This window comes from Leucopleurus acutus (genome assembly GCF_964270905.1).
Source record: "Leucopleurus acutus genome assembly, chromosome: 15".
In the NCBI taxonomy this organism is placed as follows: Eukaryota; Metazoa; Chordata; class Mammalia; order Artiodactyla; family Delphinidae; genus Leucopleurus; species Leucopleurus acutus.
The window spans coordinates 67019958-67091483 of NC_139157.1; the positions used below are offsets into that span (position 1 = coordinate 67019958).

Here is a 71526-nt window from a genome sequence, read left to right on the forward strand (position 1 = left end):
GTGGTTATTTAAGAATGATATAAATTTTTTTCTCTCAGTTTATGTGCATTCTTTTTTTTTCAAACAGCTTTTGTATGTTGTTAGGATATAAATACTTATTACGTTATTTCAACCTAACTACTACTAACTACCTAAATCTAGGGACACTGAAAAAATTACTTAGATACTAAGGGGGCCATGAACCAAGTTTAGGAATCTTTGCCTTAACCAAGAAATGTCAGAATGTGTAAGATTCACAGAGGAGACCTGTGATTTAGCCCAAAGGAATAACTTAAGGTCCCTAACACAAATATCATAACCAGAAAAAGAAGAATTTAGGTTAAAACCGTTTTTAAAGGTCACTCTCAGCAGGCTTAATCCTTCAAATCCCATACAATGTCCCCTGGAAAACTGGTATTTTTTTTAAACACTTCTAAAACACATGCACACTAATTACTGTTTTTCCAATTCTTAGAGACTCAAGCAAAGCTTTCAAAATTATAGCCTCCAAGCTATGTTGAGAGAGACTGGCCCTCCCCGACACAGACAGAACACACCCGCAGAACCTGTGCCAAAGGAAACTGGGGGCAGACCCTGACAGCCAGCCTGCCCGTCCCAGCACTTTGACACTTTCAGCTTTCTGTGGTTTGCATCTTACTCTCAATATCCTGCTTTTACGTTCTACAGGAATGCTCCAGGTTATTGTGGAAAGGCTTGCTTGGAAACTTCCTTTCCACAGAGTTTTTCATGTAAGATATTAAGGTGAAAAGCAAGGGGAAAATAAACACAAAATCCAGACTATCAGTTCCTTGGGGAGAGAGAGAGAAGTAAGTGGAATGCCACAGGGATTCTGCAAGGTTCTGCAGAGGTTCTGAGGGGCCTGCAAGGTTCTGAGGATGCCCTGGCTCTTCAGCTGGGTGACGGGTACCGGGTGTGCCTTGTGTTCTTCTTCTTTAATTTGTACCTCTCCGTTTGATACTTTCTGAATGTATGATGTAGGCCACAGTGGCAGCACCAGAATGTCAATATGCGAGGGCCTTGGGAGTTGAAAGAGTACTTCGTCTCTAAGCAGAGTTGGATCACAAGCCGTCTGCTTTTACTTGGATTATATGCTTATCTGGAGGGGCTCTGGAGAGGCTGATGAGTTTGAGCGGGAAGCTAAGGTTAACTTTTGGTGCCACCACCGAACAAGGAGTCAACAAATTAGCATTTTGTTATCACCCTTGGTTTATACCTCCCAACAACATGCAACCAGTTGTCTTCTGGGCTCTTACTCCTTTACACCCTTCTTCCACTCTCCCCATCTCATTTAGGACCTAGAGAGCAGAAAACTCTTCCAATTTTAATTTATATCCCTAATCAAAAAAAAAATTCTTCATTTACCAGATACTAAGCACCTGCTAGGGATGATGAAAGATAAATATGTATAGTCCAGCACCTACTACAGCAGAACAGGCTGCTATTGCCATTTTAAGGATGGGAAACTACGTCAGAGACCATCAGTACACTGTGGGATCACCGTGGACCCAGGGGTGTTTGTGTTTGCTGCCCAAGTGCTTCCCACTTCCTTTGGCCTAACAGACATTAGCTCAATGTGAATGAATATCACCATCCAACAGACTCACAAAAAGGATGCCCAACCTTCAAGAGCGCTCTGCCAAGCTTTTCACTTGCATCATTTCACTTAATTTCTACAACCGTACCCCCAGGTTATGTGTCATACACCTAGTTTACAATTCTAAAAACTGAGGTTTAAAGAAGTGGGTTTTCCAATGTCACACACCTAACAAGTGGCATCAAGACTCAATCTCATGACCCCAAAGGGGATCTCTCAACCACCACTTAAACCATCTCACCATGCTTTAGGGAAAACATTCTTTTTTTTTTTTCTTTTTGGTCTGTGTTGTGTCTTTGTTGCTGCACGCAGGCTTTCTCTAGTTGCAGCGAGCAGGGGCTGCTCTTCTTTCCAGTGTGCAGACTTCTCACCGCGGTGGCTTCTCTTGTTGCAGAGCACGCAGGCTTCGGTAGTTGTGGCTCACGGGCTCTAGAGCGCAGGCTCAGTAGTTGTGGCACACGGGCTTAGTTGCTCTGCGACATCTGGGATCTTCCTGGAGCAGGGCTCGAACCCGTGTCCCCTGCATTGGCAGGTGGATTCTTAACTACTGCGCCACCAGGTAAGCCCCGGGAAAACATTCTTGACCCGCTCTAGGAAACGGACGCTCCTTTAGGGTCACAAATAAGACTCCACTTCCCCTCCCGCCCCTCAAATCTACCGGAAGCACCACACTGAAATTTCCAAGACAAGTGTCCGGGAGCTGATGTCTGAACTCAAACCAAACAATGTGCTCGTTCCCTTGAGCCCGGGGAGATGCCACTTGCTAACTCTTTACAGAGCTTAAGTCCAGCCAGAGCGGACCTCCCCGGGGTAGGGCAGCCCCACGGTCCGGCGCCTGCAGCCCTTTGTGGTCCTCGAAGGGGTGAGGGAAGGGGTCAGGCTGCTGTCGCGTCCGAGCCGAGCCCGGTCACTCGGAGGCCGGCCCGCAGGCCCAGGGACGGCGGGGGACGCTGGCCACCAGACGGGACCCTCCCTTACGCCCGAAGACGGCCGGCCTCCGCGCCCGGTCTGGGACCCCCGCCCCGCCCCCCACTTTCTACAAACTCTTTGAGCTCACTGGAGAAAGAGGAGGGGGACGAGCAAGTTCTCTGCCTCCTCTCACCAAAGTTCTATATTCTAGGGAAGCAACTGAAGGAAAGAGACAAGAGAGGTGCCCCAGGAAGGACCCCCTTTCCCACGCCGGCTTCCCCAGAGGCCGCAGAAAAGGGGGCAACGCGCTCTGTCTGGGACTCCTCCCCAAACAGACAGCGACCTGGGGGTGCTCCCACCCGCGACACGGTCCTCCCGGGATGAGAGACCCCCCGAGAGTAGGGGACGCCTGTCCTGGGATGAAGAGGGGTCTCGAAGGGACCCGGCGAGGGCACACGGTACCTTTCTCTCCGCGCCGCTGGGACCGACGCCGGCGACAGCGTGAGGGGCGAGGGGAGACGATGGGCACGGGCTCCCGCTGGCTCCGGCGGGCCCTGGGCCTCGGCGCCGCCCAGCGCCGCCGCCTCCTGCCGCCGCTCGCCGGTCTGCGCTCCCCGCTCCCGCAGGTTACCTGTGGCCGAGCCGCCGCGCCCGCCGCCGGCTCGGCGCCCCGCCCCGCCCCGCCGCGCCCCGCCCCGCCGCGCCCGCGCTCCTAGGCTGGGGCCGCAGCGCCCCGCAGCGGCAGGTCAGGGCACGGCAGCGGCCCGAGGGGAGGTGGGGCCCCCAGGAGCGGCGGATGCAGTTGGGTGAGGTTTTCCTGGCAGGGGTTGCCAGGAGGTTTGTAGGAGGGAGAGGGGATTCGGGTGGAGAAACCATCCCTCAACCTGTGGCCAAGTGTGTATTTCAATATGTTCGTAGTTCACTTAACCGGGATGTCTCAGAAGCTGAACAACAATGATGAATGATCCAGGCTCATTAGAAAGCTGGAGAAAAGAAAGGAAGCCTTTATTCCAAAAAGCTTGTCTGCTAATAGCTTGTCGGAAGCATCCCATACGAAACGGGCAAAAGCATTGAACGTTCCTGCCTCCTATATTCAAATCACACTTTACATACCATTAACTCGGTCTGGTTTTGTCTGTTTTTCACAGTCACTACTTCAGTATCTAGAAGAGTTCCCTGAACATAGCGAACACTCAGTAAGTTATTGTTGAATGAATGTATGAATGAGTAGGACCTCATTCAACCTTTTGAAGAAGCGCGACAGGTATCTGCTCTCTGAACACAGAGAGCTGGAGAGGGAGGTGGGGAAACCTAGAATGGAGTTTCGGTCTTCCCTGAGCTTATTTTGAACCGGATTTTTCTTATCCCCTCTGAAATAGGCCTGGTTTCCAGGGAAAAAGAAACATGATGATCTCCTACTTTTTCTTAAGATATTTGTCTCCCTCTCTCCTTCAGGGAACATTAAGCAGGAGAAATCCAAACAGCCCTATGCATACCAGGAAAGGGTAAGTGCTTGATTTTCCTCCACTACTTCTGAACTTCCCCCAACCCCAAAGGCATAGCTAGGGTTTTATGTGGCAGAGTGTGAAACCTCTCTTCTGAGTATCCTTTGGCTTTCTTCAGATTTGCCCCCATCCCTGTCGCTCCCCATCTAAAGCTGTTAGAACACATTTTCTTTCCATGCTCATCAGCTCTGGATTTTTCTCCAGGCAGGTCACTGCTGAGTTCTAGGTGAACCCCCAAGGTCAAGGTAAGCACCCGTTACCTTTCAACCTGATCATTTCCTTCTTATACTTTTCCAGATTAAAGACTTTTCCTAGCTATAGTCCCTTGAATAAACAACCAAAGCTAGAGTGCTGCATTCCTCCGGGAGGCTTTTATGACATCACCACAAGGTCGAGATGAGATGGAGTTTGAAGTTACATTCATGGGCAGTCAGAGCAATTGCACATTAATCCTGCTGAAAGGAACAGAAGCCAGCCTGTATGACATGTGAATGCTCCTGGGAACTGACGGGTCTGCAGTTGTTCCCGGACATTAGTTAATGGCAATTCCTGGCAGAGGGGCCTCATGAGAGCCAAAGCAGTCAGTGGGTGAGCTGCTTGGAGATCACGCTTGCTTGTCTCCAAGTGGGCACACAGTGTTGGACACCTAATGAAAGGAGAATCCTAAAGCTCCCTGTATATGAGGGAGGCTCCCGGCCTGCAGTTCCGTTCTGCCTCTCTGTCCAGCTCCATCACAGCCAGCCTCATACATCCACCCCACTACTTTCTCCTTCTGCCTCATGAGAAAAAAGTTCTACTCTACCAATGACAGCTTTCACTGTTCTATGAGAATATAATCTGCTCCTATTTCCAGCAACATTTCTTTAACGAGTTGACTGCACTAGCTGTCTTTTGCGACATTAGCTGCAGTTGGTCCTTCAGCCCACCATTCTGACTTCCATCCCTTGCTAAGTCTTCCACTCACGAAACCTTACATGTGCCCCTCCATGATCATACCCTCCAGAGGAAACCACAGTCCGTAATTTTATGTTAATAATTCTCCTATCAAGGGCTTCCCTGGTGGTGCAGTGGTGAAGAATCCGCCTGCCAGTGCAGGAGACACGGGTTCGAGCCCTGGTCCAAGAAGATCCCACATGCTGTGGAGCAACTAAGCCCGTGCACCACAACTACTGAGCCTGTACTCTAGAGCCCACGAGCCACAACTACTGAAGTCCGCATGCCTAGAGGCCGTGCTCCGCAACAAGAGAAGTCACCACAATGAGAAGCCCGTGCACCATAAGGAAGAGTAGCCCCTGCTCGCCACAACCAGAGAAAAAGCCCGCATGCAGCAATGAAGACCCAATGCAGCCAAAAATAAAATAAATAAATAAAATAAAATAATTTAAAAAATAATAATTCTCATCACAAACATATGTAGCCCTAAATACTGTACTGTTCAGTTTTGCCTGGTTTTGAACTTTTCTGTAAGTGGAATCATTCTGCATGATTCCTATGCAACTTGCTTTTTTCACTTAGCATTCTGTTTCTGAGATTCGACTATTCAGTTCCTCTGTTTTTCTGACGCGCAGGCTCAGCGGCCATGGCTCACGGGCCCAGCCGCTCCGCAGCATGTGGGATCTTCCTGGACCGGGGCACGAACCCACGTACCCTGCATTGGCAGGCGGACTCTCAACCACTGCGCCACCAGGGAAGCCCTGTATTTCTCCAATTATAGATATGATTGTTCATCTTTTTTTTTTTTTTTTTTTTTTGCGGTACGCGGGCCTCTCACTGTTGTGGCCTCCCCCATTGCGGAGCACAGGCTTCTGACGCACAGGCTCAGCGGCCATGGCTCACAGGCCCAGCCGCTCCGCGGCATGTGGGATCTTCCCGGACCGTGACACGAACCCGTGTCCCCTGCATCGACAGGCAGACTCTCAACCACTGCACCACCAGGGAAACCCTGTCTTTTTTCCTATCTTATTATGCAATCAAAGACTTACAGTACACTGTGGAATAGGAGTGATGGTAGTGGGCCGCCTTCTCAGTTCCTGATCTTAAGCTACTGATTATCTGATCTGTCTCCCTCACTCACTTTCAGTTATAAAGATAAAGGGGCCCTGTTTATCAGTTAAAATGTGTTTGGCTGCTGGAAAGAGTGTGCTTGACTAGAGTGGTTTAAACACATAAAAAATTATGTAATAAAAATATCTGGGTCTAGGCTCTATTATTCCACTGTACCACCTCAGTACTGGCTTTTGTCTTTGGCTTGACATCTAGGCAGGAGAAAGGGGCAGGCCTTCTCACTGTGTTTATTTTAATTTGAGAACAAATTCTTCACAGCTGCCCCTTAAATCTATTTTTCCTTTCATGTCATTGATCACAACTGGGTCACAAAGGTGAGGGGCTGGTTATCATACCCAGTGTAAACCAATCATGATTCAACCCCGCTGAGCCTGGGCTTCCTTCCTCGAGTATGTTGATACTCAAGAACAGTTAAGGATATCAAACTAAGGACAAAGTGGTGGGGGGATTATGACACCAGCAATCTCTGCCTGACTTTGTTTGACTTTGTATTCCCTGTGCCTGGCCACATGAGGCACATGGTAGATATATCTGGAAGTTTCTATTCAGCTTTTCCCCCTTTTGTTCAGAGCTGTCTCCCCACTCATGAGGATAGACCTTTGCAGCCACAAGCTGCACCCCCAGCCATAGTGGACTGGGCCATTAATTCAGCATACTTATTGGCACTGGACCACCGTCAAGCTGCCATATTGCACATAAAATACAACGTAAATGGTGCGCCCTAGAATTGTGCTTCATAGAGGCTCTGACCACCGTGTTAGGCACTGAGAACAAAACAATGAGCGCAAGCAATGGTCCTAGAGTCTAGTGGTGAATACAGTCCTCAATCAAATGTTAAATAATAGCTGAGGTACATGTACTAAAGGAGTAGCAGTTTATGGTCTTATGTAAAATATGATTGGGGCATTAGGAATGGATTACTGGCCTAAACTCAACTAATCAGATTTTCTTGCCTAGGAATCAAAAATAATAATAGCTAAAACTTATATTGTGCTCACCTTGAAAAATGATTTTACATAGATAGTTTAATGGATTTAATTCTTTCTACAACCCTATTGAGGTATATAACATTATAAACAGTTGAGAGATGAGGAAATCAAGACACAGAGAGGTTAAGTTTCTTGGTCTAGGTCACACAGCTAGTTAGGCTACCCAGGTAGCCTAGTTCCGGAAACTGGGCCCACTATCACTGGGCCTGGAAAGGTGGAGCAGCCATCTCCTGCCATCTGGTGGGGGAAGCACAGAAAGCCAGTTTTCATGCAGAGAGAGAAGAAGGAAGTGAGAAGTACGGAGAGAAGCAAAACCAAGTTCCCTTTCTAATGAAGCTGTGATTATCTCCTGATATACCCTGAGACACCTTTCCTAGGATCCTCTGAATATGACATAACTTCTGAATTCACCGATAGGTATATGATCACGTTTCATCCATCCATCCCTCCTTCCCTCCGTCCACTTATAAAGGTTATATGTTGTATCAGTTAGGATGCGTTTTACTGCAAAGTTCAGAACACCCCACCTTCATTGGTTTAAGTAGAACTCCCAACTGGTTTGCCCCCACTACTTGTGTGCCATAAATGGGTTACTGATATGGCCAAGTTATTGATCCCCTCAGCCTCTGGGACAGCTGGGCAGGGCCTGAGGCGGCCAAAGTCTCTGGGCCAGTCACGTCTGGCTGCAAGCAGCCTGTCCGTTTAGGTCAGTGTGCCGTATAAATATGTGTGCCATGACTGGTCAAGGTAGGGCAGCACTGACTTAAGGAATGGACTTTTAATTTTCTCATGAAATAAGAAGTTTGGGGGGTAGGCTTTTACAGGTTTGAGTACAGTAGTTCAGCAAGGTCATCCAGCGTCTTCTTTCTTTCTATTCTGCCATTTCCAGGACAGGCTTTTAGTCTTAAGGCCTGTTACCTCAAGGCTGCAAGATGGCTTTCCTAACTCCAAGTACCATGTTCTCACACAACTGTGTTCAGAGCAGGAAAGGGTGAGGGCGGGGGGTCAGGGGGCTCTTCTGATACCCTGACATCTTTTATTAGGAAGTAAACCCTTTCCTAGAAGTTCCCCAGCAGGATTCCCCCTATCTTCTTACTGACAAGACGTGAAGGAGTCTCAGAGTTTGAGTACTATCTGACTTTCCCCATTGCTAGTTTGGGAAACAGAAGAGAAGAGGTTTGGGGATGGATGGTAAGTAGCTGACTGAGAGCATCTGCCATGTTTTTAGGTAACATTAAGTGGTATGTATAAGTGACAGTTCCTAGATTTCATTCTTATAGATTTTTCTTATGGTTTTAAGTATTCTTTATTGAGGTATAGCTGATTTATAATATTATATTAGTTTCAGGCATACAACATAGTGATTCAAAATTCTTATAGATCATACTCCATTTAAAGTTATTATAAAATATTGGCTGTGTTCCCTGTGCCATACAGTATATCCTTGTAGCTTATTTATTTTATACATAGTGGTTTGTGCCTCTTAATCCCCCACCTGTACTTGCCCCTCCCCCCTTTCCTTTCCCCACCGGTAACCACTAGTTTGTTCTCTGTATCTGTGAGTCTTTTTCTGTTTTGTTATATTCATTTGTTTTATTTGTTTGCTTGTTTTGTTTTTTCAGATTCCACATATAAGTGATATATAGTATTTGTCTCTGGGTTGATCCTGTTTGGGACTCTCTGTTATTCGTGGACTTGGATGTCTATCTCCCTTCCCAGGTTAGGGAAGTTTTTAGCTCTTTGTATTCAAATATGTTCTCCCTCCTTTCTCTCTCTCTCCTCCTTCTGGGACCCCTGTAATGCGAATGTTAGTACACTTGATATTGTCCCAGAAGTCTCTTAAATTGTCCTCATTTCTTTTTATTCTTTTTTCTTTTTTCTGTTCGGCTTCAATGATTTCCATTACTCTATCTTCCAGCTCACTGATCTGTTCCTCTGTGTCATCTAAACTACTGTTGATTCCTTCTAATGTACTTTTCATTTCAGTTATTGTATATTTTGTCTCTGTTTGGTTCTTCTTTATAGTTTCTAACTCTTTGTTAAGAAATTTCTAACTGCTCACTCCGTTCATCCATTCTCCTCCCAAGTTCTTTGATCATCTTTATCATCATTACCTTGAACTCTTTCTCAGATAGATTGCCCATCTCCACTTCACTTAGTTCTCCTCCTGGGGTTTTAGCCTATTCCTTCATTTGGAACACGTTCCTCTGTTATCTCATTTTTCCTAGTTTGCTCTTTTTATTTCTATGTATCTGCTAGGTTGATTTTGTTTCCTGACCTTGGAGAATTGGCCTTTTGAGGAGATGTCCTAGGCGCCCTGGCAGTGCACTCCCCTCTGGCCACCAGAGCTATATGCTCTAGGGATGCCCCCATGTGGGCAACATGCGTCCTTCTGTTGTGGCGAGCTGATTACTATGGGCCGTCTGGTAGGCGTGGCTGGGCCTCAGTCTGCTTGGTTGCCAGGCCCTGCCTTGCGCAGAGGCTGCCGGCCACTGGTTGGTGGGGCTGGGTCATGAGGTGGCTGGCGGCGCAACCCTACTGGGTCTTGGGTCTAGTGCTGGCTCATTGGTGGGTTCTGGGGTGGGTGCTTGTGGGGCTGAAATTTCTGGATCTAGTGTTGGCCTTCTGGTGGGTAGGGCCAGTTCCTGACACAGCTGGCTGCAGGTGCTGGGCTTTCCCAGAGTTGGTACTGGCCCACCAGTAAGTGGGCCTGGATCCTGGAGTGGCTGGCTAAGGAGTCCAAGGTATCTCAGAGCTGGTATTGGCCTGATGGTGGGTGAGCCCAGGGCCCTGGGGGCCCCAGGGCTAGTGCAAGCTCACTGTTGGGTGGAACCAGTTCCCAGGTATTCTGGCTGCAGGGCCCTGGGGGTCCCAAAGCTGGTGTCAGCCCACTGGTGGGTGGTGCTAGATTCCAGGGCCACTGGCTGAGGGCCCCAAGGTGAGCGAGAGTTGGAGTTGGCCTGGTGGTGTGCAAGGCTTGAGCCTTGGTATCCTGGAGCTGGTGCTGGCCTGCTGGTGTGTTGGTTGAGTCCTGACAAGGCAGGCTGTGGGACTGTGGGACTGGGGCTGATGTCCACACATTGGTGGATGGGTTTGGGGTCCAGGAGATCCCAGGGCTGGTTCTCACCTACTGGTGGGTGAAGCTGGGTCCTGGGACTAGTGCCAGCCCACTGGTGGGCAGAGCCAGGTCCTGGGGTCTCTACCTGCAGGGTTCAGGGGTCCCAGAGCTGGTGTCGGACTGCTGGTAGGCTGAGCTGGGGCCTAACAGGTCCTAGGGCTGGTGCTGTCCTGCTGGTGGGTTGGCTGGGTCCTGCCATGGCAAGTTACAGGGCTCTGGTGGTCCTGGGGCTTGTGTCTGTCCACCAGTGGGGGAAGCTGGGTCTCGGAATCTCTGGCTGCAGGGCCCTGAGAGTCCCAGGCCTAGTGCCTGTGCCCTGGTGGGTAAGGCCAAGTCCTGGGTCTTCTGTTGGACACGGCCATGTCCAAGGGCAGCTGTGGGCTCAGGGGCTCTTAAGGAAGCCTGCCTGCTGGTAGGTGGGGCTGTATCCCTACCCAGGTAGTTGCTGGGCCTAAGGCATCCCAATACTGGTACCTACAGTCTAGTGGATGGGGGTAGGGCTGGGTCCCAAGGCTAATAAACTAGAGGGAGGATTCCAAAATTTTTTGCTAGCACCAGCATCCATGTGGTAGAATGAGCTCCTAAAAATGGCTGCCGCCAGTGTCTGTGTTTCCAGGGTGAGCTCCAATTGCCTCCTGCCTCTCTGGGAGACTCTCCAAGATCAGCAGGTGGGTCTGACCCAAGCTCCTTTCCGATTACTCCTTCTGCCCCGGGTCCCAGAGCAGGTGAGATTTTATGTGCGCCCTTTGAGAGTGGAGTCTCTATTTCCCACAGCCCTCTGGGTCTCCCGAAAGTAAGCACCACTGGGGACTTCCCTGGCAGTTCAGTGGTTAAGACTCTGCACTTCCAATGCAGGGGGCACGGGTTCAATCCCTGGTTGGGGAACTAAGATCCCACATAGCATGTGGTGCACCCAAAAAAAATTGTTTTTAAAGTAAGCACCCCTGGCCTTCAAAGCCAGACTTCCTGGGGGCTCAACTTCCCCGTGCAGGACTCTCGGGCTGGGGAGCCTGATGTGGGGTTCATACCCCTCCCTCCTTGAGGAGAACCTCTGCAATTGTAATGATTCTTCCGTTTGCGGGTTGCCCACCCAGGGACATGGGTCCTGACTGTGCCGCAACTCCTCTCCTCCTACCTGTCTTGTTGTGGTTCCTTCTTTATATCTTTAGTTATAGAAGGTCTTTTCTGGTAGGTTCTGGTCTTTCTCAGCAACCGTATCTCTGTGAATAGTTGCAATTTTGGTATGCCCGTGAGAGCAGGTGAGCTCAGGGCCTTCCTACTCTACCATCTTGGGAACTCTCTCATTCTTGTGGATTTTTTTTTTTTTTTTGCGGTACGCGGGCCTCTTACTGCTGTGGCCTCTCCCGTTGCGGAGCACAGTATCCGGACGCGCAGGCTCAGCGGCCATGGCTCACGGGCCTAGCTGCTTCGCGGCATGTGGGATCTTCCCGGACCAGAGCACGAACCCGTGTCCCCTGCATCGGCAGGCGGACTCTCAACCACTGCGCCACCAGGGAAGCCCTACAGGTCTCTTTTAAATAGCTCTCATGTTCCTTGTCACAAAGCATCTAATTGGTAACAGCAAAATAATTCACTAAAATAAGGGCACAAACTTTTGGCCTTTAAAATTCAAATTTTAAACAAAAATACACTTAAATGTTATAGTTTAGCTAAGCATGTAGTACAATAGAGCCATATTAGTCAGAAAGGGAACTAAATCACATGCTTTTTTTAATGATCAGGTTTACTTTTTAAAAAATTTTTTTGGCTGCGTTGGGTCTTTGTTGCTGCGCGGGCTTTCTCTAGTTGTGGCGAGCGGGGGCTACTCTCCGTTGCGGAGTGCAGGCTTCTCATTGCGGAGGCTTCTCTTGTTGCAGAGCGCGGTCTCTAGGCACGCTGGCTTCAGTAGTTACAGCACCTGGGCTCAGTAGTTGCGGTGTGTGGGCTCAGTAGCTGTGGTGCATGGGCTTAGTTGCTCCGTGCCATGTGGGATCTTCCTGGACCAGGGCTCGAACCCGTGTCCCCTGCATTGGCAGGTGGATTCTTAACCACTGTGCCGTCATGGAAGTCCCTCACTTGCTATTTGTGTTCCTAATAAAAGGAGTGATGGTGATCAACAATTTTATTATGACAAGTAGTTTTCTAACTTCTGTTCATTAGGAAGCTTTTCAATTTTTCTTCTTTTCCCTCCTTTCAGTGAATCCTGTAAATTAGTGGCCTGAGACAACAGACCCATTTTTTAGTGTCTATGTATGTTTTGGTTCTTTACCTAGGAGATTGGGAGCCAGCTTTTCCCTTCCCCTCCTCCCTTTTCAGTTTCAGGCCATAATGTAATTGACTTTAGCTTTAATGCCATTAAATAGGAATAGGTCCAGTGTCCAGCTGAGTTCCAAAGTAGTTTCACCATCTGGTACCTTCCATGTGGTACCTTGGGTGAATATTTCTTATCTGTAAATTAAGGACAATAATATTACTTAATGGGAATATTTTGAAGGTCATATTATTTGGGAAGAGCTCCTTCCTTATTCATGTCTTTTTTTCCCAATATTAGTTGGAAAATTTTGGCAAAAGACAAATCTCATATTTCATGATGCTACAAAATATCTCTGAACGTTAGGAGTCTTTTTAGAAAGGAAGGGTTAGCAAAAATAGAATAAGCATTCCATAGTCATTATACTGTAATTCCTTCCAGTCTTCAGGCAGTCCTGAAGGGAGGAAGGCCTGAGAGTCATCATCTCTTGCACGTCAACTCATTCTGGTTGCACTCTTGTACAGCATAGTTCATATTTACGTCACTGTGGCATTTCCCAGGGTTTAGAGTAAGTAGAAAATTTGGCTTCCTTTTTTCTTTTGTTTTTTTTTTTTGCGGTACGCGGGCCTCTCACTGCTGTGGCCTCTCCCGCTGCGGAGCACAGGCTCTGGACGCGCAGGCCCAGCAGCCATGGCTCACGGGCCCAGCCGCTCCGCGGCACGCGGGATTCTCCCAGACCGGGGCACGAACCCGCGTCCCCTGGATCGGCAGGCGGACTCCCAACCACTGTGCCACCAGGGAAGCCCCTGGCTTCTGTTTTTTCCTGAAGTTTCTCTCAAAAATATGCCTGGCCATGTACTGTATAACTTCCTCCCTTCTTTTCTTTCATTCATTTCATAAACTTCAGCACCTATCATGTATGTGGCAACCTGCCATGGTTACATACAACAGCAAAAACCAAGAGTAGCCCAGAGACAAATCCTCACATTCTTGAGAACGCCCTCCTGGGGAGAAGTCACAGAGCCTGAGCTCCAGGCCAGAGTGATCAAGGCGGTAGCTAATTCACTGAGTAGATCCTATACCGAGTGTCTCAAAGGCTTTCAGTGTTTAGTGTCTTTCTATTTTTATTTAATTTCTGAAAGGATCCACACACACGACTTTCAATTTTTTTTTTTTTTTTTTTGCGGTACGCAGGCCTCTCACTGTTGTGGTCCCTCCCGTTGCGGAGCACAGGCTCCGGACGCGCAGGCTCAGCGGCCATGGCTCACGGGCCCAGCCGCTCCGCAGCATGTGGGATCCTCCCGTACCGGGGCACGAACCCGTGTCCCCTGCATCGGCAGGCGGACTCTCAACCACTGCGCCACCAGGGAAGCCCACGACTTTTAAAATTTAAAAGTTTCTAAGATATTTTTCAACATGTTCTTTATTTGAAAGCTGACAGTATTGAAATGATAACAGAAAAAAAGAGAAGCAATAAAGATTTTTCGTGTTCTGTTCAATCAAACTTTATCAGTACTGTACATTTCTGAAATGACAGTGAATTTGAATCTCTTAAACCTGTACATGACTCTTATCTACCTTGGGGTGGAGCATAATTGAGGACTTGGCTTTTATTGATTTTGTGTGTGTGTGGATTTGTTCCTTTTTTTCTGAAGAATGGTCAAATCCTCAAACATCCTAGGGTATGCTCCAATCTCCTGCTGGTGTCCCCCCCCTCAGGATCTCTCTTTTGCGGGGGGAAGGCAGAGAACCATCAGGTATCTCCGTTTTTTCTTGATCTCAGGCACAGAGGGGCCTTTGGCTTAGCGACTGTACTGCCTGAACCCCTGGATCCCCAAGGCATACACAGTCAGCAGACAGCCCAGAGGATGTCCTGATGGTCTGGGCTGACCTTGGGACTGGCTTCTAGGGCCCTCTGCACTTTGAATCAGGCCAGCTCAACACTTCCCCAGGCTGGTGGTTTGTTCTGGGATAACTGAAAGTCTGAAAACCATTCTAAAAGAGCCTACCTCCCAGGTACTTCTTTCCTTAAACAGAATGGATGAAGATGGACTAGGAAACTTACTCCTAGAATAATTTCCTCTGATAAGAGCGAGTAGAGCTTGCTTGTGCTGGATATACTATCTGCCCCTACCCCTGCCCCTGGAACCCACTGCCCTCCCTACCCACTATCTGAGTCCTGGACTAGGTTGCAGTCTCTCTAGCCCTTTGGCATCCAGTTGGATTTGGCCAATGGGAACCTCTTTCAGGAGAATGAAGGGACTTCCCTGGCGGTCTAGTGGTTAGGACTCTGTGCTTCCACTGCAGGGGGCCTGGGTTCAATCCCTGGTGGGGGAACTAAGATCCTGGGAGCCAGGAAGCACGGCCAAAAAGAGAAGAATGGAGGGTGGGAGGCAACAGAGGTCAGTGTGTTCCTTCCCACTGCTGTCTCCTGGACAGGAGGTGGCCCTGGCAGTGGCTGTCACCAGCTATAGCTCCTGTTTTGAGCCCCCTGTCCAGGACTCTATTTCCCTTCCTTTACACCAACTAGTGTAGGGGAGATAAGCTCTTCCCACTGTTGTTAATCCCTGTGTCGATCCCTAAACTCTGCCCACGTCCTAGTAAATTGTCCCTTTTACTTATAAAGCCTTTTGAATTAAAATCTTTGCATGTGCCATCTATTTTTCTCCTGGGAAGGACCTTGACTGATACAGCCTTACGCGTTGTACTGCCTCCACCTGGAAAATCCCAAAACCTCCTAGGAGGTGTCCGCATCCACCTTCAACACCTACAGCTACTACAAAATCCAGGACCGGAGTCATGATTTGCTAGACTGGGATTTCTTCCGGGGCATGAACACTGTTCTGAGCCTACGTGGAGGCCCGCACCCTCACCCCGTAGCCCAGCCCCCTGGCATAGGGTAGGTTCTCCATCCAAATTCCCTACCTAGGCAGCACCCTGGGGCCCCAAGAGCCTCCAGCCTGAGCTGCTTTCCTCCCCTTCTCCTCCCCCATACCACCTGCGGAGCTGCTGGCACCTGTAGAATCTGGATTATCCTGCTGGCCAGCTGGTTTATTTCTCATTGTGCTTGACAGAAGGAAGTTCATCCACGTGATTTTTTGCAGTATCCAGAAAGGGCGGGTACGGTATGTCCTGTGGTGAAAAGCTTGTGGAGGAATGCCGGTTTTAATCTCACCCTCACCCTGCCGCTAGTCCTGTCTCCCCGTCCACCGCCCCTTTCTCCCCCCCCAAGAGCCTTGAAACGTTTTATTTTGAGATGTGGGATTTGGGATTACAGTCTGTTCAACAGTGAGACAGGAGGAGGTGGCTATGAATAGCCCCTTGGTGTGTTACACACCTGAGAGCTTTGCCCAAACGCCGCAGAGGAATTATTATTCAGGCTAGGCAGCCACGAGGCATGTTATTTTTCAGGAACATTTACAGCTGGGTAGGCCTGATTAGCGAATGCGTCTGTTTTCTTGGTGGGAAGCACTTTGAACCGCAAACGCGCACTAAAAGGCAATTGCTATGGAGACTGCGCCGCCTCTGCGGCGCATATCTCTAGAGTTTTCTTCTCGGGGCGCTTCAGCATCCACGGGGTGTTCTAGGCACGCCGCTCGGAGAGGGGGCCTGGGCGCAGCAGTGTCCGGGGCGGGGGCAGCCCACTTGGGACTGTAACCCTCGGTCGGGACCGAAAGCTGGAGAAGGCCGCCCTAGGTAGTGTGTGTCTGTCGTGGGAGGGCGGGGAGAGGTTCTCCGGGTGCGCGGTACCCCAGCTCGCCCGCCTGTGCGGGGACCACGTGCAGGAGGGGTGCTTGGGGGCCCAGGGCAAGCAGCCGCGGTGGGTGACTGCGCCGCGTCCCGGGTCCCCGGGTACCGGGCGAGTGTCTGTGTGCGCTTCTGGGTGGGTGGAGGGGCCCGTGCCGGCCTGCTCCAGGTTGAGTGTGTGTGCGCGGCCGCGGCCCAGCGCCCCAGCGAGCGGTGCTCCCGGGAAAGCGCGCGCGCGCGCCCGTGCGGTGTGTGTGTGTGTGTGTGTGTGTGTGTGTGTGTGAGAGAGAGAGAGTGTATGACAGTGTGTGTCAGGTGACTTGGGTCACGCAGTCTCTCTCTCCCTCCTCTGGGGAGGAACTGCCGCGCTCTGGCTGACTCCTCCGCCGGCGGGCGGGCGGGGCAGGGGGGGCTCCGGGCGCGCTGCGAACGGCGGGACCCAGACCTGGACGCCGACCGCTGCGAGGGACGCTCGGCCCCCGCCTCAGCCCGCGAACCTCGGGACAAAACCCCAATTCAGAAATAGGTTGCGAGCGGCAGGCCGGGAGGTTTGGCGCCCCCCACCAGAGACCCCCGTCGCCCCAGGGACGGCCGGCCGTGGGCGCGATGAGCCAGGTGCTGGGGAAGCCTCAGCCGGAGGAGGAGGACGACGACGAGGAGGATGAGCTGGTGGGGCTAGCGGGCTACGGGGACGGGCCCGACTCCTCGGACGCCGAGCCGGACAGCGGGACGGAGGAGGGAGGTGAGCACCGGCTCCCCCGCTCGGCCCCGCGCCCCGAGCGTCCTCGGCCCGCACCCCCGCCGGGCCCGGCGCGCGGGCAGCTGACTTGGAGGGGATCCAGACAAGCGGAGTTGGGGGGTGGGAGTGGGGAGGGGCGCCAGAGGAGCCGCGGCGAGATGCAAAATGGGGGAGCCCGGGTGCAGGCAGCGGAGCGGGGGCCGGGATCGGTGGAGAGGACGGAGAGGAAGCGTCTGGGCAGGAGGAACGCGCGCTCTCTGCCAGTTCCAGGGCCAGTACCTCCCCCACGCCTCACCCCGAGCTCTCCGCAGGGTCCGGGGGCTTGGGAGGGGAGGGGACAGCCCGGCGCGCCCTGGGATCTCTCCCTGCTTGCTGCTGTCGGAGCCGGGGTCAGATGTCGTGGCTAAAAAAGGCAGCCGGCGGCAGCGTGACTGGCAGGGTCGTCGGCAGCTGCGGGTGTCAGTCTTGTCCCGTGTCGCCGCGGGAGGGGTCCCGGGGCCGCCCAGGTCGGCGGAGGGATGCACCCAGGTGATAAAGGAGTCGCCGTGTGGCCGCGGGTATCCAGAGATCCAGGCAAATAAGGTTGTTAGGACACCTTATCTCTGCTCAGCGTCACCACCTGGGCATGGCAGCGCCTGCCCTGGAGTGAGCGCGGGGCGGGGGAATACGGAGCCACTCAGAAGCAAACTCTGTTTCCTGTTCAAGAAGCAGGATTTAGCAATTGTTCAGCCAGCGGGGGCTTCCTGCGTTTAATTCTTAAGGACTAAGGGAGTTGAGAGCTTTTTAGGATTCCAGAAAGGTTCATCTTTTTTGTTTCCCTCCAAATCGAGGGAAAAGTCCTTTATTGTAAGGTCTTTTGGAAAGGTCAAGTAGAGTGACGCTGGTAAACATAACATCTAGGTGGAACTGTCAGCATCCTAAAGAAGGAACTAACTTTTAAAATGTTCACTTGGCAGAAATTGCATGAGGGATAAAAAGTACTTTCGTGACTGTTGATTTTGAAGAACTTTTGTTGAAAATTCACTGGACTTGTTTTAAATTCTCCATACAAACAAAGCCGTTCTCGGGGGGGGGGGGTGAGTTTTCATTATTTTACGTATGGTGAGTGCTACTTTCAATTAATCAGAAGGGGAAGGTTGTTAACTAAACCTTGAGCCTGATAGATGAGAAAGGAGCTTTCCAAGTCGCCCTTTTTCATAGTGTCTGGTCCCCAGGGAGCATTTGTACTAATTCCCTATTTGCTTAAACTCGTGTGTGCACCTGTGCGCCTCTCTCTTCCGCACTCCCCATAACTGGTCCCACAGTCGAGCAGGTGGCCACATTTTTGCAGATGAAGGCTTTCAACCCTTTTGTTGGAGTCTCTAGGGCTACCTTTGGTGGTTAAATTGTTCAGTCGCTTCATTATTATTCAAATTGCGTTTGTTAGCCCCTCCCAGATTCTTCGGAGGCTCCGGAGAGATTCAGAATGGGGATGTATTTGCAAGGTATTTGAAACCGAAGACACACAACAGGGTGCAATTGTGATCCTCTTTGAAAAAAAGGAAAAGAAATAAGAGACCGTATATGGGAAGAAAAACCCTGTAATTTGATATTTTCCTGGGGGCCAGAGACTGGGTTCCAGGAAAAGCACGGGACCTGTTTGTTTATTCTGCAGGTCTTTAAGGGGACACTTTAAAATTTTGATTTGGGGCCTTGAAGTGAAATTAACGCTTTGGCTGAGGGGCGGGGATTTCCTGAACAAAGGGCTTCCCCAGATCTGGGTGTAGGATGCTCCCCAGTGCTCCTAACCCAGGGCAAACCCGCCTGTAACTGATGCTTATGATTACTTTAGTAATAAAATCCTCCCTCGTGAGTTCTTGGTATCAAACTGAAATCTTGCTATAAAAGCCCTGAGTATATTTGTGTGGTAAGAAGAGCAAACATTACTGAAGCCTGGCCTTTCTCCACCTGGGCCTGCTGTGGATACGGTCTATTCTCTGAAGATTTCCTCCATTATCTTGGGCTGCTTTTCTTTCCATGTGTTGCTGGCTTTGATTTTGGGGTTTAGGCCTGAATGTAGAATCTCTATCAGAACATTCGCTTTCTAGAGTAGCAGATAGGCCCCTCAGTCAGCAGTTGTAGCAAGGACTGTCCCTGACACCTGTCATGCCAGCTGATATGGTCCTGGGGAGTCAGGATGGGGGTGGAGGCTGGGAGTTGTGACTTCTTGTGTTCCTGAGACAGCAAGGTGCCGCCAAATGGTCATCCCGATTTCTAATGGGCCCCGGGCACGTGTTGCCTTATAACCCTGTGTTATTTGGGGTAAATTTTACATTTACTTACTCTCAAACTCAAGATGTGGAAAGTAGCGGGTGGGGAGAACTTATTTCCTCTGAGAAGAGATGTATATGGTGCACTTTGAACCATGAGCAAAACATTTCTCTCATGAATTCCAAACCATCCTAATGGACTTGGTTTAGTGCCTGAGCTTCTCGCAGACCTGGGGCTTTTTCCATGAGGTTCAGAAATCTACCCTGGTGGGTGGGATGCAGGCCTGACCAGCATTGCTGTGCAAAAGAATGCGATTGAAGGTGGGTAGTGTGATTTTTACTTCCCGTAGTCTTACAAGGAACCTCTGATCTTATTTTTAAACCAAGTGCCTTGTACCTTTTACCACATTGTGTTTAGGTTGAAAATGTAGTGCAGCTAAGGTGAGCCTTAAACTGCACTTTTTTGGCTTACGTTCCAAATTTTATTCATGAATAGCAGGCGTGTTCTTGAGCACTTTAGTTCTGTTGAGGACAGGTTTGGGCACTTCTCAACCCCCCCTTTCAGGGTCGTTAATCAGAGATAAGATGAATCTCATCTTCAACCCCCATGCTCCAGATAAAACTCCAGAGAGAGGAGACAATAATTAAACCATTAAAAACAATTGCACCGAAAATATTGATTATTTTTAGACACGTGGACTTTTAAGTCTTTATTAAATTACAGTTCTTTAAAAACTGTAATAACAAGGAAACCAATTAAAAGATCATATTTAGTCAGAAAGTGAAATGATTTTTTCCTGAAGTCCCTCCCAATTTTTTAAAAGTTTTTTTTAAAAAAATTAATTAATTAATTAATTTTGGGCTGCATTGGGTCTTTGTTGCTGCACGCGGACTTTCTCTAGTTGCCGCGAGCGGGGGCTACTCTTCCTTGTGGTGCACGGGCTTCTCATTGTGGTGGCTTCTCCTGTTGCGGAGCACGAGCTCTAGGCGCACGGGCTTCAGTAGTTGTGGCACGTGGGCTCCAGAGAGCAGACTCTGTAGTTGTGGTGCACGGGCTTAGTTGCTCCGCGGCATGTGGGATCTTCCCGGACCAGGGCTCAAACCCGTGTCCCCTGCATTGGCAGGCAGATGCTTAAGCACTGCGCCACCAGGGAAGCCCCCCACCCCCCCCCCCGCCCCGACTCCCTGCCAATTTTTAAGGGAAATTTGGCTAAGACAGCTGCTCTGCCACAGTCCAGCTAAGTGCGGTCTTGTTTTCATAGCAGCCTGTGCACTCTCTCAGGGTCTGAGGAAGTGACAGTTAGGTGGTCCCTGAGGCACAGAAAATCCAGGGTCAGCAGGTGATCCTTTCCTGGTGGCTGTAAAGGCAGTCAATCTGGTGATTCACTTCTAATCATTAGTGTCAGCTTTTTTTTCTTAAAATAATTTTTTAAATTATTAGTGAAGTTACCTTCTCATTGTTTCTTGAGGGTAAGTAGAGAGAATTGTTCTTCTGATATCGAATCTGTGGCTCAGAGATGCCAGGGGACTTTCCTGCAGCCACAACATGGGCTAGAACTGAGCAAGGTTTAGGAGAGGGTCAAGTACATGGAAATGTAAGCCCCTTCCCTTGTAACTGTGCCTTGTCCAAAAAGAGTTGGGTTGACTGCAACCTTGGTTATAGCCAATCTCTTGGGTTTCCTTCTGGTCCTGAAAATACAGAGATATATGTGTTGGAATAGATGGAAACACAGAATAGTTAAAAATGATGTGACCAAGGTCACGCCTGAGGCCCAAAGCTTATTCAGATATGTATGGTTAGAGAGCATATTTTTATATCAGATGTTTGTGAACATGTTTCAGTGATTCCTGGTATCATAGAATCTTGATTCTCTACTTTTATAAGAAATATCTCCCATTTTAATATTAGAACAGACCTGGGGTAGTCTAATGGAACAAAGAGGCAGAATCAGCAAGTTCTGGAGTTCTGGATAAGGTGCTGTGCCTGAGAGTTCGCCTGCTTTGTTCAGTCCCCCCAGCTCGCATCACTGTTGGTGGTATGATTTTACTTCCTATCACAATCCCTTCTGTCCTGCTCATTTTTCTCACTTCTCTACTTCCTTTATTCTTGTATTCCTTACCTTTTTTTAAAGGCAACTTTTCAATTCTCTTTTAAAGAGGGCTTTAAAGCTGTCCTGCGACAGTGGCTTTCCCTGGTTCTGCTGTAACGTGCAAGACAGATGGGTTTTTCACTCCTGGCCTAACGCGCCCGGAGAGCTGGTGAACTTTCTCCTCTTGAGGATCTCTGGGGAAGACTCCAGCTCTGTTTCTCAGTGTATAAAATCAAGGGCGACATAGAACCAAACTTGATCACACTCAGAGTGATCGTCTGGAGGAAAAAAAAAGCTCACAAGAGCACTTTTCCCTTCTTGCAGAAACAAATCAGAACACATTAGAAACGTGTTTTTTTTTTTTTTTTTGGCTGTGCCACACGTCTTATGGGATCTTAGTTCCCAGACCAGGGATTGAACCTGGGCCACAGCAGTGACAGTGCTGGGTCCTAACCACTGGACGGCCGGGGAATTCCCAGAAATGTTATTGGATGCTTATGTAAAGGAAATATTCACATATAGAATCATGTTTTTTAGTTACCTGCCAGTGTGATGTGAGAGGATTTCATAGAAAAAGATTAGGTCTTCACATATAAATAAAAATCATCTTCAAAAACCTTTGTGCCGGGCTTCCCTGGTGGCGCAGTGGTTGAGAGTCCGCCTGCCGATGCAGGCGACGTGGGTTCGTGCCCCGGTCCGGGAAGATCCCACATGCCGCAGAGCGGCTGGGCCTGTGAGCCATGGCCGCTGAGCCTGCGCGTCTGGAGCCTGTGCTCCGCAACGGGAGAGGCCACAACAGTGAGAGGCCCGCGTACCACACACACACACAAAAAAAACCTTTGTGCCTTTGAAAATACACGTTCTGATTGCATTAAATTTTCCTTTCTAAGTAGTTCGTTAATCAAACGGACAGTGAATCTTCATGATTTTTGCATATTCTCTTATTAACAGTATTAGTATTCATATATTTAATTGCCACTTGGGTTGGAATTTCTTACTGGACTCTTGGCTCTTGAATGTGTAAGTAGTTCCATTGATCAGAAATGTAAAGGGCTACAGATAATGATGCAAATAGAACCAAACCAGGGGCCTCTTCCTAAAACTGTTAGTATGTAGAACCTTAAGCCTTTGTGGACCCCACAGAATACTAATAGCAAAGACATTCTAACTTTCCCTTAAGGCTGAGTGAGCCTCTCGCTGTGGTCACATTCCAAAAAAGACCTTCTCGTTACCTAGGCTTGGGCTGGGGAAAAAAAGAAAAAAAGAAGCCGTGTGTGTGTGTGTGTGTGTGTGTGTGTGTGTGTGTGTGTGTGTGTGTGTGTGTGTACACGCTCACAGCCTGATAGATGAGGAAATAAAGGCTCATGGGCTCTGGGACATGTGTGGGCATTTACACAGCTGGTAAGTGGCCAAGCTGGGATTTGAACCCCAGCCTGGCACTATCACAGTACTTTTTCAACCATTCCATTTGCTACCACATTATCCTCATTCTTTTGTTAAATCTTTGTTTTATTTTCCAGTTTGGGATCTGTTCAAAGGCGTCTCATCTCTTGGAGAACTTTCCTAAATTATAATAGCTCTCAATTGTCTGGTACATCAGAATTGATGAAATGCATTTCATACAATACCTTGTTCTCCCCAGGAAGCCACGGCCAAGCCTGTCAGAACTGCAATTCCTTTTCCTGATTTCTGTTTCCTTCTTTGTTGTGAACATTCCCAGCCCACAGATCAGTCAGGTGTGGCCCCCAGGCAGCCCTGTCCCCAAGTCACGGATCCATCTCTCTTCCTTCCTTCTGTCGTTTTTGACAGGGCTCTGCCATTTCTGGGTTAAGTCATTAGCCTGCAGGTGATAAAGGCTGACAGTGGCTCAGTTAAGTAACCCCTCCCCATGATCCTGCTCCTTGGGTGACTGAGTTTCCCTGGGCTTCCTGGCGGTCTAGTTACAAAACTGAGCTATCTGGGAAATTTGGGTACGAACAGGATCCAGTGGAAGATATAGGTAAGGTGTGTTCGGTGCCCTGACCACAGTGGATAAGCTTCACCTGGGCATAAAGCTTATCCTCTTGATACCTAAATGCTGGGCTGGGCCAAAGTCAGGTGTGGAGTTTCTTTTTTAAAACTTTAGCTAATGTAGCTTCACATTCTGCTCAATCACTTTCATTTAATCATCCCAACCAGCGAACATCTATTGAGTGTTTATCGTGGTAAACACCGAGGCCTCAGTTTTCACATCTGTGAAGGATAAATGTTATCAATTTGGGGATTAGAGATGACACTGTGTGCTATGCAGGTGCTTAATAGATGGTAACGGCGGGTGACAAGCGGTTGGAGCGGGTTGGTTTGAGCCATTTCTTGGTGGCTGAGGCCAAAACCTCTCCAGTGTGCCCTCACCCTCAGCCAACAAGATCAGGGGAAAAAAGGACCAATGGGGCACGGACTGCCTCAGCAAACTGCATTGCCGCTTTGTATTCATATTACCTTCTGAGGCCCCAGATCTTTTCCTCACCTGAGCCAAGGCCGACAGGCACCCCAGACTCAACAGCTTCAAATCTGTGTTCAGCCTTTTTACCTTTATGAACTTCACGAACAGGTCCTTATTCACTTGATCTTCCAGGTCAGGAACTTGGGTTTTTTTTCTCCTTTGTTCCCTATGTTCAGAGGATCACCAAGTACTACTGAGTGGATTTGAGCTTCTCATGAATCCATTCCATCTGCCCATTTCCACATGCTTCTCATTTGTGTTTCTAGAACAACCTAATTATTGTCAGGGAGGAAGAACTCTTAGGTTCTGGGTTGAAGTCCTGCAAATTAAACTGACAAATGACATGAACAAGGGAAAAGTAGGTTTAATTAAGTACTAATGCATGAGAGTTCACAAAAAATTCGACTTAAGGAGGCAGTTAGAATTTGGGGCTTATATACCATTTCAACAGAGGATGAGGAGGGGTAGAGGGGCACTTCTGGGAGAAAAAAATGACTTCAAAGGGAATGCGGGAAGGGGCACTTATGGAAAAACGAATCACTGGAAAGATAAATGGGCCCATAGGAGAAAAGGTGGGAGATAACGATAGTTTGGTGACAGTGTCTGTTTGGGTGTAGGGCTGACTTCTCTGTCTCCAAGAAGAGAAGATGAGAGTTGTTCCTGGGGAGGACATTTTTGACAACTGAGTTCTTTTGGGAGGGTCTGCTCTAGGCAAATAAGGGACTTCAGGAACTCCAGTGCCTTTAGCTCAAAAAACTTTTTATTCCATAGTGGCTTATTGGTGTCTGTACACTGACCCCCTCAAAGGAAGTCTGTTTCTGGAGTGAGCTTCCTGATCATGTTAGTCTCCCCTTAAAATCCTTAGTGATTTCCTCATGGCTTGCAGAGTAAAATCCAAACTTGCATCTCATTCATGAGCTAGCCTGTTATCTCTCTATAAATTAATTTATTCAATGATATTTATTGGGTTCACACCACATGCTACAATGTATTTTGTTTTTTTTTTTTTTTTTTGCGGTACGCGGGCCTCTCACTGTTGTGGCCTCTCCCGTTGCAGAGCACAGGCTCCGGTCGCGCAGGCTCAGCGCCCATGGCTCACGGGCCCAGCCGCTCCGCGGCATGTGGGGTCTTCCCGGTCCAGGGCACGAATCCGTGTCCCCTGCATCAGCAGGTGGACTCTCAACCACTGCGCCACCAGGGAAGCCCGCTACAATGTATTTTGCCTGTGTGTATGTGAGAGACAATAAACAAGTAAACAAACAATATAAAGTAAAAAGATAATTTTGTATAGTGAAGTACTATGAAGAAGACACAGGGATATTAGGAAGTGACGGGACCCCATTGAGGTGAGAGGAGGTAAAATTGCCCCTGGGCTGAATGGGAGGAGGAGCCGGGGGAGGCCTGGGGAAAGCTTGCTGGACAGAGGGAGGAGCGAGTCAGAGGGAGGAGGGAGGAGCGAGTCGGAAGGAGGAGGGAGGAGGGAGGAGCGAGTTGAGGCCCTAAGGTGAGGAAGCAGAAGGCCAGTGTGGCTGCAGGGTAGGGAAGTGGTGGGGAGGATGAACCAGGCATGGGATGAGAGGGTAGCCAGCCCACTTAGGGCCTTTTGGGCTAAGAAGGTATTTGGATTTTATTCAAAATGCTGTGGGAAGCCGCTGGAGAGTGTGCAGGCTTTTCTTGTCTTTAAACTATGTTCCCTAAACTCCAGGAGGGCCACATCTCTTCCTGGCACTACCTTTCCCTCATTCATCTCTTTTATGCCTCCTCTCCTTTAAGACTCAGATGCTATTTCTCCAGGGAACCTTCTCGCTGAACCCATAACACCTAGATAGCAGTGCATTGTAGTTGTCAGTTCCTCTTGTCTGTTTTCCCCCCTAATCGCTAAGGAATGAAGCTTTTCTTTGTGTCTGCAGCCTCTGGCGCAGCCCTGTCGAACAGAACGAACACTTGGCAGACGTTCAGGGAACCTTTATGAAACAGGAACAAACTGCCCTCTTGTAAATTTCACCTCTCTCTGGCAACTTCCTCCAAACCCCTGCGGACACTTTTAAAGAGCCCTCTTTGGGGTCCCATGTCTAGTCCCAGATTCTCCTGTAGTTCCTTTCTGATTTGCCTTTAAAAAAAAGTACTAGCCCTTTTATTGCCCCTTTCAAAGCAGCTCTCATCCTTCATCCTCTTTAACGCTTTCATTTTTCTCAGGTGGTTCTTATCAAGCTTGAGTAAGCGCGTGATACTCAGGGAAATGTCATGGCCGGGTGCGTTGAGGCAGCCCTCTGCAGGAGGTTCGGAGGCTGGGGTGTTTCCTTTTCTGATGGAAGCTCCTTGCTACCACTCCTCCAGTGGAAGGAGATCCCCTGAGAAACCCCACAGGGTTTCAGAAGTAGAGATATTTGAGAGAGTGAGAGAGAATTAGAAGGAAGATTTTTGCCAGTAGGCTTTTCTGATGTAAGAAACCTCCCCTATTCAACAGCAGTGGCCTACAAACATTTTTGGCTGTGAGTCCACAATAAAAAATACGTTTATATTGGGAACCAGCACCCACCTACATATAAGTTAATGTAAAAGAGTTTCACTAGCAGTATTTACTCTTCTTATGCAGAAGGCACTCTGATATGTTCTGGTCTCTTCTTTTGTCTTTGTTGCAGTTTTAGTACAGTGCCAGCCGATTGGTGGCTAAGGCCCTGGGTAAGGGCTCTAGCACATACCTGTGCTGCATCCTTGGGCAGGTTCCTTCTCCCAAGTTCCTCAGGTGTAAAGCAGACGTGTACCTCCTCATTGCGCGGGTAAAGTTTGTAGAGATGTCTATGTCTAGCGAGGTCCCTGGCACACAGTATATTTCTGTACATGCTAGTTAAATGTGACAAAATACATCTGCATGGGTGTGAGGGATCTCTACAGAGTTGATGGTACTCTTGCTGATCTGACTCACTATTTCCCAGCTGTTTACATTTGGTGGCTCATGCCTCCAGCTGTGTGTATATATTACAGCTGTATGTGTATTTCACTTCCCAGCCACTCTATCTATATAAACACACATACACACTCCCTCCCCTTTCCACAGTGGTGTCCATCACCTCCCCACTCTCCCAGGAGGAGGAGATCCAACCTCCAGGGCACCAGTGTCAATGATCATGCCACACAGAGACTTGCAGACCCTGCTGAAGAGAAGTTACAGTCTGCATCCACATCCAACAGTATAAATTGGGAAGAAATAAAGATATTTTTATGCACTTAAATATTTTTGTAGTTGTACATAATTAAATGTGGTACCCCTATTTTATATTTTCTACTAGTTTGAGATGCTTATCCTTATATTTAAAAAAATTGATACATAACTGGGCTTTTGTAACAAGGACCGTAGTATTCTCTTACTTACCTTTTGCCTACCTCTCCCTCAACAATCTCCCATGTCTACATTGTCTGGAATTTTAGTTTCTGATTTTTATTCAAAAATTTAAAATCAGGGACTTGCTGGGTGGCTCAGTGGTTAAGAATCCACCTGCCAATACAGGGGACATGGGTTCGATCCCTGGTCTGGGAAGATTCCGCATGCTGCGGAGCAGCTAAGCCCGTGCACCACAACTACTGAGCCTGTGCTCCAGAGCCCGCGAGCCACAACTACTGAGCCCGTGTGCCACAACTGCTGAAGCCCACACGCCTAGAGCCTGTGCTCCGCAACAGGAGAAGCCACTGCAATGAGAAGCCCACACACCGCAACGAAGAGTAGACCCTGCTCGCTGCAACTAGAGAAAGCCTGCGTGCAGCAATGAAGACCCAATGCAGCCAAAAAAAAAAAAATTAAAATCAATACTTATTTCAATTCAATAGGTTTCAGTAAAATTTGTCTTCTATTGCTTGTTGCATTCCACTATATTTGAGTGTATTTTCTTCCAGGAGTGCATCCTTTTTTTAAAAAATAAATTTATTTATTTTCATATTGATGATAAAATTTATTTTATCATCTGTGTTTATTCTGCTTTTCAATCCATATATCCTCCCTGCCCAACAGTTGTGTTTTTATTTCTAAGATCCATAAGGCCCTTTTTCATAACTGCTCTTATTCTGAAACTGTCTATTCTTGTTTCATGAATGCCATATTTTCTCTGATCTCTGAGTATTTTAATTATACCTGAAAGTTTACTCTGACTCCTGTATAACTCTGCTTCTTCAGGTATACATTCTTCCATTTGTTGAGTCTGTATTCTCTTCTATAATCTTGTCTTTCCTCAAATATTTGGCATTTGAGGAAATGTCTAGAGGGAGGATGGTGGTGCTGCTTCCACCTCTTGAACTCCACACACATTGCAGTGAGGAAGGTCAGAGTACTTGGAGGGGGTACTGTGGGTGCTTCCTGTTCCTTCTGGGCATCAGTGCCTCTAGGGCACTGCCCTCCCTCTCATACCTACACTCCTACATTCAGTGCTTCCATTTGGAGGATAGTCTAGTGTGTAGTCTAGTGTGTATGTAGGTGCAGAGTTTATCTGCTTGGCTCTTCTCACTATGATTCTCCAAATAACAACCCTGTTGGTTGTTTTCATGTCCTTTGCTGTTTGAGCTTCCAGTTCTACCTTTTCCAGCATTCATAATCAAGGGCTGCAGGTTCCCCCTTCCATCTGATCTTTGTGTTTCTTAGGGATTTCTCAGTAATTTGTCAATTTTGAGTTCTCTCTTTGGTCTCAAGCTCAGCTATCCATGTTTATTTGTTCATCTATTTATTTATTGTTCATACCTTTTCTATTGTGCTTAGGGATTCAGTATGGGAAGGGGAGACTGACATGTTCTTAGTCTGATATTTTTGCAACTGGAAGTCCTGTTTTCTTTTTCAGTTCATGTCCTGCTCTTGCTAAGATTGACTTGTAATGACAGTACTGCAAGTATAGCGTATAATCCCTGATGAAGAAGAAGAAAGCTGGTGATCTTTTGGGTGGTTTAATTTCACATCACTCTGTCTAGGGCATATCATCTGCAATTTGTTCAATTGGGTTAAGTTGAATGGGAAAAGTGTGTGTGGGTAGGATGGGAGTAAAATGTTGCTTATAGTGGAATAGTGTCTGTGTAAAGCTACTTACTTTTTCTTTATTCATTTACTGTTTTACCTGAAATTTATGTATTTCCCTGCACCTATTGCAAAGTGAAACATCAAAATATTATATATAGTAAATGAAATTTCCTAAGATTCTATCAGGTAGTAACCTGTGTTTTAGATAATTGTAGAACTTCAGGAAAAATTCTTAGTTGCAATAGGGAAGTAAATCCAGTCTGTACTGGATTATGCTTAGATCAGGACCAGGGTCTGAGAAAGACATAACGAGGTGTAGCTCAGAAGGAAACAAAAAAGAAATGTAGAAAAATATATGTATATTTATTTTCCTATGTTCTGCCTTTTTTCTTAAAATGTTGGTTTCTTTTCTTGATCTTTTTCCAAGTTTCATACTGGGTCTTTTATTTTTCTTTACTTATTTTTTTGGGTCAGTCATGAAGCCTTAATTCCAGAACATTTTTATCACCCCAAAGAAAACACATACCCATTAAGAGTCACTTCCAATTTCCCCCTCCCTCTAGCCCCTGGCAGCCACTAAGTACTTTCTGTCTTTATGGACTTGTCTATTGTGAACATTTCATGTAAATGGAATCAAACAATATGTGACCTTTTGTGTCTGTCTTCTTTCATTTAGCATAACATTTTTGATGTTTATCCATGTTGTGGCATGAATCAGTACTTCATTCCTTTTCAATGGCTGAATAATATTCCATTATATGAATATACAACATTTTGTTAATCCATTTATCAGTTGATGGCCATTGGACTCTATCTACTTTTTGGCTATTATGAATTGTGCTGCTGTGAACATTCATGTACAGGTTTTTGCTTGGACGTATGTTATTTCTTTATTCCTAGGAATAGAATTGCTGGGTCATGTGGTGACTCAAATGTTTAACCTGTTGAGGACCTGCCAGACTGTTTTTCAAAGCACACCATTTTACATTATCATCAACAGTTTAAGAGGGTTCCCATTTCTCTACATCCTCACCAACACTTGTTATTGTCTGTCTTTTTTATTTTAGCCATCCTAGTGAGTATGAAGTGGCATCTCATTGTGGTTTTCATATGCATTTCCTTATGGACTAATGATGTCGAGCATCTTTTCATGTGGTTATTGGCCATTTGTGTATCTTTGGAGAAATGTCTATTTAAATCCTTTACACATTTTTTATTGACTTATCTTTTTATTGTTGAATTGTAAGAGTTCTTTATATATTCTGGATACTAGACCCTTATCACATATATTATTTGCAAATGTTTTCTCCCATTCTTTGGGTTGTCTTCACTTTTTTGATAAGTGTCCTTTGAAGCACAAAAGTTTTAAATTTTGATGAAGTCCAAAATTGTTTCTTTGAGGTGTAACTCAAACAAGCATCTCTTTAGTGCAGAGACTGATGATCTGGGCAAAGAAGGACCTTGCTCTGGAATGCTAAGACTGGATTCTCTCCCCCCATAGTCTGCTCCAGGAAACCTCTGCGCTTCACACTCCAGAGTCCCTGCTCGTGATGGGGAATATCCCAGGTTTTCTGGCCCTCTGAAATTGTGTGAGAGGTGGTGATGCAGCATTTTTCAGGGTTTTGCACTTTCTAAGAGCTGGCCCCTCCATGAGCAGGGTGATGGAGTTAGCACTCTCTGTATCTGGAAATGTAGCATTGTCTGTGGATCATAAATCTCATCTGAGGCGGAAGTGAAACTCATCTCATTAACCACTGTGACAGCATCTCACCCTCATTCTTGTTTTGTGGTTTCTCCAGTTCTGGACTTTAGCGACCCCTTCAGCACGGAGGTGAAGCCGAGGATCCTGCTCATGGGCCTGAGAAGGAGTGGCAAGTCATCCATCCAGAAAGTTGTCTTTCATAAAATGTCTCCCAACGAAACCCTGTTCTTGGAAAGTACAAACAAGATCTGCCGGGAAGACGTTTCCAACAGCTCCTTTGTTAATTTTCAGATTTGGGACTTCCCAGGGCAGATTGACTTTTTTGACCCTACCTTTGACTATGAGATGATCTTCCGGGGGACAGGAGCACTGATATTTGTCATAGACTCCCAGGTAAGGCTCAGTCTTGGGGTACGGTGGGACTGTAGCCCCCTGCCCCAGGCAGCCCCTTCTTGCAAACAAGTTCCTTTGCAATCACTTTGGTTTGGTTTTTAGAGTCAGGAATAGGACTTTTTACCTGACTAGCATTTCTCAGTTGGGGCTCTCAGGCTTTGCAAAGGGGAAAAGGCTCCCTTCACGCAGCCCTGACCAACATGCGATGTTGTGCTCTCAGCAAACCCTAGAGGAAACCTCACAGACGGGGGGCAGGAGGGACCACCGTGCAGGTCAGTGACACCAACGATATGTCCCCCCCTCTGGTACTCTTGGCAGACATCTATAAAAGATCACAAGTTCTCTATAACAAAAATACATATATATCTACATTTCAAAATGTTTACTATTTCCTTTGAAGATCAAGTTCTAAGGGTGAACATTTTTCTTCTGAATCATTATTGTAATTACTACTAGTACACAATTACAGCAGCATGACTAGTATGTATTTTATAGGTAACTAAATACAAAATGTAAAATTTGAGATACATATATTTTTTTTCCATTTAATTCATGTATCTATGCTTGACTAAGACAAGATTTGGCATCAATTCTTTTTTTGTTTGTATAGCTGTAAGTACTGAGAAACCTTGTTCACATAAGGTGGATATGGGGTGAGTTTTGTTCTAGCATTCACTCAATTGTTTAACTCCTTCTAAGTTATATCCCCTAAATTACCCAATTTTCTATCACAAAAAAATTATTTTTTCATAGTTTATCAGTAGACATCCTGATTGTGTCCTCCTTTAACTTTGCTGAAAGCAAAGAATTGGGAGCCCCTTGATTGGTGGAGAACCTTATTATCACCCAGGCATTGCTCACTTTATTGGTATTCAGACCAGCCTTCTGAATGGTCTCTTTGGCACTCTGGGTTTTTAAGACCCTGGGCCTTTCTCCTGTGAAGTATGGGCAGAGCTGGTGGTTTAAGGGGAGGAGGGGAAGGGAAGCAGCAGGACCACAGATGCATCTCCGGCAGGTCAGTCTTAGCAAAGAGCACAGGTAGCAGGACTGGGACCTTGACATTGACGTTCTTCAAACTCTCCATGTGCAGGGACTCTTAGAAAGTGTCCCCAATGGGTGGCCCAGCCCGAAGGCCCTCCTGAGGGCTCTCTTTTGTAGCTGTCGGGGAATAAAAGGCAACAAGTCCTGCAGGAATGCCCTAAGCCAACTCTAAGCTCAGGTCTCAACGTTTCCCTGCAACTGTGGACCTACAGTCAGACAGCACTCCCAGCCCTTCAGGAGCGCAGTGGTGTTAGGGAGGAAGGGCTGTGAAGACCCTTAGTAATAATGGTTCTGAGCCCACTCTTGGAAAACCATTCTCAGACAAGACTACTCATGCCTGAGAGTATCATAAATTCATTCATGGAATAAGGTGCCTGTTTAATATAAAAATGAAATTTTCACCTCAGCCTTTCAGTTTCAAGGGACTGCATGGTGAACTTGTGGAGCTGTAGTAGCCCTACCCATGGGTAAGTAGATTCCAACCCTGACTCATCACTTCAAGACAATGGCTTAGGAATACTTCCTTCAATACAGTATTGTGCATGCATAGCCATTTACATTTATGGAATTTGAACTTCCGGTGCACCTCTATCTCAGGTGTTTGTAATAGGGCTAAAATAGGCATACTTGCCTGTTTATTTTTCATTGTTTGGGGTATTTTTATTGCTTCAGAGTGATCCCCTTTTTATGGTTGGTTTGTTTTATTGAAGTATAGTTGATTTACAATATCGTGTTAGTTTCAGGTGTACAGCACAGTGATTCAGTTATATATATATATATATATATTTATATATTTATATTCTTTTTCGGATTCCTTTCCCTTATAGGTTATTACCAAATATTGAGTGTAGTTCCCTGTGCTATACAGTAGGTCCTCGTTGGTCATCTATTTTATACATAGTAGTGTGTATATGTTAATCCCAAACTCCTAATTTGTCCCTCCCCCTCCCACTTGCCTATTTTTATTTTTTATTTAGCCTATTTTTAAATTGGAACTGTAATTTGCTTTTAATTTTACCTGAGCATGAAAAGTGGACCTTCGATTGCGGTTGGTAAATGTGTTCTTTGTTTTAGTTTGTTTCTCGGTTTGTTGGGTTTTGTTTTGGCCGTAGGGCGGACACAGGTCTAAGAATGAGAGCTACATCTTTTTAAATGACACTTTTTAAAAGGTAGCAAAAAACATTGTCGAGAGTTGTCATTTACTAAAAATAAGGAATCGTTAAATAAGCAGTTTCCAGAATTTGCCTAATAGGCTTTTCTACTGGAAGCAGCTGATAACAATCACCTTTGGGGGAATCTTTACTTGATGCGCCTGCAAGCACTAAACAAAACCAAACTTGAGGGAAGTGTCTCGGCAACTCTTGAACGTCACTGCCTTCATTTCTAAGCAGTGCTATGTTCGTCTGACACCTCACACTTTTTTATTTTTTTGCTTGCGAATTCCTCACAGCCACGGGATTGCCAGATAAATATATCACCACGGAGAAAGTGTGTCCTCACAGAATGTTGTAAAATAAAAGAGAATGAAAGCATCAAGAGTAATTTCCCGTGAGCTCCCCGTGTGACACTGCCAGCCCCCTGGCACGGCCCACAGAAAGGACCTCATCTCCAGGGCCACCCTCGGCCCCCGGGAGCCATTTCACACGTGCCTGGGATCCAAACTAGAGTGTCGGCTTGACCCACGTTGGTGATTGTGACCTGCCTCTAATTCCTAGATCTAATTTTGGAATAGAAACCAGGCAGCGTATTTTTCCTTGTTTAAATTGGTTGTAGAAGATAATAACAAACACAGTAGAAAAAAAATCATTCACAATCCCTCTGCTCTAATAAATAAAGTCTTTTGTTTCTTTTCATGTCCTTTTTAGCCCTTATAGATCTGTACCACTTCCTCAGTTTGTTGGTAATCAGACCATTTTATATGCTTGGCAGGGAGGTTAGAGGAGTGATTTCTAATCTTTTGAGACTGTGATAACACTCTTGACTTTGGCTAGTGTTCGCACAGACATGTGCCCTGAACTCCTCTCTTCTGTTAAAGACATAAGGAATAACATTTTTTGAAGTGTAATTTACATGCAATAAATGGCACTCATTTTAAATACACAGTTCAGCAAGTTTGACAAATACACCTCTAACCACCTCACAATCAAGATACAGAATGTTTCCCCCACCCTGAGATCTTCTTTGTGTCCTTTCTCAGACGGCCCCCAAGACCCCAGCCCCAGGCAACTGCTGATGAGATGCGCTTCCTTTCTCTATAGACTAGTTCGCCTTTTCTAGAATTTCTGTATGTGGAATTGTACAGTATGTGGACTTCAGTTTTTATTTGAGATATTGTAAGGTATTAAAAAAGTGCTACAAATTATTAATCTGGAATTTTTCCGAGATGCTTAATCTGCTATCCCAGTGTCCAATATTTGTTTTTCATTTTAAACAACTCTTTAGAGTACAAAGGATGAGGACTCCGCTTGATCTTTGTCTCTCTTCATAGTTTCCTATTAGTATCTTTAATATTTTGATTTATCTAAAACCTAGGGATACATTTTTATTAATTTAATTTGGGGAATACAAGAATGCCTAAAAACATCCCCTGTTTTATTGGCTTTTCTGTATTTGTCCAGGTTTGGAGTCAGAATTGGCAGGGAGCGGTGAAAAGTCCTTTAAATTCTGTCCTGAAGATCCCTTTCTTCAGGATCTTAGTTCCCCCCAGGGATTGAACCCGGGCCCATGGCAGTGAAAGCGCCCCCAGGGTCCTAACCACTGGACCTCCAGGCAATTCCCCCCTTTCCTTTTTTTGCTGGAAAAACAAGACCTATTCACACCCTTCAAGTTGGCAATAATGAAGAGACCTGACAACACTGGGTGTTGTGGAGAGTCTGGAGCATCAGGGGCTCTTACACATTATCTAGTCAAGTTCAAGGTGCTCATTCCTATGACCCAACAAGCCTCCTTTCAGGGTAAGCCCTAAGAAACTTGCAGACAGGCACAGAGATGTGTGCGTGAGATTGGGCACATTATCATCATCATCTGAACTAGCACATAACTGGAAACATTCTGAATGTTCATCAGCTGGCAAGTGAGTGCTAAATTTTAGACCATCCATATGATGGAATTTTACAGAGTTGTTAACAGGAATCATGCACTAGAGTATGTGCTTCAACAAAGGTGACTCTCACATAATGTGAGTGGAGAAGGCAAACTGTAATCCACATGCAAGTTGATATTTCTGTAAAGTTTTAAGCAATGTAAATGAATTCTGTATGTTGTTCAGTGATCCATACGTATGCAGTAATGTATAAAGACATAAGTGATGATACAGGCAGAAGTCAGGATAGTGGTTACCTCTGGAGGGTGTGGGTAGAGTGATGGGATAGGCTGGGAGGATGGGGAGAAACATACAAGGCTTCAGTGTCTAATGTTTGATTTCTTAAACAGAGAGATGCATACACGGGCATTCATTACATTATTACATAGGTATCATCTGTAGGAAGGAGAAAAAAATAGTGTTGTGTTATTTGGGGCAATTACTCTAGACCAGGGGTCAGCAGACTTTTTCTGAAAAGGGCCAGATGGTAATTATTTTAGGCTTTGCAGGCTGTGCTGTCTCTGAGGAGTTTCCACAGAGGAAAACCATTCAGCTCTGCCACTGTACCCTCAAAGAAGCCATAGACAGTGTGTAAACAAATGAGTGTGACTGTGGTCCAATAAAACTTTACTTACAAACAATAGGTGGGCCCAGTTTGGCCCGAGGGCCATGGTTTGGTGACCTCTGCTCTAGATCAGTGGTTCTTAAATTTTTTCCTCCTGGCTCCTTCCCCATCTTCCCAGTGATCCCTATCATGTTTTCATCCCTACTTGTTCATTACATTTCACCGAGAGACTCAGAATCCTGGAGGGACAGTATTCCAGGGAAGGTCCTGGATGGCGTGTGGTCATTTTCAATACATAAAACTGCAACTCTGACCTTTGTGACTGTCATCAAGCTAAATCATAACTGTATTTTTCTGGCCTTTCTTTTTCATTTCTTTGTTAACAAAACTTAAGTTTTCAGTCTTGAATTCTATGAAACAGCTTTTATGTGGGCATTTGCAAAATATTTTGGGAGGGGGTTGTAAGATTAACAGTGTATGTGGAAGAGAAAAAATGGTACCTGTAAGGTGATGGATTGGTTCATTAGCTTGACTGGGGGGATCCTTTCACAATGGGTACAGATGGGTACACAATGGTACTAAAACATTACGTCGTCACCTCAATACATGCAATGTTTGTCAGTCATACCTCAGTAAAGCTGGGAGGGAAGACTGTATGTGGAAGGGAAGCAAAGCAGCCTCCCTGACAGGAGTGTGCTTTGTTCCCAGGACGATTACATGGAGGCCCTGGCCAGGCTCCACCTCACGGTGACCAGGGCCTACAAAGTGAACACCGACATCAACTTCGAGGTGTTTATTCACAAAGTGGATGGTCTGTCAGATGATCACAAAATTGAAACCCAGAGAGATATTCACCAGAGGGCAAATGATGACCTTGCAGATGCTGGATTAGAAAAAATTCACCTCAGGTGAGAACAGAAACCCATCAGGGATCACTGGGGTCCGGAGCCATCAGGAGTGGTTTGGCCCGGACTGTCATTTAGAGTCACAGAGCCCTGCTGTGTACCCGGTTTTGTGCTGTAGACATTGGGGTAGTATTTGGGAAAAAGCAAGCTTTGCATGTGCCAACTCTCATCTTTGGGAAAAGCGGTGGGGTTTTAAAAAAATTTTTTGGACCGAAGGTCAAAGCTAAGGTTCTTTCCCCGCTGTGAAAAACACATAGGAGAAAACCCATGAACTGCATCCAGGAAGTCAATCGATGCTAAAGTTTACTGTTATAGTTAGTATCTATAATCATAAGTAAAGGAGTCCTCTGAAAATAATTCAAATAGAAATATTCACAGAGGAAAGCCATGGCTCTAATTCTTGTGGGGTAGTATATATATGCATCATTCATTTTGCAAATTGGAAAAATGGAAAGATTAGGTGCTTCAGTATCAACAACATAACTGTTATTAACATGAGAGGTGTGTACAAAGATGATCTGGTGTGGATTCTCTTGCAGAAAGTAAGGATGCTGATACAGGCATATACGGCTGCATTTTTAGTATATGTGCTGCCGAAGCAAGTACGTGGGCTGCATTTTTAAGCCTCCTATAGTCCAGCCAGTCAGCAGATCAGAATGGGCACAGTTCTTGCTTTGGGGAGTTGGGCAGGAATGTCTTGTTAAGACATGTTCATTTTTTTACTGAGGTTGTTTTGAATCCTGAAGGGGGCTAGAATGTGTGTGTAGTAAATACAGAAGGCATGATTCTGGTGTTATGACATAGCCTGAACAGTCTATTCCTCAGTCAAAGGTAAAAAGTGATGAACTATTGTTTCATCTTTCAGCTTTTATCTGACAAGCATATATGATCATTCAATATTTGAAGCTTTTAGCAAAGTGGTTCAGAAGCTGATTCCACAACTCCCCACCCTGGAGAATTTGCTAAACATCTTTATCTCAGTAAGTAAATAATACTGTCCTGTTAGAGTCATTTGCGGAATTTAAGAATAACATTGCAAGAGTGAAAATGATCTTATTTCCACTTGCTCTTACAGCACTTCAAGTTCACTGAAATATTATTTTTGAAGATTGCGCCTATGTACTGTTTTAGGGCCTTTAAAATGTAACTGCCAAAACGATTCCTGTACTTCACTTGTGTAATCGGAATGTTTATTCAAGTTGTAGGCAATCATTCAATGTTAATGGAATCCTACCAGAGTTTGGGAGCATAAAAGTTGGTTTTGGCTATAAGATATATACTGTTGAATTTTTTAAAATATGTTTAACACTGTGAATGATGTGCTGTCCGGCTGAGTCCTAAACACCACCACGTCAAGTCAAACGTCACAAAATAGAATTAAGGCAGACCTTTGGTTGCATTCGCATTGATTCTCAGTGCACAATTTTGAGTTTGTTTGTCTAGATTTTTTAAATCTATTTTTAAATTTAAAGTTTTTAAAATGCTTTTTTTTTTTACTTGGCCTTTTTCCTAACTGCAGGTACATTTCTAAGAGTCAGGAAACACTACTTAATTTGTTTACCGAAAGTAAATAATTCGTGATAATTCCAGTTTTCATTTCTTGTGCAAATCCATTATAAAGAAGTTTATGACAATGAGGTTTAAATTGTAATAAAATGGAACAACCTAACTTTTTGCTGGTTCATATCTGAGACTGAGGATGGCATATCATTTTATGTAACCATGACATGCTCTGCAATCAGCTGTCCCTTTAAGGCCGCATCTCCTTTTCTGTTTCAGAATTCTGGAATTGAAAAGGCGTTTCTCTTTGATGTGGTCAGTAAGATTTACATTGCAACTGATAGTACCCCCGTGGATATGCAAACCTATGAGCTCTGCTGTGACATGATCGATGTGGTTATCGACATTTCTTGTATTTATGGGTAAGTAGAACATTCTGAAAGGCTACAATTGAGCCATACTTTTCTTTCATAACCTTTGAGAATTTTGCATTTACTTATTTGATCTTAATACTTTTGTTTGAAATGACTGAGATCTATAAATACACCATTTCGTATGTAATAATAATAACAAAACATTATTGAGTAAATGCCTGGCATTATGCTAATAATTTCATTGTCCACATTATTATCATTGAATTCTCCACTGTTCCTCGAGGCAGGAATTACTATCACCATCTTATAGATGGGGCACTGAGGTCCAGAGTGGTTAAGTTTCTAACCCCTGCTCACACTGTCAATAAGGGACAGAATTAGTATTGTATTTGAGCTCAAGTCTGATACGTTCTTCCTCTACTGAAAAATCTGTTGTCATATCATAATGTATTTACTTGAGGGAGACCACTAGGATCCTTGGATTCTACATAAATATCTCATGTTTACCACAGTTTTATTATTTTCTTCATTACATGAAATAACTGCTGAGTTGTTTGTTTTTCCAATATAGTTTTGATTGTCTTCTATGGTGGATAGCAGAGAATTATTAAAGTAAGCAAACAACATTACCTGCTTATTATTATTATCTTATATTCTTATAAAACAGAACTTCTTGTACATTTAAAATAATATAAAATAAACAGGCGTGGGGAAAATTGATTCTGTTACCAGACATAGAAATAATTCCACATAATTGTGAATTTGCTGAATTCAGGGTGTTTTAGAGTGAGTGGGTGTGACCTTGTATGTCTATCTTATTAAGGCATCGCGTTGTTGCTGCCTTGTATTCATATTGAATCTCACATCCTCACACACCCATTGATGAGATAAAGCTTTCCTTCATCTTCCTCTTTACTCACTGGCTGTGACTCGCTTTACACAGCCTCCTCTGCCAGCTTCTGGGTGAGCCTCAGTCTTACCATTTCTCTCTTCCATTCAGTTTAGACTCTTTCTGTTAACTGTTATACACACATGAACACCCACAGTCCCTTCCCTTATGAAACAGGGAAAGTGATTCTTACCTCACAGGACTGTAGTGAGGATGCAATATCATTAGGCTTCCCCTGGTGGACCCTGGATAAATGTAGCTGCCATTATAATTATTATTAATTATTGTTATTCTTACTAAACACTGCCACCAGCTTTAGAAATAGACCTTATTTTCCACGATCGCTGCCCTGCAGTATTCTCTTGTTTTTAAACTCTAAGTGGATGACCTTGAAATAGTCATGGAAACTGAAACTACCCTGATTACAGTCTAGATGGCTGTCGTAATCAAATACAATGAACAACACAATTAATCTGGCACATGTTTAATGATATGCATAATCATTATTTTGCTATATGGTAATTAGACATAAGTGGTAAGTTGTTCATATAAATGATGTTAATCAGAGTTACTTTTATCCAGCTAAAACAAACACGGGGAGGGAGGGGTTGGGCGGAGGGGGGAGCAGGACCTTGCTGGTAGATTGCTTTTCTGTTGCCGAGCGCAGTGTTCCTGGGAGCCCGCCCGGTTCAGTAAGAACCGGTCTGGGTATGGGTCACAAATGGGGCGTGAGTTCTGGGGTTTCTTGAGACTGTTTGCTGGAGCAGCCATGAGCCAGCCCATGTGGCCTGCAGGGGGTGGCCGGGGATGCATGCCACAGCCCAGGAAGCAGGCAGCCCTGTAATTGGAGACCTTAGAAGCAGACCTGGTCTGCTCAAGAATCTCAGCTGGGATTCTGAAAACCTATACACAGTTTCAGATAAGGGAAAAGGTACAAGACGTGCTCCTTTGCCTATAAAGGAAGGATACATAACTGATTACATCAGTGGCTTCAGAGGGCTCCGTTTTGATCTTAAGGCCATATTAATAATGATAATAGCAGTTAGCATTTATTGTGCATTTTATATGCTCTCAGCACTATGCTTAGCACTATATATGTATTATTTCATTGCATTAGGAAACTTTGAGGTAATTATTGTTCATGTACAGTTGAGGAAATTGAGGCTCAAAGAAGTTACTCAATTTGCCCAAACTTATACGATAAATAAGAGAGCTGGGATTCAAACCCAAGTCATTCGTGTTTGCAGGCCACACCTTTTCGTAAATAGACCAATTTATTTATTTAACTTTTTATTTTGAAAAAATTTCCAATCTATAGAAAATGTGCAAGAATAGTACAGTGAACTCCTATGTACCCTTCACTGGGATTCACCAATTTTTATCAGTTTGCCATATTTGCCCTTTCTTTCTTTTTCTAATACAGTTGACCCTCCATGTGGGTTCCATATCCGCAGATTCAACCAACCAGCAGATTGAAAATATTCAGAAAAAAAAAAATACCAGAAAATGCCAAAAAGCAAAACTTGAATGGGCTGCATGCTGGCAACTATTTACATAGCATTTACATTGTATTAGGCATTATAAGTAACCTAAGGATACTTAAAAGTGTATGGGAGGGAATTAATTGACATTCCATCCAAGAACAACAGAATACACTTTCTTCTCAAGTGCTTATGGAACATTCTCCAGGATAGATCATATCTTGGGTCACAAATCAAGTCTTGGTAAATTTAAGAAAATTGAAATTGTATCACATATCTCTTCCAACCACAATGCTGTGAAAACAGATACCAATTACAGGAAAAAATCTGTAAAAAATACAAACACATGGAGGTTAAACAATACACTACTTAATAACCAAGAGATCACTGAAGAAATCAAAGAGGAAATCAATAAATACCTAGAAACAAATGACAATGAAAACACGACAACCCAAAACCTATGGGATGCAGCAAAAGGAGTTGTAAGAGGGAGGTTTATAGCAATACAATCCTACCTCAAGAAACACGGGACATCTCAAATAAACAACCTAACCTTACACCTAAAGCAATTAGAAAATGAGAAAAAAAGCCCCCAATGTTAGCAGAAGGAAAGAAATCAAAGATTAGATAAGAAATAAATGAAAAAGAAATGAAGGAAACGATAGCAAAGATCAATAAAACTAAAAGCTGGTTCTTTGAGAAGATAAACAAAATTGATAAACCATTAGCCAGACTCATCAAGAAAAAAAAGGGAGAAGACTCAAATCAATAGAATTGGAAATGAAAAAGGAGAAGTAACAACTGACACTGCAGAAATACAAAAGATCATGAGAGACTACTACAAGCAACTCTATGCCAATAAAATGGACAACCTGGAAGAAATGGACAAATTCTTAGAAAAGCACAACCTTCCGAGACTGAACCAAGAAGAAATAGAAAATATAAACAGACCAATCACAAGCACTGAAATTGAGACTGTGATTAAAAATCTTCCAACAAACAAAAGCCCAGGACCAGATGGCTTCACAGGCAAACTCTATCAAACATTTAGAGAAGAGCTAACACCTATCCTTCTCAAACTCTTCCAAAATATAGCACAGGGAGGAACACTCCCAAACTCATTCTATGAGGCCACCATCACCCTGATACCAAAACCAGACAAATATGTCACAAAGCAAGAAAACTACAGGCCAATATCACTGATGAACATAGATGCAAAAACACTCAACAAAATAGTAGCAAACAGAATCCAACAGCACATTAAAAGGATCATACTTCATGATCAAGTGGGGTTTATCCCAGGAAAGCAAGAATTCTTCAATATACGCAAATCAATCAATGTGATAAACCATATTAACAAACTGAAGGAGAAAAACCATATGATCATCTCAATAGATGCAGAAAAAGCTTCCAACAAAATTCAACACCCATTTATGATAAAAACCCTCCAGAAAGTAGGCATAGAGGGAACTTACTCAACATAATAAAGGCCATATATGACAAACCCACAGCCAACATCGTTCTCAATGGTGAAAAACTGAAACCATTTCCTCTAAGATCAGGAACAAGACCAGGTTGCCCACTCTCACTATTATTCAACATAGTTTTGGAAGTTTTAGCCGCAGTAATCAGAGAAGAAAAAAAAAAATAAATAAAAGGAATCCAAATTGGAAAAGAAGAAGTAAAGCTGTCACTGTTTGCAGATGACATGATACTATACATAGAGAATCCTAAAGATGCTACCGGAAAACTACTAGAGCTAGTCAATGAATTTGGTAAAGTTTCAGAATACAAAATTAATGCACAGAAATCTCTGGCATTCCTATACACTAATGGTGAAAAATCTGAAAGAGAAATTAAGGAAACGCTCCCATTTACCATTGCAACAAAAAGAATAAAATATCTAGGAATAAACCTACCTAAGGAGTCAAAAGACCTGTATGCAGAAAACTATAAGACACTGATGAAAGAAATTAAAGATGATACAAATAGATGGAGAGATATACCATGTCCTTGGATTGGAAGAATCAACATTGTGAAAATGACTGTACTACCCAAAGCAATCTACAGATTCCATGCAATCCCTATCAAACTATCAATGGCATTTTTCACAGAACTAGAACAAGAAATTTCACAATTTGTATGGAAACACAAAAGACCCCGAATAGCCAAAGCAATCTTGAGAAAGAAATACGGAGCTGGAGGAATCAGGCTTCCAGACTTCAGACTATACTACAAAGCTACAGTAACCAAGACAGTATGGTACTGGCACAAAAACAGAAATATAGATCAATGGGACAGGATAGAAAGCCCAGAGATAAACCCACACACATATGGTCATTTTATTTTTGATAAGGGATGCAAGAATATACAATGGAGAAAAGACAGCCTCTTCAATAGGAGGTGCTGGGGAAACTGGACAGCTACATGTAAAAGAATGAAATTAGAATGCTCCCTAACACCATACACAAAAATTAATTCAAAATGGATTAAAGACCTAAATGTAAGACCAGACACTATTAAACTCTTAGGGGAAAACATAGGCAGAACACTCTATGACATAAATCACAGCAGGATCCTTTTTGACCTACCTCCTAGAGAAATGGAAATAAAAACAAGAATAAACAAATGGGACCTAATGAAACTTCAAAGCTTTTGCACAGCAAAGGAAACCATAAACAAGACGAAAAGACAACCCTCAGAATGGGAGAAAATATTTGCAAATGAAGCAACTGACAAAGGCTTAATCTCCAAAATTTACAAGCAGCTCATGCAGCTCAAAATCAAAAAAAGAAACAACCCAATCCAAAAATGGGCAGAAGACCTAAATAGACATTTCTCCAAAGAAGATATACAGATTGCCAACAAACACATGAAAGGATGCTCAACATCACTCATCACTAGAGAAATGCAAATCAAAACTACAATGAGGTATCACTTCACACCTGTCAGAATGGCCATCATCAAAAAATCTATGAACAATAAATGCTGGAGAGGGTGTGGAGAAAAGGGAATCCTCTAGCACTGTTGGTGGGAATGTAAATTGATACAGCCACTATGGAGAACAGTATGGAGGTTCCTTAAAAAACTAAAGATAGAACTATCATACAACCCAGCAATGCCACTACTGGGCATATACCATGAGAAAACCATAATTTAAAAAGAGTCATGTACCACAATGTTCATTGCAGCTCTACTTAGAATAGCCAGGACATGGAAGCAACCTAAATGTGCATTGACAGATGAATGGATAAAGAAGATGTGGCACATATATACAATGGAATATTAGCCAGCTATAAAAAGAAACGAAATTGGGTTGTTTGTAGTGAGGTGGATGGACCTAGAGACTGTCATACAGAGTGAAGTAAGTCAGAAAGAGAAAAATAAATACCGTATGCTAACACGTATATATGGAATCTAAAAAAAAAAAAAAAAAAGGTTCTGAAGAACCTAGGGGCAAGACAGGAATAAAGACGCAGACGTAGAGAATGGACTTGAGGACACAGGGAGGGGCAAGGGTAAACTGGGACGAAGTGAGAGAGTGGCATGGACATATATACACTACCAAATGTAAAATAGATAGCTAGTGGGAAGCAGCCGCATAGCACAGGGAGATTAGCTCTGTGCTTTGTGACCACCTAGAGGGGTGGGATAGGGAGGGTGGGAGGGAGATGCAAGAGGGAGGAGATATGGGTGTATATGTGTAGCTGATTCACTTTGTTATAAAGCAGAAACTAACACACCATTGTAGAGCAATTACACTCCAATAAAGATGTTAAAAAAAAGTATATGGAAGCATGTGTGTAGGTTATATGTGAATACTGTGTCTTTTTTTTTTTTTTTTTTTTTTTTTTTTTTTTGCGGGACGCGGGCCTCTCACTGTTGTGGCCTCTCCCGTTGCGGAGCACAGGCTCCGGCCATGGCTCACGGGCCCAGCCGCTCCGCGGCATGTGGGATCTTCCCGGACCGGGGCGCAAACCTGTGTCCCCTGCATCGGCAGGCGGACTCTCAACCACTGCGCCACCAGGGAAGCCCATACTGTGTCGTTTTATATAAGAGACTTGAGCATCTGCAGATTTTGGTATCTGCTGGGGGAAATCCTGGAACCAAGCCCTCCCCCCGCCCCCATAGTGAGGCCTGACTGAACGTGTTTGTTTTTGCTGAACTAATTGGGAGGCATTTGTAACATGATTCTATAGGAATCATGTCCTGTAACAAGGATGTTTTCTTGTAGCATCACAGTTTTAACTTTCAAATTAAACTTATGTAACATATCTGCATTACTCTTATCTAATATAGAGTCCATTTTCAAATTTTACCAAGGGTCCCAATTCTATGTTTCATAGCAGTTTTTTGCTGGATCCAGGATCTAGCCCAGCATTTTGCTGCCGTTTCTCTTCAGGCTGCTTTATTTTGCATCAGTTCTTCACCCCTTCTCCGTCTTTCATCAGGCTGTGCCTTGGGCAGCCTGGTTATTCTGTCACGAGAGAAAACTGGAAGCCCTTGTGGGCCACGGAGGGGAGAAGAACTAACCTCCATCCCTCACCTGTGTTCCTCAGGTGCCTGGAGAGTTGCCCAGCTGACACCACACTCAGTGTGTCAGTAGGAAAGTGACTGTCATACGCTGTGTACTTTCTTGTGATTGGGGGTTTCTGAGATCTTTAGCCGAAAGGCACTGTAAGTGTAAACTCCCTGTCATTATGATTATCGTTCTCTTTGTGAAAGCTGGTCTCCGTCTCTGGGTTACAAACTGAAGTTCTTTCTCAATGGTCAAATATGTTTTGTTTTCTGTCCCCATTTAGTCTCAAAGAAGATGGAGCAGGAACCCCTTATGACAAGGAATCAACAGCCATTATAAAGCTGAATAACACAACAGTTCTTTATTTAAAAGAGGTGACCAAGTTCCTGGCTCTCGTTTGCTTTGTCAGAGAGGAAAGCTTTGAAAGAAAAGGTAATTTTTTGTGTGATTTAAATGAAGCATTTCCATTCAGACGTTGAATGCAGGTGGACAGCAGTGTGCCTTGGGAAGCTTCCAGACTTTAGCCACAGGGCCCTTTGGCTCCTCCCCACATCCTGGGGTTTTGGGATCCGTGAACCAGCCTGCCCTCTAGTGATGCAGCTGCCGTGAGGTGGTAGTGGAACCACACCATCCTCCCAGGGAGGGGCTTGAGCTTTTCTGGGAGCAGAGCCAGCTGGGGAGTTGTTGCCAGGCTGTAGATCTCTTACCCCGGGGGCTGTAGATCTCTTACCCCGGGGAGGTCCCCTGGCCTACAGGAGGTGCCAAGGCCTCCCTCTTGGTCCACACCCCTAGAAGGTATTAGGGACCTTGTGACCACTTGTCCTCCCTGTGTAAAGGATGAAACTCATACAACATTAAAGCTAGATGTTATTTAACTTCTGTTCAGCCCTTGTCCATTCTTTAGTCCTAAAACACAGGGACAGCATCGTGATTTCAAAACAGGGAGATATGAATATATTTAATAACGTCACCAAATATCTTTTTAGGACCAAATTTAGTTTTATTTGGAAACAAAAGCAGTTAACCCTCATAAAGATACTCATATTCCCCCGCCCTGCCGGGCACCACTATGTAAACTGGGAAATATCAGTTTACTGTTGTAGCTAGGGATTCTTGCTAGTAATTAGGGGATGATTTACCCTAAATTCCCAACAAAGTGGCAATAGTAACATTTTCTGAAATAGCCTTTCTTCTTATATGCAATACATGTTCATTATAAAAATACTTTGAAAACTTAGGAAAGTATAAAAAAGTCAGTTTCACCATCTAGAGCTAAACTCCGTGTTAAATTTCTGGGATTTTTTTTCTCCTTCCTTTTCTCCCTCCCTCCCTCCCTTCATCCCTTCTTTCCTTCCTTTCTTCCAACAAAAGTGATGCCATATTGCCTGTATAATTTTCTATCCTGTTGTTTTCACTTATTGATATCATGAAAATCTTCTTAATTCATTGAGCCTGAAAACATTTAGATTTTTATTTATTTATTTATTTTTTTGCGGTACACGGGCCTCTCACCGTTGTGGCCTCTCCCGTTGCGGAGCACAGGCTCCGGACGCGCAGGCTCAGCGGCCATGGCTCACGGGCCCAGCCGCTCCGCGGCATGTGGGATCTTCCCGGACCGGGGCACGAACCCGTGTCCCCTGCATCAGCAGGCGGACTCTCAACCACTGCGCCACCAGGGAAGCCCATGATTTAGATTTTTATTACTTCTTTTTGTTACAGAGTAATAGATTCATTTAGAAAATTTAGATATAATAAATAAGCAAAAAAAATAATTATTGATAAGCTTCTCACTCACATAATCACTCTTGATATTTTCTGTATAACTTTCCAGTTTTTTCATAGATATCTCTATATATGGGATTATATAATAAATACTACTTTATAACCTTCACTTAAATTGTTACAGACATCTTTCCAATTCATTAAATCTTTTTTTAACCACATCATTTTAATGATTAGTTTCTTCTATTGTTAGAAATGTGTGTTGTTTCTAGATTTTGATGTTATAAATAATCCATAATGACCTTCTTTCCACTAAATATTTGTGTACATCTTTGGTTATTTCCTCAGGAAATACTTCAACGAATGGAATTACTTAGATCAATACATTTTGGTAGCTTCTAATGCATATTACCAAAATGTCCTTCAGAAAGTTTTTACAGGTTTATGCTACTAAGAGAATATGAGTGTGTCCATTTTGCTTTATTCTCATTAATATTGGGTATTAGCATTAAACACTGATAATTGAAAACAAATTTACATTTTTTCTGCTTCTTAGTGAAGTTGTGTATTTTTTCATGTATTTACTATTACCAGCCAAATTGCCTGTTATGTCCTTGGCCCTCAAAACTTTTAATTAAATGGTGGTAATCTTTTACTTTTTATTTTCATCTTGCTGAAACTAAGAACAGATTATATAATGGATTCATGGAATTTTGAAGATAGACAGGACCATCCTGTGTTTCACTCTCTCAGTTACTGATGATTTTACCCAGACCCAGGAAATAGAAGTGACTTTCTCCTATGGTCATACCACCAGTGTACAGCAGTCTGGGCTAAAGATTTCTAGGCTTCTCCCTGTATGGAATCAGTTCTGTGTATTGTGTTTTAAACCATTATACATATATTCCCTTGGTTAAAGATATTTCCAGAATTTATATTTGGTGATTAATATTTTGTGTTGATTTTGGAAACTAAGGAAAGTAAAAGTAATGCAAATAGTACAACTATAGACCCCAAACCATCTAGGGTGATGACAGGTCCTAAAATTTAGGTTACAATAACATCAACCTTGAGAGCTTGTTTATTTTGAACTGATTTTAGACTTAATAGAAAAGTTGCAAAAATAGTACGTAGTTTATATATACTCATCCAGCTTCCCGAAATGTTAACATGTTACATACTGTAGTACAGTCATCAAAGCTAGGGAATTAACATCAGTATAATACTATCAATATTAATAAAACTTACAGACCTTATTCAAATTTCACGAGTTTTTCCAAAAATACCTTTTTTTTTCTGTTCCAGGATCCCAAATTGATTTAGTTATTACTTCTCCTAGTCTCCTCCAATCTGTGATGGTCTTTCATGACCCTGACACTTTTGAAGAGTACTCATCAATTATTTTGTACAACGTTCCTCAAATTGGGTTTGTCTGATATTTTCGCACAATTGGAACGAGATTATGCAATTTGGCCAGAATACCACACAGAAATGATATTGTGTCCTTAGTGTATCATATGTTTATGACGTTAGTTTGGCTTATTACTGGCGATGCTGACCTTGATTTAGTTAAGATAGGGTCTACCAGGTCTTTCCCCTGGAGAGTTCCTACTTTTCACTTTGTAGTGAATAAATACTTTCAAACTATGCAAATCCTCTTTCTCCTCACACTTTGCCCACTAATTTTAATGTCCATCTATGGTCGTGTGAGTTAATTTAAGCAGGAATTTCTCATGTGGATCTTGGGCAACTTATTGTTAAACCACCTAGGGAGGATCATCTCTGAAGATAGGCAGATTGTGTAAAATTTATTAAACTAATTAGAAACCTGAGTATTTGTTTTAATGTGATAAGAGAGATAAATAGGCAGACAAGGTTTAACCCCATGATGTTAAACTTGTTTGCTTTTTAGGGTGACTAACCAATCTCCATTTGCCTGGGACAGAGGTGAGGGTTCCTGAAACAGGGGACCTTCAGGGCTGCAACTGGGAAAGTCCCAGGCAAATGCATTAAGCTGATCACCTTAGCTTTAGAAAGAGCCTGACGCTTTACATATGCATGGAGTGGTTCCATTTGTTTTTGCTGCTTTAATCTCAAGTGTTGAGTCCTGCTGGTGCTGATAATCAACCCTTGTTGGTTGACTTGTCCTGATGTTGGTCTCTCTCTGTTTTCGTGGATGATTTCTGACTGCTTTGGCAGAAAGAGGAGGATAGAAAGCGGAAGTGGGATTCTTGGTCTTAGCTGCGCATCGTAGGCACCTTGGGAAGGGAGGTGGTTAAAAAATATGGCCATCGAGGCCTGCCACAGAACAATTAGAACAGAATTCCTGGGAGAGGAACCTGGGGTTTGTTAATTTTTAAAAAGTTCTCTGGATGCTTTTAATATGCAGCTATGATTGAGAATCACTGAACCAAGAGAAGGATGTAGGACCATCCCATAACTGCGTATGGTGCTGAAGATAGTGCTTGTTCTGTTCATGTCTCTGTTCCTATATTTTCTTTTTTTAAATAAATTTATTTATTTATTTTGGGCTGTGTTGGGTCTTCGTTGCCGCATACGGGCTTTTCTCTAGTTGGGGCGAGCGGGGGCTACTCTTCATTGTGGTGTGCGGGCTTCTCATTGTGGTGGCTTCTCTTGTTGCAGAGCATGGGCTCTAGGCACACGGGCTTCAGTTGTTGTGGCATATGGGCTCAGTAGTTGTGGCTCACAGGCTTAGTTGCTCCACGGCATGTGGGTTCTTCCCGGATCAGGGCTTGAACCTGTGTCTCCTGCATTGGCAGACGGATTCTTAACCACTGTGCTTCCAGGGAGGCCCTGTTCCTGTACTTTCAACTGTATTTTATGAAAGAGTTGAAATAAACAGCAAACTCTTTGTAGGCACTTCCTTTAAAAACCTCAGTCGTGAACTTTCACTTTTAAAGCTCCAAATGCAGCAAGATTACTGTTACATTTTATTTTATTTATTTTTTATATATTTATTTAATTTATTTTTGGCTGTGTTGGGTCTTTGTTGCGGTGCGCGGGCTTCTCATTGCAGTGGCTTCTCTTGTTGCAGATCACGGGCTCTAGGTGCACGGGCTTCAGTAGTTGTGGCTCGCGGGCTCTAGAGCGCAGGCTCAGTAGTTGTGGCGCACGGGCTTAGCTGCTCCGCGGCATGTGGGATCCTCCCGGACCAGGGCTCGAACCTGTGTCCCCTGCATTGGCAGGCGGATTCCCAACCACTGGGCCACCAGGGAAGCCCCTACTGTTACATTTTAAATGTGCACCATGAATAAATTGAGATTTGTCAGGAATCATCAGTAGGCTGGATCTGAAATTTCCCAAGTTGAATTCTAATTGAGCCAAAGTCCTCTAGCTAAGCTTTCTGCCTAAGGCAGTTGGTTGCACACATAAGCAGAGAATTTTGAGGTGGTTCTCACATCTCTTATCCAAACTCCAACTAAATAAAATCATTTCTATGCTCCATGTTTCTTTCTTTTTTTGAAGTTCATGCTTTGTTTGGAAGATGGTTCCAAGAAATAAAAGTGAGGAAGTGGGGAAATAGGCAAGGGAGGTGGAAAAGCCATCCACAGTGGGAGCTGTATGCTCACTCATGCTGGGGGAATCTCAGAGAAACTGTGTGCAAGAAATTCGGAATCACCCCCATTGGGCATGCAAGACTTCCACATTTGTCCACCAACTCCCATGTCTCTTTGTGGGAGGGATACCCTAAGAAACGTTTATTTCCATAGCCCTGGTACCTGTCTGTGTACCAAAGAAAGCTTCAGGCAGAGAAGAGATGCCCATACCTGGGCTTGCTTATTTTTTATTACTTTCTCCCTCTTGCCTCACTGGTCTTTTCTTGAGGAAATTGTCTCCTAGTTTTATTGCACTGTGGTCACTATCACTGCAGAAGCAGCAGAGGGCGCCACTCAGAGAGTTTCCTGCTCCTGGAAGCTGAGATGGTGTTTCTTCCAGCATACTTGTGGTTGGTTACATGACTGCTTTGAAGCATTTCTCTTCTTGTCTGGAAAACAATTCTTTTTTTTGGGGGGGTGGGGGTGGGGGTGTACTCTGGAAGCATCACCTGAGTGGATGCAAATAATTTTGGGTCTAGTTATTTTATTAAATTTAAAGATAGTAAATGGAACCCACTGCCTTATCCTAATTGGTATAAACGTAATGCTGCTCTCAACACTTTACAAGTTAGTGGTGATGATGAGAAATGTGCTCAAGACTTAGATTATATTTTATTCTATTTTGTATCAATTCTAGAAAATTCTATTAATTTCTGAAAATACAAGAAAATTCTCCACTATTATTCTCCATTTAAAATTTACTTAATATTGAAAAACTGGGAGTGTCATTGGTTGTTGAATTCCTGAGCTCAGAGTTCACCTGAGGTGATGATAACCACCCTAAAATTAGGGACTGGGCTTCCCTGGTGGCGCAGTGGTTGAGAGTCCGCCTGCCGATGCAGGGGACACGGGTTCGTGCCCCAGTCTGGGAAGATCCCACATGCCGCGGAGCGGCTGGGCCCGTGAGCCATGGCCGCTGAGCCTGTGGGTCCGGAGGCTGTGCTCCGCAACGGGAGAGGCCACAACGGTGAGAGGCCCGCGTACCGCAAAATAAATAAATAAATAAATAAAATAAAATAAAATCGGGGACTTTGTTTTCCCCAGGGCTTATGACAACGGCTCTGTGACCTTGAGATCTCAGCTACATTCCAAGTCAGGGTCTGCCTCCACTCAGAGTCAGTTTAATAATACCTTTTGGGGAAAAAATACTAGTATTTCACTGAAGATATATCTTAATTGTTCTTACAATCTTTAATTCTGAAAGATTTTTTAAAAAGGCAGTTCAATTGGTTCTTCAAACTTTTTGGGTCATAGACACCTTTGAAAATGTGGTATATACTCTGGAACCTTTCGTTAGTAAAAATATATATATTCACAAGACTTTGCCTGCAATTCCTGAAGCCCAGCTGCACACCTCCTAGAGAAATCTAGAGATCTTATGTTAAGCCTGCTCCTCTACCGCCCCCTACTGGTTTGTCTTCGCCATAGCTGCCATGAAAAGAGATTATTTCTAGGCGGCACCTCTATAAATATTTTTGTTTTCTTCTCCAGGGCTGATTGACTATAATTTTCATTGCTTCCGGAAGGCCATCCATGAAGTTTTTGAGGTGAGAATGAAAGTGGTGAAATCACGAAAGGTTCAGAATAGGCTGCAGAAGAAAAAAGGAGCCACCCCTAACGGGACGCCTAGGGTGCTGCTGTAGGTGAGGTTTCAGGAACATCTTTTGAAATCAGACCTTTCAATGAGGCTGCTGCTCTGTTGCACTAAAGGAAGAGGAAGAAGGAGATGGGGACACACGACATATATTTGCTGTAAAAAAAAAAATTCCTGCCACCCACTTGATCTTCTCTTTTTTTTTAAATAAAGTAAGCACTTTGAAGCAAAAACGTATATTAACAATGAAGTGAAATCTACTGTAACTTGATTACACAAATGTAAACTTTTATGGTCTGTAGTCAGAAAAAATCCTGTGTGAGAACTGCCAGGAACTGTATATATTTTGCACTTTTTCATGTTTATTTTTTTTCCTCATTGAACTAAACTTTGATAAAACAACTTTTCTAGGCTCTTTTCTGTCCTTGGTGTCTAGGACATGCATACCGAGTCCATATCTATAGGGCAGTCAGAAAGTAATCAAAAAGTGATGCGTTGGCAATGACTTTTTATAAATTTGGGAATCTTTGCTACCAATTGTTGAGAAAAAACATTTTTCAGTGGAGGAACAGATTGGGGCAGCAAGCTTCAGGAGCAATAAGAACTGTCCCCTGTTTGTAACTGACATAAATAGAAGTTTTATAGAATAATATTAGCACCAAACTTACCTAAAAATTTCTATAGCCGTGACAGTGCTTCCCTAGTCGACCCTTTTTACAAAACTCTTTACCTCAACACACATCTCTATAATCATTTTATACAGAGAGGTTATTTCCTTTTGCTGCATTACTGTTCTTTAGAACCTTTGGGACCAGATTTCCAAAATGGTGCCGATCAATGGAGAGAAATCAGAATGTCACTAAATTGCAGGGTTTCTGGAGGCTTTTCTGTACCTGCCACTCAGGCTAAAGTAATAACATCAGAGGCCACATGGTTTCCCAAATGTAGGTGATTGGCAACTGCAGATTTTAAAATATGTCCTATACAATGTTTGGCCCCTGTGGAATGAGCCTCTTACTGTGCAACATTGCAAATGTTTATTTAGGACCAGTTTTTTTTTTGTTGTTTTTTTTGCATTGCTCCACGACCACAGGTAATATCTTAGTTCTCTGCCACAGAGCTGAATCCTGATGGGCACATTTGTCCCCTCTGTGTGTCCTCTCACCTGTGACAGTGTGCCTTGTGGACTCTGCCTGTTTCCACCTTATGATTGAAGTAGAGCTCGGCTCTCCGGCAGCGTGTTCTGCATGACTAAATAGCCATCCTGAAAACCTCTAAAGGTCAGTGGAAAAGGATGGCCAGGGGAGGCATTACAGTTAGCTTTGTGTCTGTTTCTATGAAATTCTTCCACTTATGTTTACTTTAGGCCAACAGCAAGTTAATAGATTCTAAATCTACCCCCATCCCAAACCATTCCAAGTGGATTATTCTAGATCCATCCCAAGGGTCAGTGCCCTAAGTAAAGCATGTTGGCAGGTATTAGAAAATGTTTTTAGCAGAGCCTCATAGGGATAGCAATGCTGATCCTAGCAAAAATGGATCAGGTTCCCAAAGCAACTTGTTCTTGAAGCTATCCCACTACTATCTGCAGCTTCTTTCCATCCTCTCCCCTTCCATCCTTTTCCCAAGTCCTATTCCTTTGAGGCTGGTGACTGTAATTTAAGATGGTAGCTGATTGGGGTTTAAGGTTTGAGCCCTCCCAAGGGTCTGTGCATTTTGGAAGGAAATTTCTAAAAATCATGAAGGTGCCCTAACTCCCTTCCTCATGATTCCTACTCAGAAACACAGGTGGGTAGGAAGCCAGGGTTCCAGGGAAGTCTTTTTCCTAATTTTCAGACCTATAACCTGTTAGACCTTTGCCAACATGGTACATGGAAGTTATTCTTATAAATCTATTCTTTAATATTTTTACACAGCGTTTCTTTTTGGATAAGCAAATAAAGAATCACTTTTCTAAAGTGACTTTATCCTCAAGATAGAGACATTTACCTATCCGGTAAATCACACATTACTTAGGTATATATGTTATTATAACCAGGTGGAGCTTCCATTTTTAAGCTGGGTATATGATGGGTTTTTGTTAAAATGTGCCTTAAAAGCCTATTACTTCAAGAGCAAATGATTCTTTGGGGGAAAGGCAAAGTTAATGTTATGACATCAGACTCAAGTTCATGGTAGTAAGTGCACTCTTTGATTAATGACACACTGATACATAGACTACTGCCTCAAAGCCGTAAGCATGGCAATGACCTCTTAGTTAAAGAGAAATGTAGGAGTTATATCTAAGCATTCAGTTTCTGAAGTCTGTGCTATTGGAATTACAAAATCTCTTCAATTCCTTTTCCATTTTATTTTTGATATGGGACTTAGCTTACTTGTGTGTGGCCACCTTTAGGTCTCAAATGTAATGCTATAAATATGTATAAATATACAAAATAATGTATAAATACAAAGCCCAAATACATGGCTACAGTGACTGCGCTGGAACATTTTTGCTCGTTTTCAAAGGTTGAGAACTTGACCTACAGGTTTCCAGGGCAATTAGAACTTCTTCTATGTAGGGATGAGACTCTGCTTGTGAAATACCCTCTTTGGTTATTTTCAGTGATGTAGATTAGTGTGTATGACCAGGGTAGCGTGTTTCTGAAGGAATATATATCAAAAACTGGTTGACATTCACAGACGGTAATGTTTTGTGAACATGATATATTTTGGGCCCTTAAATGTAAAAATGCCTAAAAACACAGCAATATTGTTATATACGGGTTCTATGAAACACACTCGAGAAAAACAGTGGGATTGTCTTGATTATTAAAGTATGGTATGCATTCAACTTATGTGGACTGGATGTAATTTGTAATCAAGTATAGTATTTAGTATTATGTTTTACTTTAAGCAGTACATCATTTATAACCATCGTTAAAGCATTCCTTTCAAGAACGTTAGCTGCCCATTTAAAAGCGTGTGTCATACGCTCATGATTTGGTAACACTCTCATTTTATTTCAGGCATATTCGTAACTAATCTTTCTGAGAGCGGAATGGTCTCTTCGGTGAAAAGAAAGCATGGTCTTTCACGTTTGTGAGGTTGTTTACTGTATACATGCATATCACTGCTGGGTTCCTTTAGATAAATGTGTTTGTCCTAATTAACCAGCTATTGCTTTATGAAAATGAGGATAAATTGATCTATTTAAGTTGGATTTACATTTTTATTTATTTTTTTAAACACTCGTATCTCTCCATATTTTTGATGGGGACATGCCTGTTTTGGCTGTAGAACTCATTTCAGTAAACTTCAGATGTTCTTGCTGCTCTGGCCCTAATCCCTAGCCATCTGAAAATTCTTTTCCTAACAGTCCACATTTTGATTTTTACTTGCTTAGTAAAATTCCACCGTATAATGACTTTTATAGATCCCCTCAGAGTTCTCAGAGAGGGCTAGCATTAAATGTTATATATGAAATCCTGTTTCTCATGGGAAAATCTGAACTGAAATAATTATTTCCAGACCTCCCTGGTGGTGCAGTGGTTAAAACCTGCCTGCCAATTCAGGGGACAGGGGTTCAATCCCTGGTCCGGGAAGATCCCACATGCCACGGAGCAACTAACAATTGCTGAGCCTGTGCTCTAGAACCCACGAGCCACAACTACTGAGTCCGCCTGCCATAGCTACTGAAGCCTGCACGCCTAGAGCCCGTGCTCCGCAACAAGAGGAGCCACTGCAGTGAGAAACCTGAGCACTGCAAGGAAGAGTAGCCCCCCGGTCTCTGCAACTAGAGAAAGCCCGCACGCAGCAATGAAGGTCCAGTGCAACCAAAAAACAAAAATTATTTCCAAGTTTGTTTTTTTTTTTGGCTGCATTGTATGGCATGTGGGATCTTAGTTCCCCGACCAGAGATCGAACCCATGCCTTCTGCAGTGGAAGTTCAGAGTCCTAACCACTGGACCGCCAGGGAATTCCCCAAGATTTTTAATCAGTGGTGATGTTGAGTTTAGGAGAAAGAAAATGTCATTAAAAGCATTATTTAATACTAACAGATATTGAGTGCACACGATATGCCATGCACTGCTCTTAAACGCTTTACATAATTAATCCTCAAAAACCCAAGAGGTAGGTACTATTTTTTTTTTTTTTTTTTTTTTTTTTTGCGGTACGCGGGCCTCTCACTGTTGTGGCCTCTCCCGTTGCGGAGCACAGGCTCCGGACGCGCAGGCTCAGCGGCCATGGCTCACGGGCCCAGCCGCTCCGCTGCATGTGGGATCTTCCCGAACCGGGGCACGAACCCGCGTCCCCTGCATCGGCAGGCGGACTCTCAACCACTGCGCCACCAGGGAAGCCCGAGGAAGGTACTATAGGCAGCTATAAAAGATAAAATGAAAATAACTTGAGATCATATTACTAGCAAGATACGAGGCCCGGAGTTGGACCTAAGAGTCCACCCTGTCAATTACTGCTCTAAGTAACCTCACCAAATGTCCCTTAAAATTCCCTCCTTTCGTGACTAGAAGAGGGAGACTTGAAGTTCAGAGTTTCTGCCGCATGGGCTTATGAAGGCTGACGTGCTGAGGTGTTTAAGATACCTTTTCTTACATAAGAATCAGTAGGAGCAGTCTGCTAATGTGCTTCACTTGGAGGAGAAACTCAACAAAGATTATGCTGTTTTTCTTCCTAATCCATTAAATAACTCTAGTGCCCAAAATAATATTAGCAGCATTTAAATATCAGAAAATTTAAATACCTTTTATAGCCATTTGATTTTCTTTTTTTTTTTTTTTTTCTTCTTTGGCTCCGCTGCGCGGTTTGCGGGATCCCCAACCAGGGATTGAACCTGGGCCCTGGCAGTGAAAGCACCGAGTCCTAACCACTGGACCACCAGGGAATTCCCCAAGCCATCTGATTTTCTGAGAAGCAATAGTATATCAAACTGTAAGAAAATCAAGAGAGAATAGGCCTTTGATCTTAGCTATAGTCAACCTTTACCTTGATTTTTTAGTATATGTAACAATAACTTAAAACACTGATCTGGATTAAAATTCTAAAAGATACATTTCAATCCTAATCCTTCAAACCTAAATTTAAAATTGCCGCTAGCATACCTTTGTTGGACTCTCCTATAAGAGGGGCCTCAGATCTAACATGTCCCACATGGAACCGGCTTCTTTCTTGCTAAATCTTCTCTCCCTGTGATGGCGTGACCACCCTCCCTAGGGTCCCTGCCAGAAACTTGGGTCTTTTTTTTTTCTTTTCTGCAGAAAGCTATTGTTTCCATTTTGGTCCAAGGCTTGAGAGAGGGCTCCAGGGTGATGAAAAAGCTGCCTAGGGCTTCCCTGGTGGCGCAGTGATTAAGGATCCGCCTGCCAATGCAGAGGACACAGGTTCGAGCCCTGGTCTGGGAAGATCCCACATGCCTCAGAGCAGCTAAGCCCACGCACCGCAACAACTGAGCCTGCGCTCTAGACCCTGCGAGCCACAACTACTGAGCCTGCGAGCCTAGAGCCCGTGCTCCGCAACAGGAGAAGCCACTGCAATGAGAAGCCCGCGCACCGCAACGAAGAGTAGCCCCCGCTCGCCGCAACTAGAGAAAGCCCACGAGCAGCTATGAAGACCCAATGCAGCCAAAAATAAATAAATTAAAAAAAAACAAAAAAGCTGCCTAGTGGATGCAGAGAGGGACTTCAGGCAGAAGCCCCGACACCAGAGGGGTTCCTCAAAGGCTGCTGGGCTCCGGAGGCTCCTAGTCATGCTGGAGGGTGAGGCTTTCGAAGAGAGACTCGCCCAGCCCAGCCTGGGGACCAGCCAGCCTGCGGAGATCGGGCAGGTGGTCACCCATCTTCTTGATGAGTTTCACCTGCTCATCCAGGAAGTGGCTCTCCAGGAAGTCACAGAGGTGGGGGTCTGCATGGGCAGAACCCAGGGCATGCAGATCCAAAAGTGCCTGGGTCTGGTTCTTTTCCATGAGAATGGTGGCTTCCATAGTGTCCTGGGTTTTAGCCCCCTCATCTTGGTGAGTATTCTACAAGACCTGGAAGAGGGCACGACCATCGCACTGGTTTTTCATTTTTAAGAGATGCTGTGCACCCTCGCGCTTCTCCTCGGCCAGTTCGTGGAAACAGTGGCCCACGCCCTCCAGAGCCACATCGTCGCCATGGAAATAGAAGCCCAGGGAGACGTAGGTGTGGGAGTCCCACAGTTGCATGTTGACCGGGCAGTTGCTGACGGCCTCCACCTTGGTAGAACAGTTCTTTTTTTTTTTTTTTTTTTTTTTTTAGGGTATAGTTGTTTTACAATGTTCTGTTAGTTTCTACTGTACAATGAAGTGGAGTTCCCTGTGCTCTACAGCACGTCGGTAGAACAATTCTGACGAATCTGGGAGCTCATGGTTAATTGGTAATAAGGAGCTAAGCTCACAAAATGGTGTTGGCTCGTCCCGGAGGCCAATAATAGCTGAGTGGCTGATTCCAAAGGCTGCGACTGGAAAATAAAGGTTGGAGGCTGGTGGGAGGCTGGAGCAAGGGGCGTCCCTGGGTCTGTTCTGTCCAAACACTGTCAAAGCAAGAGACAGATCTGTGGGACAGCAGAGCGCACTGCCTGGATCTCATTTTTTTTTTTTAATTTATTTAATTTATTTTTATTTTTGGCTGCGTTGGGTCTTCGTTGCGGTGCGCGGGCTTCTCATTGTAGTGACCTCTATTGTGGAGCACGGCGCGCGGGCTTCAGTAGTTGTGACACACGGGCCCAGCCGCTCTGCGGCACATGGGATCCTCCTGGACCAGGGCTCGAACCCGTGTCCCCTGCACTGGCAGGATGATTCTTAACCACTGTGCCACCAGGGAAGCCCTGGATCTCATTCTTGACTCTCCCTTCCTGCACACCTCCTCCAAGCAATCATCCAGTTCCTTCAGCTCAGCTTTACAAAGGTCTACTGAATCTCTTCTCTCCACCTCCCCTCCACTCTCCTGGTCTAAGCCACCTTCTCCTCGAATCTGAATCTCAGTGGCCTCCTAACTAGTATCCCTCTGCCTCGGCCATCCATCCGTTCCATTCTGCACACAAGACCCAGAGTGACCATCTAAACCTCACTTCTGACCCCATCACTTGCTTGCTTGACACCTTCGTAGGTTTCCACTACAGGTATCAGTCATACTCCTCAAAAGAGTTTGCAAGACCCTACCTGCTCAGTCCCGACCCCCTTCTCCAGCCTTGGTTCATTCTCCCTCAACAGCGCTGGACCAGTAGCACAGTCCTTTCTTTATCAGCCATTTTCTGAGTTAAGTTATACTTTTCTTTCATTCAACAGTTATTGATAGGGTATCTATTATATGCCAGACCTTGTGCTAGTAAAATAGCACAAAGACAGACACTGAAGATTTTAATATCTAAAAATAATAGAAAATAGACTAGTTTTAGATAGGTCCTGTAGATGTTAGTTTTTGTAACCACAGCTGTATAGGATCTTAGCACTCTCCAGCAAAGACCATGGAGAGTCATAACAAGCATCTGAAAAGTTGAATTGTTCTACCAAGAGCAGATCAATAGCTATATTTAATGTATTAATTTACTGTGACTAAATACAAGAGGTAGGCTGTGAAAGTAGAAATGTTTATTGAAGTAGTGCCTTTCCCTGTAATTAAGAGAAGAGGTGAATTATCTTAAAAATGTGTTTTAAGTGTTACTTTAATGTTCAGACTTTTCTAACTTAATCCATATATGAAGTCAATATCATTTCCAAAATTAGATTTAATAAAAAGTTTATTAAAGTTTTTTAACATCTTTATTGGAGTATAATTGCTCTACAATGGTGTGTTAGTTTCTGCTTTATAATAAAGTGAATCAGCTATATATATACATATATCCCCATATCTCTTCCCTCTTGCGTCTCCCTCCCTCCCACCCTCCCTATCCCACCCCTCTAGGTGGTCACAAAGCACCGAGCTGACCTCCCTGTGCTATGTGGCTGCTTCCCACTAGCTATCTATTTTACATTTGGTAGTGTATATATGTCCATGCCACTCTCTCACTTCGTCCCAGCTTACCCTTCCCCCTCCCCGTGTCCTCAAGTCCATTCTCTACGTCTGCGTCTTTATTCCTGTCCTGCCCCTAGGTTCTTCAGAACCTTTTTTAAAAAGTTTATTTTACTGTTACTCCTCTTTTCCATCTGTACCAGGAACTCTGAGTGCTGTCCAAGGTAGATGTTTATATTCTCTAACTACATTGATATGAAGAAGATGTGAAGAGAATCTGATGGTAAGAAATAGGGCTAATGCAGAGCTTTTTAAGAAATCATTTAGAATTTTGAAAGGTTGGATGATTTTTTTTAGTGAGGTGTTTTTTTTTGTTTGTTTGTTTTCTGGCTTCAACATGTGGCATGTGGAACTTCCCTGACCAGGGATTTAACCTGTGCCCCCTGCAGTGAAAGTGTGGAGTCCTAACCACTGGACCACCAGGGAAGTCCGGATGATATATATATATTTTTTGGGGGGGGGTACCAAATTACTTTATTTGAGGAATGGTACTAAGGAAAGGACTTGTAGATGTTTTGGTACAACTTACAGAAAAGGTAAGTAACCCAAACATGCATGCACTGCCTTGATGCAGGGAAGTCATCCCTGTGGCTACGGGAAGCCAGCCTAAGGCTTAGCTCTCATTATCACTGTTTCCCAGGGTGTGCTTGTCAAAGGGATACTGTGCCATGCCAGATTTGGGGGCCCCCATCATGCGCAAGTTGGTTACGTGGTCACCCAATTCTTCAATGGATTTCACCTGCTCATTCAGATAATGAGTCTCAATGAAGTCACACAAATGGGGGTCATTTTTCTCCGTGGCCAGTTGGTGCAGTTCCAGTAGTGACTGATTCACACTTTTCCAAGTGTAGCGCACATCCCATCGCATTCAGCCCATTCTCCCAGTCATCACGGTCTGGTTTCTTGATATCCTGAAGGAAGATTCGGCCACCCCGTTGGTTCTGCAGCTTCATCAGTTTCTCAGCATGTTCCCTCTCCTCACAAGATTGGTGAAGAAAGTATTTGGCAAAGTTCTTCAAAGCCACATCATCGCGGTCAAAATAGTACGACATGGACAGGTAGACGTAGGAGGCATAGAGCTCCAGGTTGATCTGGCGGCTGATGGCGGCCTCCGAGCCCTGGTGGTAGTTCTGGCGCACCTGCAAGGGGGACGCTGTCGTCATGGCGGGCGTCTGAGGTGAAACGGTGGCGGTGGCTGCGCGGCTGTAACGGCGGCGGGGACCTTGGGGCGGTCGGAGGGCGCTGTGAGGTGGTGGCGAGGGCTGGCTTTGAGCGGCAGGCCGGAGCTGGGGAAGAGCACCGGGTTCCGTCCAAGCACTGTTGAAGCAAGAAACCGCGGCGACTCTCTGCGAGGACTGTCCAGATGATATATATATATATATATTTTTAAAATTTGTTTATTTATTTATTTATGGCTGCATTTGGTCTTCATTGCTGCATGCGGGCTTCCTCTAGTTGCGGCGAGCGGGGGCTACTCTTCGTTGTGGTGCGCGGGCTTCTCGTTGCAGTGGCTTCTCTTGTGGTGCGCAGGCTCTAGGCACGCAGGCTTCAGTAGTTGTGGCATGCAGGCTCAGTAGTTGTGGCTTGCGAGCTCTAAAGCATAGGCTCAGTAGTTGTGGCGCGTGGGCTTAGTTGCTCCGCGGCATATGGGATCTTCCCGGACCAGAGCTTGAACCCGTGTCCCCTGCATTGGCAAGCGGATTCTCAACCACTGCGCCACCAGGGAAGCCCCGGATGATATTTTTAAAGGTGTCAAATTTGGCTTGGCAGGCCCTCCAGAAGATCTACCTTTATCAAAAATTCAAGTTCAGTTCAGGCAGGGATTATATTTCAGTTGTACCGTCAGTATATTTGCAGTTTTTTATAATTGTCAGGGTAAAGTGAAAATATAGACTTTAATGGTCCCTGTTATCCTTTAAAAAATACTTCAGATTGTATCATGTTATTCCAAGGAACAATTCAATTTCATGAAAACAAATAGATTTAGGGAATTCCCTGGAGGTCCAGTGGCTGGGACTCCGAGTTCTCACTGCAGAGGGCCCAGGTTTGATCCCTGGTCTGGGAACTAAGATCCCACAAACCATGTGGGGTGGCCAAAATAAATAAATAAATAAATAAAAATTATATTATATATAAAATAAGTAAAATGATTAAAATTAAGTGAACAAATAAAACAAGTAAATAAAAAAGAAAATCTGAAACAAAATCTTTAATCCAGTAAATACCAGTCAATAGTCTTTCTTTATAGAATGTTACATTTTTTAGCTTCAATAAATGATTTACACTTAAAGCTGAGATGGAGTCTGGTCCTCGGTATTCAATATTGAAAAGGCAAACAATCTTAAAAAGCAGAATGGGGGGCGGTGGGATGAATTTGGGAGATTGGGATTGACATACATACACTTTTTTTTTTTCCTCTCAAAAATTTCAATTTATTTTTAGATAACACTTATGGAAAAAGAGATAGACAAGAATATTCACTTTTTATGGTCAGTGTTTTGTTTTGTCTTGTTTTAAATTCGGGTATAGTTGTTGTGTTAGTTTCTACTGTATAGCGAAGTAGAATTCCCTGTGCTATACAGCAGGTTCTTATTAGTTATCTATTTTATACATATTAGTGTACATATGGGGATTGACATATATGCACTACTGATACTATGTATAAAATAGATAACTAATGAGAACCTACTGTATAGCACAGGGAACTCTACTCAATACTCTGTGGTGACCTAAATGGGAAGGAAATCCTAAAAAGAGGGGGTAATGTATACGTATTGCTGATTCACTTTGCTGTACAGCAGAAACTAATACAACATTATAAAGGAACTATACTCCAATAAAAATTAAAAAAACAAAACAAAACAGAATGACCATGTGAACTCATACCCAAAGCAATGTTTGAATGGATGCTTAAAACTGCCCTGGGACAGAACTGCAGGAGTCAATCCTTTATGAAGTCCATTTTTAACTTTTTGCTGTGAACCACAATAAACACAATTCACAATGCAAACTATTATACCCTCATGCTTACAAATATTACTTTAAAAAAAATCTCATGAAGTACTATTCTTTCTACATGCAATGCATTCTAGTATTTTTCTCTTTCATTTCCTTTATAAAAAAAGATCTCACAATCCACTAATGGGTCATGACCTGCAATTTGTAAGCAATGCTAGAGGGAACACACTGGCCAGATCAGAGATATCTGAGGATTTTCTTTCTAACCTAGAAAATTTTCCTTCTCTCTGTGTTAATTTTAAGATCTTACCAAACAGGGAAATTCTGAGAAAGTTCTTGAATTTTTCTTTCATTTGATCAGGGCTTTCTGCTGTGTTGACCAGAGCAGTTTCACTTTTCACTGCCATCCCTTGGATGTTTTTGTATGTTGGGTTGTCGTCCGGGGGCTGCAGTCTCTAGAGGATCATCTTTTACTATAGACTCTATCCTTGACTATAATAAATAATTAACTTGGAGTTTAGTGATTCATGAGTTCATATTTAACTTCTAAGGGGTCCTTTTTTGATTCAGATGACATCGGTCTTATCCAGCATCAAGAATCCATGAGTTTTGCCCTTGTGCTCTTTGGACACTCCCAAGAACCAGGTGGACAAGGCCCTTTCCCATGAAAGGGGGCTGATCTAGCTCCCTCCACTCAGGATGGGGGTGGGGGGAAGGGGGACATTAACTAGTGTCCAGCTGCCTAAGGCCTTGACCTCCCTGCTTTCTTAATCTGTACTAATAAGCTGCTGGGGCAAGGGGGATCTTTCTAGTCCCCCAGAACTGAGAGTCAGAATACTAAGGCCCTTTCCCTGAATGGCCAAGTACAGTAGAGCAGTTAAGACCTAGGCTCTCCCGTGCTAACCCTCTCCATCTCTGCGGAGAATTCCATTCCTATAAGCTATTTCTGTTTGCTTCCGGTTTCCATGATTGCCTAAGTCCCTTTGTCTGCTGCCAATTCTCTGCCTCTGGCCGGTGGATAGCTCACCCCTGCAGTGTTCCACCTTCACCAGCTAGATAGTAACCGGGAACTAACTCCAGACCCTCCCAGACCCCTATAAGGCGGTCTTGGTAACAGGCTTTCACTGCCCCTACGTGGGAAGCAAACAGTAAAGGCGCTGACAGGGAGAGACCAGGCCTGGATGTCTTTCCATATTGGTGGAAGAGGAAGGAAATCAGGTTTATAATGTGCAAGAAATACTGCCACAAATTCACATTATACTGTTTCATTTAATGCTCCAGGCCAGTGTTTCTCAAAGTTACTTGATCTTAAGCATCATCTAGGGTGCTTAAAGATGCAAATTCCCATCTCTACCCCAGTGTTCTGGAATGGGAATTTCTGGGCAGAGGTCTGTCTGGGAATCTGTATTTTAAAACAAGCACCTAGGCAATTCTTACAATTTGGGAGACATTGGCCTGTAGTTGTTGGCAATGAATCTTTATTGTGGTTATAGTTATGTGGAGCTACACATGTGCTATAATTGTATAGAACTACAAACACACAAACACAAATCAGTACTTGTATAACTGGTGAAGTCTGAGTAAGTTCTATGCATTGTACCAATGTCAATTTCCTGATTTTGACATTGTATTATATATATGTAAGATCTTAACACGGGGGAGGCTTCACAAAGGATGTTTGGGACCTCCCTGTATATTCTTTTGTTGTTTCCTGTGCATTTATAATAGTTCCAAAATTTAAAAAAAATTTTAAGTCAAAAAAAAAAAGGGATAGGAAGAGAAATGGTGAAGCACTAGGATTGGAATCACCTAGAAGAGCATTTGTCACTCCTCCATAAATGTACACACACACGGACACATATGTACACACACACATATGTCTCAAGCATTGGTGTCCTTTTCCAACTTGATTTATTTCAAAGTCTACATTAGTTAATCTGCAGCTTGAATGTAGAACTTTTATGGATGTAAATGAAACAATTTAAAAGTTTATTTAAACCATCTATTCATTTAGATATTTAAATACTTGCATTTAATATCAAAAATTATACAAAATGGTATTAATTTAGAAAAGTTACTTTTTCTTCACTCAAATAATTTTAGTCAAATTCTTCACAGGGATCTGCTACAGCAGGGTCTCTCTCATCACTGGAACAACATTTTGAGTCATCTAACAGTTCCCTTCTAGTTATTTAAGACAGAACAGGTTTTGAATTGAGTAGGATGCTGTCAGTGGAGATTTTACTGCATCTCAGGAACCATTTGTTAAACATTGGGACAAATGTTTTTTTTCCCTTGCATATTCACAATCTCCGCGAATAGGTCTTGTATTCCTTTTTCTAATACCTTTGTAAGAAGCTTACTAATTATGATCTCCAATGCTTGTTCTCCGTGGTCATAACCTCAGGAATAATTAATACACATGTTTTCACCATTTCCCCCTGATTTTGCTAGCTGACCTTCATAAGATAGAAAACTGCCATCCCTTGAGGTCCTTTCAAGAGATGGTGTCTTCCTGAAGAGTACTGTGCTCAAAAAGGACACAGTAAAGAAAAAAATATAAGGCAACTCTCTTTTCTGAAGAACAATATTTTGGGGAAAAATTTGCTTTCTATCCTGGCATGTATGGTGTATACTTCCATTCAAGAACATCTGCACCTAAAACCCAGTTCAACTTCTGGGGAAGTCAGACTGGCCCAGCTCTTTTTTCACAAGATGCTATAAGGCAGACGGAGTATGGCATACCTGCAAGTTTTTGGTTATTTTGTGCTAAAAGAATTCATTGTGGGGAAGTCCAGGACCACTTTTTAGAAGTGGATGATTTGGTTATTTTTCAAAATTTGCCTATAATCGTAACGTGAATTTTAATGGGAAGCAGGTAGGGTTGTTTGTTCTAAAGACGTTAATAATATTGTCTAAATGCTCTGTGGCTGCAGAATTACTCTGAGTCCCATAATTCCTGTGCACCCTGAGCATCGTGTGTGTTTTGCACATCTGTGAACTATTATTTTTTGAAAGTTTGTGGATGCTATAGTGGTAAATAAAATACAAGTTTGTTTAAAAGTATTGAACTCATAGTATTTTTTGTCGTCTTGCAATTTCCCAATAAATGGAAACCAAAACTTCTGTGAAGGTAGGGAGCAGAGTTCTAAGCTATTCTGGCTGGTTTGTAGCTGACTGAGTGTCATCCATCAGCAAGTGGCTAAAAGGGGTCCAGAGAGTGACAAATCGGGGTGTCAGGATATGGGGACACAAGAAAAAAAGGCACAGACAGAGTGGCAGAGGGACAGTGCCTGAAGAGCTATTAGGAGAGGACTCGGTGCGAGAGAGAAGACGCAGCTGTGTAGGACTCTCTGCTGGCGCATCATGAAGTACCTTTCTTTCACTCATGAACACCAGTTTTATCTTAGTTGCAGGTGTTTCCTTTAGAGTTAAGTTTAGCAAATGAAAGATCTCGTGTCAAACTCATTGGTTCATCAGAACTAAGGAGTAAGGAATATAATATGAGTATTGTCATTTTTGTTGCGAATTTTAAAAGTACCTTTATTTTGAAAAAATAAAAAAACCAAAGAAATGCAATCCACGCAAATAAAGGGAAAGCACAATACTAAGCAGGTTTCCTTTTCCGCATCCCTACTACCAAGAGCTGTAATTTGGGAGATGTCAGATAATTCAAAGCTATGCTAGCAAATTAGGTTTCCAAGAAAAGACATCATTTTTAAGAAAGCCACAATAAAAATCATTTTAATAATGTTGCAAACAACTATTAAGTACTGTGTTTAGAAAATGCTTCTCTGCTTATTAATGGGGAAAATCTTTTAAAATGAGGTATGGGGTCATCTGGTGGAAGAAATCTACTGCATTAGTATTGTAAGCACTCCACTGGTTTCAAGTATACTCACTTGATGTCTCCCCATAATATTTTCTTCTGGAATATAGTATTAGAAATTGTTCAGATAGAATGAGCAGGGAAGACATTATCTCGACTATAGCAGAAACTGAGAAAGAAAAAATGAAGAGGCGTTTCTCTCCTGGATCTCTCAGCTGGCCACCAGATGGTAGACAAAAGCAAAGCTATTAGACCTGCAATGCAGTAAGGCGAGGCGTGAAAAAAAACAAAGAACTCCTTCCTGGCGGACATTTTTGTTTAGGTAACGAGAGTTTAAACTTGTGCCCCTGATAATAACCAACATTTCCTAACATTAATACCAGCCAGCAAATTAGTACCATTTTTCCTATTAACCATTACAAAGGGGAAATCTTGGGGGGGGAAAAAAAACAGTAGGAAAAACTATGGCAGCATTATTTTTGTTTTTTTTTTTAATGAAAAATCAAAACCTCATGAAATATTCTAAGTAATTAATAAAATGTTTACAATAAAGTCAATACATGGCTTTCTGAGGTGTTTTTTATTTTGAATTATACTCTAGGAAGACACTGATATAAAATTTATCAATTCAAACTGTTAAAAAAACAGAATTCAACTGAGTTAAAGATCTAATTGACTTTATTGAAGGATTCATGAACCAGGCAGCATCCCATCTAACAAATAAAAAGGAGTTCCAAGGAGTTGTACAAGATGGAAGGCTTTTATAGGCATAAAGGGGAAAAGAGTGGGTTGTTTCAGTTTTAGATAACCTACCTACTGGGATGGCAGGGGGCTATGTGGAAGATTACCTCATTGGTGCTGACCAGAAAATTCGACTGACCAGTGCAGAATGCATTCCTGGAAGAGGTCGTAACTACAGTTAGGTTGGGTATTGAGTCTTGATTTGCTGACATGGGGCTTAACACAAGTGACTCCATTTTGGGCCTGTTATTTCCTTTTTAACAACATAAGTCAGGGACTTCCCCGGTGGTCCAGTGGTTAAGATTCTGTGCTTCTACTGCAGGCGGCACGGGTTTGATCCCTGGTCAGGGAACTAAGATCCCCCATGTCTTGTGGTGTGGCAAAACAAACAAACAAAAAACAAGTCATTAATAGCTTGTGTCTTGCAAAACAAGTAATCCAGTTAGCTTATGGCAGATATTTTTAGTATAAAAAAAGTATAAACAATAGAATTTCAACTCTAATAACATACCTATGCTTTCTAAACAAAGGCTAAATACACTAAAATGTTAATCATGGCCATTTCTGAGCAGTAGAACTATAGGAGATTTGTATTTTGTTCATATTCTAAATATTAAACAACAATCATGTATTTTATGCTCAAGAAAAAAATCATTAAAAAAATAAAAACACTTTTTTTAAAAATTTATTATTATTTTTTTAAAAAACACTTTTAAATTTGGAAGAATAAATATGTTAAAGCAGGACCCTGCGGGGCCCTCCCAGGTACAAAAGTCTTCCTGTGTCCTCAGTTTCTTGTTTGGAGGAAAGAGGCTTCAGCCCCCTAGACTTTCTGCAAATTCCAAAGGGCAGATTCAAACAGTTACTGATCAGGGAAGTGATGGAATGCAGAAACAAAGGGAAAGCACTCAAGAAACAATAGTACAGCGAGAAAGCAGAGTCCTAGTTCCTCCTCAAGGGATATACGTAGAGTCCTTCTATAGGAACTAAGGCCCCCATCCAGGTGGAGGATGGTAACTTCAGGCTGAGCACAAGGTCCCTGGAGCACCACCCTGTTACCTCCCCACCAACCAATCAGAAGAAAGTCACACACCCTACAGCCCTCACCCCAAATGTTGCCTTTAAAAACTCCTCCCTGAAAACCATAAGGGAGTTTGGGTCTTTTGAGCACGAGCCGCCCATTCTCCTTGCTTGGCCCTGCCATAAACATTTCTCTGCTCCAAACTCCAATGTTCTGGCTTGTTTGGCCTCACTGTGCATCCAGCGCACGAACTTGTGATCAGTAACAATAGTACCAGCTTCATAAGCCTCTCCATTGTGAGGCCTATTGCACGAATGCTGGCTTTTGCAGAGCTGTGGTACAGAGAGCGTGTCAAGCATTAGACAATTTGAAGATTCAACACAAAGAATGAGTGAATGAAGCAGCACACTGGGGTTCCATTTTGGATGCATATATGTGCCAACCAGTTTACCAGTTTACTTTTCAGAAAATGTCACGGAATGTTTTAAAAGATACTATCTAGTTTTATTTTTGATATCCTCCACCTCCTACCCACACCTCCTCCAAATTTCACTCTTTACAAAGGGTTGCTGATACAATCAGATATCAAGAACTCAATTCACTTTACTTTTTTAAAATAAATAAATAAATTTATTTATTTATTTGGCTGCGTTGGGTCTTCATTGCTGTGCGCAGGCTTTCTCTAGTTGCGGCGAGTGGGGGCTACTCTTCGTTGCGGTGCGTGGGCTGCTCATTGCGGTGGCTTCTCTTGTGGCGGTGCGTGGGCTTCTCATTGCCGTGGCTTCTCTTATTGCAGAGCACGGGCTCTAGGCACATAGGCTCAGTAGTTATGGCTCGCAGGCTCTAGAGCGCAGGCTCAGTAGTTGTGGCTCATGGGCTTCATTGCTCTGTGGCATGTGGGATTTTCCTGGACCAGGGCTTGAATCCATGTCCCCTGCATTGACAGGTGGATTCTCAACCACTGTACCACCAGGGAAGCCCTCAATTCACTTTAGATTCTTAATTTTAACAATAGAAAATATAGGGAGGAAAATAATTTCCCTCTACCCTTATGAGTTCTTGGCTGAAACCCCTTGTAATACACAGATGAACAAAAGAAAAACAAGCCAAGTAACTCCCTGATTTGGCCCAAGTCACCACCTTAAATACTATCTTCAACTAAAGACAAAAGAAAGCTGTAGGGGGATTGGAGGGAGGCCAGTTATGGGAGGTCATAGGAAAAGCACTTAAACAAGGGTAAAGATTATTTTGCAGATTTGTCAGTGCCTTCTCATTTGAGACTCTCTTGCGATTTAGAGTCAACCTTCCTTCTCTTTAGAGACAGGGAGACGCTAACAAACGTAAATTTCGCCTAGAAAAGGGTAATTTCTACTCTGTCTTCAGAGATTCTCTTGAGTCTGCTCTTTCTCAAAAATAATCAGCTCAAAATAATCCTTATGCCAAAGAGGCATATTTTGAGGTGGCATATTCTGCTGCCTTTCAAAAAGAAAGTTTCCTACTTTTACATACCAAAATGAAACTTGCCCAACCTGATTAACCCTCTTCATCCCACCTAGACGGCTTTCCTTCCCTCTTCATCCTCCTCACCATCCCAATCTCCCCTCTTCCTAAGTCTTTGCTCCTGTTATAAGTCTTCAAAAGCCCCAGTCCTGTCCTCTTTTTCTCAATCCCACTCTTTCCGCAATGAAGCCTAAAGTGTGTTCTTTAAGGATATACCTTTCATATTTGTATGCTTTCCCCGATTCAACTCCTTTTTTTTAATCTCCCCAAATGCTTAAGTGCCTTGCACCTAAACACATTTGTCTGAAAAAGAATCCTTATAAAACCCTACTCAATCCCTTATCACTGGATTTTATCTTCCCGATTTAACTGTTTCCACCCCAAAACAACTATTGATCTAAAAACAAAGCACTTGGCAGGCGCCGGTGCACGCGGGCGCCGGGCCGGGGCGGCTCTGAACCCGGTGTCGAGGGCCCGGGTCCGGACCCAGCCCGCCGCGAGCAGGGCCGGGGCGTTTCCTGCCGCGCCGCTCCGCGGGGAGCTCCGCGAGCGCCTGGGGACGTCGGATGGGCCCGGCGGAAGGTCGGCCTCCGGGCGACCCTGGGTGAGAGGAAGACGACCTGGGCGCTGCTCGCTCTTTCAGATCTCGGAGCGGGCTTCCCGGGGCCGGCGAAGTGGCCCACGGCCGCGCCGCCCTCCCGCCACGAAGCGACTGCCACGTCAGGACAACTTCACAAAACCGGGGAGAGGGCGGGTGACGCAGGCAGGGAGGCCGCGGCAGCGTTGGACCCGCGGCCAGACGAGGACGCTGACCTCCAGCACGGGCCCCCGCTTCAGCGACACCCGGGCCGGCGCCGGCGCCTGCCCAGCCCTCAGGGAGGCGGGGGAGCAGCGGAGGAGGCGGCGCTACCGCGGAGCCCGCGCCACTGCGGAGCCCGCGTCTCGCCCGTGCCCTCCCGCCCCGCCTGCAGTCCTGGCCAGGGCTGGGCGGCGTCCCCGGAGGTTCCTGGGCCAGGTTCGGTCGGTCCGAGCCGCGCTGAGACCCGGGCGGCAGCGGCGCGAAGAGGTGGCGGCATCGGCGGCGGCGAGCCGGGAGGCCGGAGCCGGGACAGCGACCCGCCATGGAGACCCGCTACAACCTGAAGAGTCCGGGTGAGCGGGGCTGCAGGCTGGGCGCGGTGCCGCACTGTGGGCGGGAGGGAGGAGTGACCCCGTACTCCAGGGCCCCGCGCCGTCGTCCCCTCGCGTCGGCCGCCGCTCGCGGCCCCGCTCCCGGTTTCGCGCTCTACGCGAGCCCGCTGCCTGCCGGGCTGGTGCAGGCCGCGCAGCAGGGCTG

General features: G+C 44.3%; 3 protein-coding genes and 1 pseudogene across 4 annotated transcripts in view; 2 read left to right on the forward strand and 2 right to left on the reverse strand.

The window, feature by feature from the left end:
• The first annotated feature begins 16592 nt into the window (after positions 1–16592).
• RRAGD (Ras related GTP binding D) lies at positions 16593–53270 on the forward strand. Its single transcript, XM_082855861.1, has 7 exons — positions 16593–16919; positions 30533–30828; positions 36225–36424; positions 37287–37401; positions 38201–38343; positions 45468–45616; positions 52015–53270. Exons 1-7 carry the CDS (start codon positions 16784–16786, stop codon positions 52164–52166), a joined length of 1191 nt encoding a protein of 396 aa, XP_082711987.1. The 5' UTR covers positions 16593–16783; the 3' UTR covers positions 52167–53270.
• A 4582-nt stretch (positions 53271–57852) lies between these two features.
• On the reverse strand, positions 57853–59163 carry LOC309971901 (ferritin light chain-like; annotated as a pseudogene). The gene has a single exon. The product of its transcript is annotated as a ferritin light chain-like (transcript).
• Positions 59164–60731: 1568 nt separating this feature from the next.
• On the reverse strand, positions 60732–61343 carry LOC309971949 (ferritin heavy chain-like). Its single transcript, XM_082855386.1, is given in 2 exon segments — positions 60732–60977; positions 60979–61343. Coding segments are annotated over 2 exon segments (549 nt in total). The 5' UTR covers positions 61305–61343; the 3' UTR covers positions 60732–60754.
• Positions 61344–71120: 9777 nt separating this feature from the next.
• UBE2J1 (ubiquitin conjugating enzyme E2 J1) overlaps positions 71121–71526 on the forward strand; it is a 25955-nt gene continuing 25549 nt past the window's right edge. Inside the window, exon 1 of the mRNA XM_082855911.1 lies at positions 71121–71342. Within this exon, the coding sequence (XP_082712037.1) occupies positions 71312–71342 (31 nt within the window). The 5' untranslated portion in view covers positions 71121–71311. The remainder of the gene's footprint in view (positions 71343–71526) is intronic.

What these genes read in the sequence shown, in the direction of transcription:
- RRAGD (XM_082855861.1), top strand. Translation starts at nt 16,784, where the DNA reads ATGAGCCAGGTGCTGGGGAAGCCTCAGCCGGAGGAGGAGGACGACGAC. An exon ending in TTAGAAAAAATTCACCTCAG is followed by an intron (nt 36,425 to 37,286) that starts GTGAGAACAGAA and finishes TTCATCTTTCAG; the next exon opens with CTTTTATCTGACAAGCATAT. An exon ending in TGCTAAACATCTTTATCTCA is followed by an intron (nt 37,402 to 38,200) that starts GTAAGTAAATAA and finishes TTTCTGTTTCAG; the next exon opens with AATTCTGGAATTGAAAAGGC.